We start from the raw sequence: 72089 nt of genomic DNA on the forward strand, positions 1-72089 counted from the left end.
GTGAGGGCGGTGAGTGCGTGAGGGCCGTGAGGTTCAGTGAGGGTGAGTGAAGGGCTGAAAGTGAGTGTGACTGTGAGGGTGAGGATGAGCGAGGGGCTGAAGGTGAGTGTAGCTGTGAGGGTGAGGGTGAGTGAGGGGCTTAGGTGAGTGTGGCTCTGAGGGTGAGTGAGGACCACCTAAAATGCCGACCTCTGGTTGATAGTAGTGGCGTAGCCAGGAACTTCTAAGGGGTTGAGGATGGAAGGAGGTTGAAGTGGCTGGGATATTTCATGACTTGGGGTGCGGGGGGGATGGTGTCGAAATTTGTGTGTATATTCTAGGGCCCGCCGGATTTGGGGAGGGAAGGAGCGAAGCCCCATAAACCCCTCCCCCCCTCGCCCCCCCCCCCCCCCCCCTTTGGCTTCGCCACATAAGGGGAGCATCCTACATTCACAGGCTGCTATAAGCATGTGCATAGCCACTGAGCTCGTACCACAATGGCAAGATAGTTGCTGACATCCTTCACGTTACGTAGCAGTTCTTTCTTTAGTACATATGCTCGCTTTTTCTTCACAGATCTACTCTGCCTCCGCTTGTCGTTTATGCTTGATGGTGATAAGCCAACAGTGCGTATTTGCTCTGCATCACAGGCAAGTTTCAAAAATCCAGCTCACACTACTCTTTAATTTCGATGAGTTACTGTCACTTTTCAAACGACAATCCATTTAATTGCTATCATAACCTTTACATTAAACACACGTGTGTTGAATGTAGGACAATTCTATTTTTATTGTTTTTCTTGGTCACGAAGATGACAACCATCCCCAAAACACTGGCTAAATTTCTCGTCTACAGTGGGTAACAATGTTACCATACTCTGTCAGACTAAACTGCTGCTGTCTAGACAAGTAACGATTCATTTTAGGACAGACCTATTCGTAGTTTATTCCAGGGCATCGAAAAGTGTCCTGATGACTTTCCGATGACTGACTTGCAATTCCAGCAGCTTGGCGTGAAAAGGTAAAATATCTAATTGATACAACAAAATGCCATCAGCAACCCATGCAGATTTTATTGCGTAATTGACAGTAGCTACAGGCCGCAACAAATTGTCAACTGAAGACATAGGTACTAAGTGTGTACTAACTTCGAAGCGGTAGAAACCCTGAAGTTTAAACGTCAACTTACCACCATGTTGTTAATGGCAAAATGGTGTTTGCGGCAAAGTGTTGGAGTCCTTCAGAATGGTGACGGTCTCCTTCAGACCGATGATGATGGTGACGAAGGTTTAGTTAGAGTCTAAGTTTAGTCAACGCGCCCGACGACGTCTGTGTGCTTGTCATGGTGGCGACGAAAGCCTTCTTTCGCACATGCCTCAGCTGCCTCGGTCCGGGGTTTTGTCGACCCAACCGTCTCTTCCCAGCCGGTTGACAGCGATATTCACGACGGCCGTCACGGCTCTGATCACCATCCACTAGGCATTAGCTATGTTATCATCGGGGGCAACCGCGCCCTTGTAGTTCCCCGTTGCGAAAAATCTCAGTGCGATTCAATTAGTAGCTGCTGCTCGACGGTCATCATCTGTCATCGTCGCAGTCTCTCGTTGTCACACTGCGATCACACGGTGCTTTTCGACAAGCGGTATTGTCGTCAGAAACAGTCGTCGTGCATCGCGAAGGCAACCGGGTGCTCGCGGAAAACCCGTCATTGTACGCGTTGGTCGAGCCCTCGTTGAGCAACAAGCATCGCCGCCATTTTCTACGCTCTAGGATCCTGCCCAAAGCTTGTTCCCCTTCGTGCAATAGAAAGAGAGGTTAAAAGCACGAGCGCATCACCCCGAACGATCTTGCACGAACGTTGGCTTGCACTGCGCAAGCGCGCCTGCTTGACAGGGACGTTGAAAGCCCGGAGCACGTTTTTGTAGCTCCTACACCCGCACTAGTGCAACTAAATAAGCTACGCTTCAGAGTAACGACACTTCCCCATATTGTGTCTTAAAATCATGGTTGCCAGTTATCTGAAGCTTTATCTGAAATCACAGGAAACGCTTCTCCGCCCTCTACAAATGTTTAAACAGTTCGCGACAGAGCAAAGCAATCTTAGATGACCTTCCTAACACCAACTCTAATGCTGAGGAAGCCTCCCTTATGAATCAGGACGATCGGCAGTTGTGTCTGCTCTGCATACGAGCCAAAATGGCGGCGCCCACAACAATGTCGGGGAACGGAGTGCCGATACTCTAAGCGCAGCTCATTTAGTGGCTCTAACCCGCACTAGCTCGCACTCATAGTGAAACAGAGAGTAGGGTGTGTCGAGTAATACCGCAGTTACTCTAGTGACACAACTTCCGCTATGTGCTACGTAGATCGGACGTGGTCATACGTCACTTTGCCGTCACGGTCCGAACTCGAAGAGCGACAGTTGCGGCAAACGGTTGCGTTAGTGTTTCGCGAACGTTCACATGGGAACCGCGTGGAATTATCACGCGGGCTGCGGCCAATAGGAGCGCGCGGTTCGTAGGGGGAGGAGTTTTCGAGAAACACGAACGTGACCGTTTGTGACCAGAATAGCACCCCTGGTCGCAAACAGAACCTTTCGAGTTGTGACGTATCGAGAAAGAAGGGGCTTAGCCTCAAACTAGAATGATTCTTGTTTGAGGCTCGGCCCCAACGTTCGGGTTCACGCACGCGGTCAGCTAGAATCTGACGATGCCCTACGTCGCGGTGACGTGTCCACCCATTTGGGGCGAAGAAATCCCCGCATTTCCCCCTGTTCTTTTTGTTATCTTCTTCCTTTCCTCCGGGACTTAGAATGAACGAATAACGGAGAAAAGGCTACCTTCCGGAAAATGCAAGGAAACAGAGAAAAATCATATTATCCTTTCATAAAATACGAAAGATTATTTCAATAATTATGGCGTAAAGTAAATTTAGCTAAGATATCTCAGCTTTTTTTCTCGAAGTCTTTCGCTACGGTCTTTGAAAACAAACATGGCGAAAACCGCGGTAACGACCTTGTGGTGTTTGTGTCTCGCTTGCGTGGTTGCTTTTCCTGTTTCTGCACGATACGGATGGCATTACGAGAAGAAAATATTATGTGAAGGTACGCTGCGATACCGACCATCCTTTGTGAAGCCGCCGTGAACATAAGCTGCAAATGAAATTTCCTATTCGCCTGTGAAGGAGACTCCAAATGGATACAGAGCTGACGACGACTCTGTGGCAATTAATGACTAGTCATGAGATCGCCGCAGAGTGCACCGGTTGTGAACATGCTGCGGATGATGCAGGAAAATTTCTTCGTGCAGTTTTAATAATGCTTTGTTCGCTTTGCTCACCGCAGTGATTACGACGGTAGTCCCCATAAGCCATGCTCTACTCTTTCGGCGCTGAAGAAATGGACGCGACCGCATAATCTCGGGCAGTCTTTTTTACTTATTTTTATAATTGCAAAAAAGCTCGTGCAAAAAAAAAAAAAAAAAAAAAAAAAGAAAAGAAAACGGCTTCCACGTTTTCACACGTCCCTACATAGGTACCTCGCTTTCCCATTGGCTTCATTGCGCGTGACGATGCAACGCTCTTTGCCATGGAAACGTTCGTGAAAGTAGAAAGCCTCTGTTTGCAGCTAACAGTCATTTTTCGAGTTCGGGTTGTGACGACAAAATGACGTAAGAACAAGAATGCACGGGACTATTTGCATTGTTTTAACTCGACAACCGTACCCTTGGCGAGTTAAACTCGAAAGAACATGGCCGCGATGCTCGTCGGATCGACCGCGGCTGGGGTTTGACATGCGATCGGTCACTCGGTCAACGCGCAATCGAAGGCTTTCGTGCTGTTGGATGAGCCCATTCGGCGGCAGGACCGGGTCGAAGAGCACAGTGAGCTGGCGTTTAACGTCTCCGATATAACACTTGGCGAGATGCAAGACTTGGCTTCTATTTGTGCCGGTGTTATGAAGCTTGAAAATGGTGGTGGTGTTGTGGCTCGTACGGTAGCCTTGCTGAGATTATGAAGACAGTAATATACCTTCATTCAGCGTTGCCATGCATCAAGATTCAAAACCTCCCTTTTACACAAAGGAAACCACGTTTCCGCGAGCACGGAGGAAGCAGCCAACGGCCTGAGAAAGAATTGTGCCGCCGCCACGACCGCCAGCGATCGCCCCAACGGCAAGAAAACAAACCACAAGCTCATTAAGGTTTGTGTAGTGCTGACTGCTGATTCATCGGACGACAAAGGTGAATGATGTAAAACGCAACGTAAGTTTGCCAGCGTTTTGCAAAACTAATGCATTTCGTTGAAAACTTATTTTTGTGGAATCTGTTAACGCCTTGAACGTTTGACGGGGACTGCATTGTGAACGCAGGCTTCACAGAAGTGTTTTCTACAGTGTGTGCTTTGCCTGCACGCATATAAAGACAGAAACACTGCCTATATGGTGCATAAAATAAAGAAAATTTCGCTTATCTTGATAATGTTGACTATCAATTGAGTGCTGTTGATAGTAGTGGTGTAGCCAGGAACTTTTAAGGGGGTGAGGGTGGAGGGGGTTTAAGCTGGCTGGGTTGTTATGACGTGGGACGCGGGGGGGAGGGGGGGGGTGGTGTTGAAATTTGTGTGTATATTCTAGGGCCCGCCGGATTTGGGGAGGGGGAGCGAAGATAAGCCCCCCCCCCCCCCCCCCCCCTGGCTTTGCCACTGGATGATACCATAAGGGGAGCATCCTACATTCACAGGCTGCCATAAGCATGTGCAGAGCCACTGAACTCGTACCACAATGGCAAGATAGTTGCTGACATTTTTCACGTTACGTAGCGGTTCTTTCTTTAGTACATATGCTAGTTTTTTCCTTCACACATCTACTCTGCTTCAACAGTGCGTATTTGCTCTGCATTACAGGCAAATTTAAAAAAAAAATCCAGCTCCCACTACTCTATAATTTCAACGAGTTACTGTCACTTTTGAAACAACAATCTTTTTAATTTGTATGATAACCTTTACATTAAACACACAGGTGTTGAATGGAGGAAAATTGTATCTTTATTATTTTTCTTGGTCATGGAGATGACGACCATCCACAAGATTGCACTGGCTAAATTTCCCGTCTACAGTGGGTAACAATGTTACCATGCTCCGTCAGACTAAACTCCTGCTGTCTAAACAACTAACGATTCATTTTAGGACACACTGTTCGTAGTTCATTGCAGGGCATCGAAAAGTGTTTCTTATGACTGTCCGATGACTGACATGCAATTCCAGAAGCTTGGCGTGAAAAGGTAAAATATCTAGTTGATACAATAAATTGCCATCAGCAACCCATCCAGATTTTATTGCGTGATTCACAGTAGCTACAAACCGCAACAAATGGTCAACTCAAGACATAGGTATTAAGCGTGCACTAACTTCGAAGCGGTAGAAACCCTGAAATTTTAACGTAAACTTACCACCAAGTTGTTAATGACAAAGTGGTGTTTGCGGAAAAGTGTTGGAGTCCTTCAGAACGGTGACGATCTCCTTCAGACCGATGATGATGGTGACGAAGGTTCTGTTAGATTCTAGGTTCCGTCAACGCACCCCACGACGTCGGTGTGCTTGTCGTGGTGGCGACAAAAGCCTTCTTTCGCAGATGCCTCAGCTGCCTCGGTTCGGGGTTTCGTCGACCCAGCCGTCTCGTCCCAGCCGGTTGACAGCGACACTCGCGACGGCCGTCACGGCTCTGATCACCATCCACTGGGCATTAGCTATGTGATCATCGGTGGCAACCGCGCTCTTGTAGTTCCCCGCTGCGAAAAATCTCAGTGCGATTCAATTAGTCTGCTGCTGCTCGACGATCATCACCTCTCATCGTCGCCGTCTCTCGTCGCGCAGCTGGTCACACTGCGATCACACGGTGCTTTTCGACAAGCGGTTGTCGTCAGAAACAGTCGTCGTGCATCGCGAAGGCTACTGGGTGCTCGCGGAAAACCCGTCATTGTACGCGTTAATCGAGCCAGCGTTGCACAACAAGCATCGCCGCATTTTCTACGCTCTATTCTTCGTTTCAGCTTCGGTCCAGACGCAGCCAAAGCGACAAGCGCGAGCTCCGGGCTTTCAGCATCCCTGCCAAGCACGCGCGCTCGTGCAGTGCAAGCACTGCTCTGGGCCACATGCTCGCGCTTCTAGCACCGGCTGCGTCTGGACCGAAGCTGAAACGAAGTATAGAATCCTGTCTAAAGCTTGTTCCCCTTCGTGCAATAGAAACAGAACTTAAAACCACGAGCACATCACCCCAAACGATGCTTGCACGAACGTTGGTTTGCACTGCGCAAGCGCGCCTGCTCGACAAGGACGTTGAAAGCCCGGAGCACGTTCCTGTAGCTCCTACACCCGCACTAGCTCGCACTCATAGTGAAACAGAGAGGAGGGTGTGTCGAGTAATACCGCAGTTAATCTAGTTACGCGACTTCCGGTATGTGCTACGCAGGTCGGACGTGGTCATACGTCACTTTGTCGTCACGGTCCGAGCTCGAAGAGTGACAGTTACGGCAAAGAGTTGCTTTCGTGTTTCGCGAACGTTACCATGGGAACCGCGTGGAATTATCACGCGGGCTGTGGCCAATAGGAGCGCGCGGTTCGTAGGGGGGAGGAGTTTTCGAGAAACACGAACGTTACCGTTTGTGACCAGAATAGCACCCCAGATCGAAAAGGGCAGGGGTGGGGATTGAACCCAAAATGCTGGGTTCTGCAGCGCGAGCTTTCGCTCCACGTGCTCCGAGCTGGTGTGCGCTGGCGCGCTGGTCCACTCGGCCACCGATCCCCCGCAGGGAAAGGACCTGTCCTTTTCGTTTTCCCGCGCTGCTGCAATAGACAGATTCGCGGAAAGTCGGAGGCCCACAAAGAAAAACCGAGCTCCGTAGAGCCAGGGCCTCCTCCGACAAGGGCTCCCGGCCCTCCTTCGGGGCCGGCTTTTGTAGCCTCGGAGATAAGGACGCGCCCGGGGAGGCCGGTAGTAGTCGCGTCCACTATCACTTTCAAGTGCGCACCGGCGGCAGATTCACCCGAATGTGGGCGAAGGAGAACCACCACTTCGGGGAATACAGCCTCGGTTCCTCATATCCGGGGGTCGTCGCCATTGGTGACGACGACCCCCACAGCCTGCTCGAAACTAGACCTAGATAGGGATATAGGGAGCCCCATGGTTCCCACAGGCTAAATAAACTTTTATTGTCTTACTGTGGCCTTTAATGCGTACATTAGCTATCTTAATAGGTTGTATCGGTCGACTATTAAGCCGCTCATGAATGTTGGTGTCGTCGGTTTGACGTCTGTGGATTAAACGTCGAATTGTTTTTTGCGGTGTTACATATGGGACAAGGGGTGTACCCTTATACATCCCTATTTCTAAGAGTGTATAGACAAGCGAACACATGACATCATGATAGTTAATGTTGTTGTGTTCCTCCCGGTGGTGTGGGAGGCAGGTTCCGCTTCGATGGTCTGGAGCGTGGTGGCACGAACGTCGTTGAGTGACGGGTCGACTCACTGCTTGAATAGAACTATGTGCATTTATTTACACTCTAGTTACAAGTCCCAACTTGGGAAACCATCCTGCCTCGTCTAAAGTCTCGACCCCCGTCCTCAATTTCTCTCCATCAAATCCAAAGTCCGAATCCCTCAAAATCCTCTCCGCGTTCTTTTTGTAGGCCCGTAGGGGCCTCCTTTCCCCTCAGGAACCGACCAATCTCTTCAAATTCCGCCACTCACACGTGGTACACTGTTCTCCAATGGTCGGCGAGCTGTCATCCTGGCGCCCTAACCGTCAAACCTAAATTCCTCGTAGAGTTGTTCTCTGCAATTTTCCCAGCCTGACTGGCGCCAACCGCTAAGTTATTGCATCGGGCAAAAAGCGACAATTTTATACAAAGCGGCAAAACCCTCCATATACAGGCACATTCGGCTAAAAGCCGCAAGCAGCTGCAAGAACGAGCTGTCCCAGGGATCTGTCCGAGCAGACTTCCGAAATCCGAGACGTTTCTTAAAGGGGCGGTGCAACGATTTTCAGACTTCGGTCTAAGATTTCTGGAAGTTGCCCCCTGACACTTCTGAAGTAAAGAACAGAAAACCGATTTCGCCTGCGTGTCCTAGTTGTTGCGTAAAAAAAAAAAAAGATTGGCATTTCGGGCACCCCTCAACACACTCCCAGTCTTCAGGGTCCCACCTGGTCGCACTCCCAGTGACGTCATTCGGAGTGCCGTGTAGTTTCCCGTGTGCTATCTCGGAGGACGCTTCCCCTCCCTCTCTCTGCGTACATTAGCGGGCGCTATGCTGCAGCTTAGAGCCGAGCGAGGTCACGTAATCTTTCCGCCGTAGTTCCTTCGGCTGCCACTTGGGGCTGCAGGTGGTGGAAAAAGCTCGACTTTTGCTTTGCGATTATGCAGCGGAATCGCGACATTTTTAATGAAGGAAGTGTTTTCTCTATCCTCTGGGATACGATAAACAACGTAAAAATGACGAGATGCAAATTGTTTTAATCATAAAATCGCTGCACCACCCCTTTAACGACCGGCGGGGGAACCGCTCACGCATCTCGGCCGCTCTGCCCACGCAAACGCTCCCTCCAAAACGCCAACACCCACAAAGAAAGCTAAAAAAGCAATGCCGACGCAACTCTGGAAACTTCTAACACAAGAAAACACCCTAATAAATAAGCATGATTTCTATATACTTAACTATGATGGCCAATGCTCGTGACATGTGGCGAATGGATGAGGCAAGCGTTGACCATCATAGTCGGTGGCGTGTTAAGACACCACCACCTAGACAGAAGGCCTCCACACGCGTCATCATAGTCAGATCGATCGAGGCGAGAGATTGGGCACGAGTGCTGCGTCAGTGTTCGGCTGCGGCTCGTGGCCAATCAGCGTGTCGAAGGTCGGGCTCGGGTCAAATAGCCGACCGAGCGCGATCCGACTGTTATGACGTTTCATAGAAGAAGAGGAAACCATGCGGAGGCCTTCTGTCTAGGTGGTGTTGGTTAAGAACCCTGAGAAGCTGTCTGCTTTGAGCTGTTTGCCTTTGAAAACGCTTTGGCGCACGTGCAGTTAAAGCCCGACGGGAGGCAACCTGCGCGTGCTGGAGGTGGACCTTCTACTTGGTCCTTCACCTGTCACCGACCATTGGCTGCAATTACATGGATGCGACCGTAGCGCATCGAGTTGGGATTTCACGATTTTGATTGGTAGCAGTTGGGTAGAAGAGGAAGAAGTAAGAAGAGAGGCTGCGTGTGAATGGTCTCTGCTCGATTCGATGCACTACGATCGCATTTATGTAAACGTAGCCATTGCGAAGCTGTGGATGTTTATGAAACTGGAGCTGAGTTTTCCGACTTGGTCTGCATATTGATCGTTACTTTTATTTCATATACGTGACAAGACGATCAGATGCAGGAGTGGTAGTAATATCCCAATTATTCGGAATTGGGCACGCGGTAGCCGTCGGTGGCATGTGTCACATGAGCCCGGTCTACTGCCGCTCGTGCTTCGATTGCCGGAGCACCCACTCGGTCAGCTGCCGGCGGACCACCTTGCCGAGTCTGTTGCGTGGGATGGCATCTGTCAGTGTGACGCCACCTTTCAAGTGGAGGTATGGCGGCGCGTTTTCTGTAGGAGAAACATGTGGAAATTGTGAAAACGCACACACTGCAGGTTAAAGACCATCCCATCGCCTGAATGAATTGCTCAAGTACACAGACTTCCGTGAGATCTATTTCCAGAGTATCTGAAAAATGATATAATGGACCTTCCGCATAAAAAGACAGGCAAGATGGCTTCGACCACGCGCCGAAGTATATTGCCACGCGCGTCAGCGAGCAAGCGCGTGCGTGCCCGAGTGGTTACCGCGCTTGAATTTCGCGCGGAGGCCCAGGGTTCCATTCCCGGGAGTTACGCGTCTTTTGTTTATTCTTTCAGTTTAATGTTCTGTTAAATTCGAGATCACTATTGCTTGTTTGAGGTCCGAATCTTCTAGTAGCCGAACCTTCTACGCCGATTGTTCCAGAAGCCAACGCGGGTACATAAGGGGCTCCTCCGCGTGGCGAGCCGCAGTCAGTCTCGCCCCAGCGTTCGATCCTGCTGTTACTCCGACTTCGACGACCGCGATGCTCTGCTGTTATCTTCTGTTTCCTTTTCTTTTGGGCACAAGTGCGCCCTATTAAACGTTTCAGTTCTCTTTGTTAATCTTTATTTCGTCACCTCGTCATTCGTGACAATATACAACATCAGTAAAACTCTGGTGCAACTTACAGTTTTACGTTTCGGATGCCATGTCCTGTGTAATTCTATTTTATTTTAATTTTATTTTATCTGGCACGAAGCAGCCGGGCTAAATATATGTCCAAAGTACAAAACTGTCAAAAATCGATGATTCCACTTGTGGGAGAAACATAAAACGTTTTTTGACGCAAGGTCGGGAGCACTTTAGCTGGAGTAGCCGATTCTCGGGTTTCAGCGATTCTGGAATCGCGGTGTGATAAAAGACTTTTCTGCCTCGGTATTGGTTTACTCAATAATGCCAAATATGGTTTAACCTTACTCTGCTACAAGATAGGATGTTCAGTCATAGTATCACTCATAAGTCACAAAATGAAGTTCCCTAAGGCATCTTATATTGAACCACTTATATCTCTGCCGTAACATTCAAAGCACACTTTTATGTCAAGCATAACCCCAATAGTCCGCGAACCTTGCATCGAGCCTTTTAAGAAGCCGGGCGCTCGAAACAGTTTCACCGCTATTCCATTTGTGGCTTCCATTGCCGAAATACCACAGGGTGCCGTCTTTTTTCTGAGTGTACCAAAGTAGTCGGTGGACGTCTTTTATCAAAAACGATTTGCACACCTTTTAATGAACGTATCTTCAAACTATGTACACCTGCAGAGGGGCGCTGTCAAGGCGTAGTTATTTTCTTATTAAAATTAGACCAAGAAACTCGCCCAATTCAACGGCGTGCGCGTTCGCAGACGACTCAATTAGCGATGAATGTAACTTGTGCCACCATCTCCCGATAGACGTACGTAGCGAGCACACAGCAGAGTACGTCGTCTACTCGCTACGGCTATTGGGAGATGGCGCAACAACTTAGTTCATCGACTCGGTCGCCTACGAAAACATCCGCCGTTGACACTGGAGGGTTTGTTGGTGTCATTTTTTACAGTAAAATAACTACACTTATTCACTACCTAAATGCACATTCGGTGAAGATTTGAGGGTCTTGTGTCCAGACGCCAATTTTTTCCGGTTGGTTTAAAAGCGTGGGAGACACTTTGGCCACCGTATACTGTACAACAGGCAGAATCCGGTCTCGTTGTCACTTCTTCCAAGCCGCTGAATCTATTGCAGTCTTGTGATCTAAACTGCAATTTAATATTCCTCAGAAGTGCGCGTATACACTTGATTGAAGAAGGCTTGCATGTCGAAGCGGATAGCAAAACATGAAGTAGTGTCGTGCATCATCTGATTTGAGGGCGCATCGATAGGCAAGCCCAGAGTCAAGATTTTGCTCTAAATATTATTATATTAATAAAATATTATTAATATTATTTTATTCATCGATTCTTTAACCGTGAAATAGGGGTTCCCAAATATCGGTGGAGTTTGCTATCTCAATTCTGCGCGTGTCCCTGCATTCTCCCCCCCCCCCCCCCCCCCCAGACCCTTTCAATGTAACTTCCATTGAAGGTTCGTGTGATCATCTGTCATCTGGTTAAGAAGTCAATACGAAAAAAATAAAACACACCGAGATCGTGACTCACAGATGTTTTCAGGATCTGTAAAAGCCTGTCTTCTAATACATTGTTTGTTTGTTTTTTTGTGTTTTTTTAACAGTTTTATGAGCACGTTTGATGTTCACTTTATTTTGTTCACTGACTTCTCTATGCCTGTCGCCCTCTATATTCAGTAAACTGAATGCGCAAGACACAATGACTGTCGCACTCCACTCCCCCCCCCCCCCCCCCCTTCTTTTTTTTACTTCTTCGTTTTCTCTTTTTAGCAGATTTTCCGCCCATCGATATTAGGAATTGTTTTCAGGTAGCGTGCAGGAATAGATCGCTCTGGGTATCCCCGGTTCTCAGTTTCGAAACGTCTCTACCAACCCAAATCCTTTATGTTCTCCGAAGCCACGGCTAATAAGCCCAGCGAATTACGCGATATGTCAAAAGTTGAGACCTGCCTTCCATGAACTTGACGAAGTGGTCTTTTCCGACGTGATTGTTAGGAACAATGATGGCGTGTGGTAGCTGCTGCGCCTCTTTGTCTGGCACGCCCACCAGGGCGCAGTCCGCCACCTTCAAAAAGAACGCGCTTTCGTTACTCGAGGAAAATCAGAATTCCATGCAGGATGGTCAGCAAACTATCAACCACGAAACAGCAAACGTTTGTACCACCACGTGATTCAAAGGGATTGTTGGTTGTTTGAGGGGGCCCCATAAATCGGTTTCTTAACATATCGGACTAGGATTTACCACAAAGATGACTGAATGTGGTGGATTTTGTGGATCAAAATACCAGGAAACACACTTACTTGAGTAAAAAATTTAGAAAACAAGAACTCGAAATCCCTACCTGTGGCGTCCGTCTGCTAATGAAATGTGTCTGATTGGCACAGCAGCCATGAGATAGCGGCACGTAAGATTGCAGGCGACCGCAACGGGCGCTTTCCTCGACTTCGGCAATCGCTGATGATGTACGTTTCTGAGCCAGAAGAAATAGGCTATTTTTCCGTGCCAATGGTAAGTGTATGATTATTTTATTCTTAAGAGTAAAACATAACAAATTAACACAACACAATAAGAAGAAAACCATACAGATGTGTTGTTTATTGATATCTTGCCGTCATTTGTTAGCTGTTGCGGCAGTCAGACGTCTTTCGTTAAGAGACAGTTGCCCTAAACTGGGATTTCGAGTTCTTGACTTGTACTTTTTAACACGGGTAAGTTTCTTCAAAGAAAGTTTGATACACAAGAACAACTGCCTTTGGGCACCTCTGTGATAAATCCTAGCGCGATATGCTAAGAAACCGATTTATGCGGTATCTTTAAACATCCAACAATATGTTTGACTAACGCGGTAGATAAGGGAAGACTAGACCCCCTGCCACCTGTAGTACCTGCAGAATCCCCAAGCTCTGGACCCTCAAGGATCTACTTTTGGCCGTTGTACTGGAAGCCGTCAGACGTGGCCAAATGACTTTTATATTATAATTAAACTACAATGGCAATTATTTCGTAGCGATGTTTTCAAAGATAATAAACCAAAATTTCGTCAAAAATCTAGTAGTAATAAAATTACTGTTGTATTAATTTTAGACAAATGATGACGCTTATTTAAAGTTTCTGTCATTCTTCAGGCATTAGCATAACAGAGCTATTCGTTTTTGGAGATAATGTACATGACATAAAACATGCCCCTTTTTCGGCGCGATTAAGATCATCGTAGGGATTCCATCAAACAAGGTTTAGAGCACTTTTCTACCGTTGCATTGTAACACTGCTTCGTCTAGGATTCAGCACACGTATAATAAACCCTACAATACAAACGTTGATTTGTCTGCTCTTTTCCAATGTTAAGAAAATGTCTCACTCATGTGTGCTAACTTAGGGTGTGACTGTGTTTGATTTTTTATTGGATTTGTGTGGGTCACTGTGGGTGTACTCGTATTTAGGCCCAACGGCTGTTTGGGAACACGCAATAAACGCATGATTGATTGATTGATATCTTTTTGTTAAATACATAAGTTAACATTTAACAACGTGCTACACTGGTGCTACATTTCTAAGGGGCTTGGAACCAGTCAAACTGTTTGTAAACAGATTTTTTCCCATAACTCCCCCAACAATGTGTTTTTGGGAAAATAAAGAAAATTATTAATATTATTACTATTATTTCTGACTTCGGTGTGGTTCGGCGTGGTTGCTTTTCTTCTTCCTCACATGTTGTTTGATATGCCCTTTGTAATACCTTCATTAACTCACAATAAATGTTTATCGTGACTCTTAAGTCTATAGCATATCCTAAACCTTTCGAAGTTTGACTCCAAATTCAGTCTTCTCCTGTCCCTCTTGTCAAAATTGTTTTCTGATAGGTTCTGTCCACTTCGTCGCCTGCCACAAAGCTTAGAAAGTTAATAAATAACAATACTACAAAACGTAACTACATCACTGATATTTTATTTTAGTGCTACAATTGATGCCTCCACTGTCCGCAATTCATCCGAAGCTGGCAATAGCTTACCTCGCGACATTGCAGCAGGATGGTTTCAACATCAGCGGGTGCCACCTTCTCACCGCGGATATGAATCAACTCGCTCATGCGTTGTACCAGGTAGAGCCAGCCTTGCTCGTCGCTGTAGCACTGATCACCTGCGCCAAGGAACAGCCCCCTGTCGAGTGCTTCTCTGACGGGGCTTCTTTTTTTGCTTCTTAAACCAAATGGTTAACTCCTAGAATATCTTGATTTCGCACTCGCGTTAAAAAAAGACCGCCGCGCGAGTACTGCGTCGGCCTTTGGCTGCAACTCGTGCCCTAGCTGAGGGAACACGACTTTCAGCCGATCGCTGACGTAGCGCTTGCGCCCTCGCCGACTGTTTTCTAGACGCTACTGGATGGCCTGGCCGGCCAGACCACGAAAGCACGTGAACGGGCCCTACCCGTGCCCCACCAGCCGTCGGCATCGGTGACGGGCTTGTCGAAGAGAGGCCAGTATCCCCGCATCAGCCCTGGTCCTCGCAGCATCAGCTCGCCCCGCTCACCAGGACCCAGCACCTCTCCGGTCTCGGGATCTCGGATCTGAGAGCGGAGCGCGTCACCCGTTATCCGAGTAGCACGTGGCGTACACGGTGCATGCAGCGCTCGGCGACAGCGCGAGGGCTAATGTGAGCCGCTGAAGCTCAAATCCGTTGTATAAATGATGAAAATAATCCCTGAACAAGGGGAAAAAGAGGGTCAAAGGACAAACAGAAATCTCCAAAGGAGATTTGTGTTTGTCCTTTGTCTTTGGCCAATTGGCCAAAGACTCGGCCCGACCCAAGGGCTAACCCCAGCACAGGAAGGTCGGCTTTAACTTACTGGCGAACTATACACAAGATCGGGGTCACATCACTTCATCTAGTTGGACCATAATCGCCTACCCCAACACTTCATAGCCCACACATCCCTACCCCCTTTACCTCGGGATAACTCGGTAAAGGCAGGTGATCTCCTCAAAAAATAAAGACATGTTTTTTTCTCACTCACTCAGTAACCAAAATAGCGTTTGAATCAGCTGTGCAAATTGACCAGTGTTCTTGGACCACTAATCTAGAGCAATCAGCGTCTATCACGGAGCTTACACGAATCTAAGCCGGTGCAACTTTCGTCAATGTCTAAACGAGCAGGTGTTCAGCACTTTTCTTTACGTGGGCAGCGCGAGATTTTGTTCCAAGTGTCCCCATCATGGCGAAAAAATGGCCCAGTAAACAATTTTAAAGTTTGTGATGTAGCAGCGAAAAGAAGCGCCTCTAAAGAATGGCCAAAATACATACAATGAAAGGGCAAATTGTGGTGATGCAGTGTGACCACGATCATCATATCTATATTCCTGGAAAAAGTGCAATTACATAGCAGTTCTGGAATCTAATTTGTATGGCACGATTCATTTTACTTGATCTTTCGTGGGGAAAACAACTTGCACGTTATGCGTTAGGTCACAGTCTCAGTGTCGTGTTAATGGTTACGCAGGTCCCTGCATGAACCTCTCGCTTGAGGGACAGACACTTTGACAAGAAGGTGAGCGAAACCCGCTTCCTATTAGCCCTTTAGCAAAACCTATTTCCACTTCTGAATCAACGACTTTTACTTGACAAAAGCAAAACGCACACACAAAAGCACTCTCCTCGACAAAGTATAAGTAGGAGACGTACCATAGCCTCGAGTCCTGCGCCCAATTGGCCTATGGACGTGAAGTTGGGCGGCTTCCCGTAGCTACCCGCAGTGGCAAAGAGGACCTCCGTTTGGCCGTACACTGCGGACAGCGTCCATGGAAGGGGGACACGAGGATAAGGGAGTTTTCGGAAACCGTATTTCGCCCTCCGGTAATGCACATGTGCGCCTCTAGCGTTATCTGCAGGCTAGAACACATCAGAGAAAAGTGTGCACATTCGTGTGGAATTTGGTGCGTCGCATATAAAGACAGTATATCAACCTTAACAAAAAAAAAATCAAGTTTGGTGTAGAATACGGTTAAGAAAAAGGAAAATACTTGCAACGTTAATAATTGCAGAAATGCACCTCTCGAAATTATTGCCTTTCAAACGGTTTGCACAGCTCGAAGGCACAGTCAATAGGGGAGTGATTCAGATGTTGCAAGTGGTTCACGGTGTCTGTATATGTTAACTCAGCGTATCTGGAAACCGTGTCTGGTGCATGTTGCATGTTAACTGTATATGTAGAAAGCCGCACTTGAAGAATTCACAAAATACTTGTTTTCTTGCGGTATCGAAAGGGCCATCTGAAAGAAGAGTAGCTTTCAGGTGGCATTCTCTCCCTTCGCCTTGCGTAAGCTAAACTAACCTATTCGAAAAACAACCTTTAGGATATATAAACATTTCCTTTGAGCGGCGCACCTTGCTACAACTGTTTGCACGTAGATAGCTGAACTGATCGAAAAAGCTTGTGGCCCCCTAAAGCAAGCTGCCTTCGCAATAACACAATATGACCTGTTATCTAAAGGCTGGCTCACAAATTTGCGCTAGAGTGTGACCGACTGCCTTACTACCACCCTGAATACTTACGACAGGAGGACAAACTGACACACTAGCGCAACCTCTCGATAGCCGCAAATACTTCCCGTTATATGCGTATAACTATAACTGAAGGTTTTGCTGTTTTTGAAGGGGCCGTGCAACAATAGTAGCAAGGTTTTTTTTTTTAATTTTATTTAGCTTAGTTCATTGGCACTAGTGAAACCCGAAAATACAATTTTATGATCGTCTATGGAAAATATAATTTTCCACAGAAGACCATAGACCATTTTTGTATGGGACGCCACTGACCAAGGAATTCCTTTGTTGCGGTATAATTTAAAGGACAAAAGCAAGCGTTTTCTTTCAATCTCTCCTTCACAGAACTTGGTGACGTAGCTAGAGGGTCGAAGTATCCTCCAATGGCTATATTTGAATGTGGTACATAGGTCAAACCCGAACATTGCGTGAGCACTGGGTTCGGGCTCTTGATAATCAATAGCTCGAAAAGCATTCGAGGTGTCCCGTGTCCAATCGCTGCAATGACGACAATAGCCGAACCATAACAATCTCTTAAAGTCGGCGCGTGTCTTGTGCTTTGCCAATCCAAGTGCTATGCTATGATCAGCTTTGGCGGCAAATAATGGGCTCCAGATCACGTTGCCGCTTGTTCTTGCTGCGAGTTAAGCAGGTGAACACTGCTCGTTCTTCTTTAATCTTTTTCCTACTACTTCTGGTGTCTGTGGTGAAAAACTAACCAGCGCCAAAGGTGCCCCGTCACGGCGCTCGTGGTCTCTGTGTTTCTGCTGTCCCCGGCTAAACCGATCGCGTGCCGTGTTTCTGCGCTAAATATTTCTGTGCGTGATTGGTGCGGACGGTGCTATAGCAAATCCACAAGACGACGAGCGCCATGACGATGCACTTTTCTCGCTTCTCCCGACGGATTGTATACGGCGGTTGCGGTAGGACTTGGTGTGAAACGAACCGTATGTAGCCTCGTCGACGGATACCTCGATGGCTGCAGCCCGAGCGCGCAGCGGTGACAATCAGGAGGCCGCGGCCATGGATGTCTCGGAAAGCAGTCACTTACGCTGAGTGAAGCTCGTCAGATGGAGTCTGTCGTAAAGCGCCCTGGCAATGTCCGTGGAGATGTGTGTCGCGGCCGTGGTCAAATGCTGTAGCGAGCTAAGGTCGTAGCTGTCGAGGTGCGGGTGGGCGAGCAGCTTCTGCGCCACAAACGGCACCGTGCTCAGCGCCGTCGCCTGGTGTTAGGATGGACAAGCATAGCCCTCGTTAGATTCTGGGCAAGTCAAAAAGTAAAGATCCGCGACTTTGAACCACGGTGTATGAAGAAGTGACAGCGATAGGGCTATCGATGGCACTTCAATGACTGAGTACGAAGCTATGTTGTGTGTGATAGAGTAAACGAAGTGTTACTACGTTCTATAACATCCCTGTTATTGAGCTTAGTAACATCTTTATGTACTCGATCAAACACACAACGCAGCGCTATGGTTACTGAAGTATATGTAGGAAAGACAACACACTGTGCGCAATACTACGCTAGAAACTTTGATCTGAGGGACAGAGCGGCAGTGGCAGCAGGTTACGCTGGAACCTAAGCAACGCTTTTTCGTCATTGCAGGTTGGTACTATTTTGCTTTGTACAAACTGATATTTATCTTTACCATCTGCTACTGCTGCTGCTGCTGCTGCTGTTTTGTTCCTGCTGTAATTCTTGCTGTTATTTCTTGCTGTGTTGCGATACTTGACAGATGCTCCAACATGGCAGATGACTCAAAAAAAAAAAATCTGTCTACATTGCAGTCAAGCCTTTCCGGAAATAGGCTCGCAAATCACATGCGTAGAGTGCCAGTACTCTTACCATATAGGTACTTGTTCTGGCGTCCTGGAAGAGTCACGTGATGCTTCACGTAAAACCTGGCGCTGCCAGACATGTAAAGTAGCCAAGTCTCGAGGCAGTCAGAGCAGCAAACAAAACAAAGATCTAGATGTAGCTGCTATGCTGGTCAGCATGAACGCTAAACTAGACATCATATTAAACTTAAAAGAAACAGCGGATGCCATGGAACAATCACTTCAGCACATGTCAGCAAAATATGATGCAGTGCTGAAGCAAATGGATGAACACGACGGGGAAATAAAAAAAACTGAAAAAAGGGCGGCGCATTTGGAAAAAAACATAACCAACAGCGGAGATTGACAGGTTAATACAAAAGTTCACCACCTTGAATGGAGGAGCCGCATCAAAAGCTTGAAATACACTGGATACCCATGAGCGAACAGAAAAACCTTTTGGCTAAGATAAATGACCTAGCAAAGCAACTGGAAGTGCCCGACTTGACAGCAGATCAAATCATGGCCTTGCATCGGCTTCCCTCGCGCCCTGATAAGATACTCGGAATTTCGGTTCGCTTTTCAAATCAAGCAACTGGGATCTGTGGCTCGAGAAACGAATGAACTTAAAGCGAATTCGTAGCAAAGCATACATCTTGGAAAACTTGACAAACCAGGAAAAAACACTTCTTTGGGAAACGAGAGAATGGGCAAGGGCAAGGCGGTACCAATACGTTTGGTACAAACATGGTACCAATACGTTTGGTACAAACATGTCATTCATAGCAAAAGAAAAAAAAACTACGCTGCTGGTAGTTTTTTTTTCTTTTGCTATGAATGACAAAACTCTTTCGTTAAAAACTGAAATCAGACTTGTTTTCTTCTTTCTTTATTAAATGACAAAAGAATTGGAGATGTTGGCTGCCAATTCGTTTTGTCATTTAATAAAGAAAGAAAGAAGAAAAGAAGTCTGATTGTTTTGTATTCAAGAACTTGTTTCCAAGATCCAACCTAAAGTGCAACTTTCTTTCACCCAAATGTGCAATCGATACGGAATAAATATGATGACTTAAACATATTTTTGGACGGGTTTAATTTTCTTTTTGATGTTATTACGCTCAGAGAAACATGGTAAACAATATTGAAGAAGTAGATAGGCTTGAGAATTACGAAATATTTAGTGCAAACAGAACCAATAAAGTAGGTGGCGAAGTATGTATACACGTAAAAAGAGGTCTTGAGTGCACACCTTTAAGTGACTTTACAGCTATTACAAGTGATTATGAAATACTAACTTTACAACATGGAAAAACTGTTTTTGTTTTCTGTCGTCTATCGCCCGCCAAGTGGTAATTTCTCCTCCTTTCTTGAGTCTCTCCACGTGTATTTTAAGTTTCTTGGTGAAAACAAATTGTCTGTCTGTTTTGGAGGTGATATTAACATAGACATGCTTGCGTCCTCCTCACATAAAATTGAAGTATTGACTTTATATCAGTCACACGGACTCTTCAACGTTATTTCCCAGCCTACTCGCTTTAAACCCCGAAATACGGCGTTGTTGCATTTATTTTTAACAAATATTTCAGAAACGGACATAGTTGCTGGAGTGGTTGGGGAAACTATTAGTGACCACCTTCCAATATATATGCTTGCAAATGTAGACTACAGCTTCAAAAATATTTGTGATGATCAGATCTATTTTAGAAATATAAGCGCTAGAAACCTTGATCTTTTTTAACAACATAAGTTCCGAAGTCTGGAGCGCGGTGCTGTCTAGCGTGTCTGCTGACGAAGCCTTTAATTTTTTTTCTTGAAAGGTTTAAAATTATTTATGATCGCTGATTTCCCTATGAATTTCATAGGGTTCCTCGAAAGTTTTGTAAGCCCTGGGTTACAGGAAACAAAAAAATATAAATAACAAAAATAATCTCTACCACAGATTCGTGCACACTAAAGATGTTAACATCTTGGTTGCATTTAAGAAACTTAGAAATCAGTTAACAAAAATGTTAAGGCAGGCTAAACGCGTGTATTTCAATAATTTATTTCAATATGACAGATGATCCGACGTAGCGTAGAAAAAAGTACATGAGTTAATAAAACAAGGGTGGCATGCAGATGAAGTAACAGATGTAAAAATCGAAGGTGTCGTCGTAGAAGGGGTTGCTTTGGCCAAAAAGTTTAGTGATCATTTTGCTACACTTGTCCAGAGTGTACACTGTGCGGATGCCGTTAGGTATGTCCAGAAGGTTTCACATAGTATGTTTCTGTTTTCAACTGACGAACATGAAGTATTTTCTGTTCCCCAAAGCTTAAAAAAATAGTAAGAGCTCCGATATATATGATTTTCTAATTAAACCTATCAAGCATGTTTTCGGTCGGCTGTTCCTTGCTTAACACATATTTTTAATCTAGCGATTGAGAACGGAACTTTCCCCCAGAAAATGCAGGTAGCAAAGGTATCTGTGCTATATAAAGCTGGAGATAAAAACAACCCCGAAAATTATAGACCAATTTCTGTTTTACCGATATTTTCAAAAGCTCTAGGAAAAATAATACATCACAGGCTGTATAGTTTCTGCGAAAAGTTTTCTATCTTAACGCCCTGTCAATACGGATTTAGGAGGGGTTTCTCTACCGAACTTGCATTATTAAAACAAAAGGAATTAATTTTAAACAATATTAAAAAAAAGTTATTAACACTAGGAATATTCAGATTTTTCAAAGGCGTTTGACCGGATCAATCATGACACATTACTTCAAAAGCTGCATCTTTATGGCATTCGTGGCGTTACTCTATATATGATTAGAAGTTATCTTAGTTATCGATTCCAGTGTGTTGAAATAAATAAAAAAAAATCGGATCTTAGGAAACAGACTGCCGGCGTACCGCATGGGAGCATTCTGGGACCACTTCTTTTTAATTTATACAACAATGACATCGTAAATATTGATAAAAATGTAAGTCTCATTATCTACGCTGATGATACCAGTATATTCTTTTCAGGTGATGATGCTGATCAGATTATAAGTGCCGCAAATATTTTTTTGGAAAAGTTAAATGCCTGGAGAAATTTATATTCATTAAAATAAATGCCAGTAAAACAAAAGCCGTATTATTTAGATCACGAAATACAAACTGTTTCTATATGTCCATTCTTTCTCTTGGAACACACTGTATAGGTATAGTTGAAAGCGTAAAAGTTTTTCGAATTATATTTAATCAATACATGTCATGGGACGAGACTGTACAAAAGACACGTCAAAAAATATCAAGAGTTATAGGTATAATGTACAAATATCGCCACATCATCCCGATCGCGGTTATGCTACTTTTACATAATTCCCTCTTTTACTCAAAATATAATTATTGCTTCTTGGTATGGGAAAATTTTACAAAAAAAAATTTACACTTTACAAAAAAAGCTTTTCGCATTATATGTAATACTGAGTATGATAGTCATACTAGTTCATTATTTAGTAAATTGAATATTGTACAGATTCCTAATCAATATTACTATAAACCTTTGCTTGCATTGAAAAGGTCTTTTTTTGCCAGAAAGAAAATGTATTCATGTCTATTTACAATCTTAGGATGAGAGAGGTTGCCTATGAAACTAGGTCTGTAGACACATGGTTAGTGCCGCACTCCAGAACGAACTACGGTGATCAGACGTTGAAATATATAGTACCTTGTTTTTTAAATCCCCTGAGTGAACTGAATGTAAAAGTTTTGAATAAAACCATAAAAAAATGTACGTTCCATGTTTGTAAGGGAGTGCCCCTAGAATTTGTAAACTTGGCTAAATCAATTACTTTTCCCCCTTCCCCCCTCCCCCATCTAATGTTGTTTATTTTTGCGCTATTAGTGTGATGGTGAAAAACACATCATGTGTATGTACAAGCTGTCCTCTTTCGCTGCTGTGGGGAGGCAGAGGCTCTCAAGCAACAACTGAGTTGCCTTTTTCTCTGTCTCTCCTTTCCAAACGGACAGAAATAAAGAGTGTGAGTTTGAGTTTGAAATCGGGACGACAGTTGTACCGTTACGACTGGTGGGTCAGCCTGAGTTCTACGGTGAGGAATGTGTAGTGGCGTCCCGGCCGCCAACCAGGGAAGGCACTGTCGCCTGGCAAGAGCCAAGTGCGAGCGCTTTGCCTGACGTCACGGGACAGTGCAAGGCCCATGACGTCAGGCGAAGCGTTTCACTGCGAGCGCACGTGAAACGAAGTTTTCTGCCTGGCGCAATGCCGATGCCGTGAATGCAGCTGGGAAGTCCCCACTGAAATGTTGGAACCCTGGAGAGTGGGGAAACAGAAGGACACCTCGCTGCACCCTCACATTAAGTCCCCACAACAGCTATCGCAGTAACAATAGACCGATCGCACCAAGCGCTCGGCGCATGCGTGGCGTCGCCATAACTTTAGTTCACAGAAAGCGAACGGCCCTCTCGTGCTTTCTCGTGCTCCAGGCGCGCAGAGCTCCAGCGAAGTTGTCGCACGTGCAGAAAGACTAAAGTTCCCTCGATGCACTGCGGCAGCGGTGGCGTAGTCAAACTGGCTGGTGACATCGGTCTATTTGCGAGACAGCAGTAAAAAGGGGGCTCGAAGGGGTAACCAGGCATGTTTTATTGCAACACGTCTGTGCTGCAACAAAACTTCGTGCTTTACCATGTTTGCACTGATCAATATTAAGGCTGGTTCGCACAACCATTTTTTTTTATCTTTTTAAGTTAAGTTACGTTACGAGAGCTGGCGCACAATTCACCAGGACATCTGTGCTTCATATTAAACATGGCTACCGGTTCAAGGAGATTGCCTGGCACGCGACATTCGAGAAACGAATATTTTTGTAACTTATACGTAACGTAAAAGTCGTTAGAAAACGGTGCTGTGTGAACCAGCCTTCTATTGGCCCGTTCATTCACTGCAGTTTCTGTACCATTTTACAAGTGCAGCCTAACAACGTAAAGCACATGTCGGAAGTACATTTCCTTACACCGGATGTGCCTGCATTTTCTGCCCCGGTGTACACTGTTTATTATAAATCGAATGACTCTAACATTTAATGTGCGTTTCGTAGTATCCTCTTTTACCTATAAGCTAAGGAGACACTAGACAGTGATAGTTCGCCAAACCACCCTTGCGTTTTAAGTATTGAAGTAGAGGCCGTGTCTTTTGATTGTGATCATCCTTGTCCGAGTGCGCGTTTTTCTGACCCTCGTTTGGTGGTACCAGCACTTCGTTTCTTGTGACGGGACATACAGCGCCCCTTGCAATTGCAGTCCACGGACGGTGGCATTGTATTTTACATAACGCAGCAATGAACGCGTGCACAAATTCACCTGTGCCATAAGACCTTCGATCATCGGCAGTAATTTCCCGATGCATTTCACTCTGTAAATATGCTTCCGTCAATAAGAAAATAATCCACCAACTCATTGAGCAGATGGGTCAGGCCAACACTTCGGAGGTTACAAGACTGGAGGGCGAACATTTCTACGTCACCTATACTCCGTCTCACTAAAACCGTGCAGTACAGCCAAAGCTACAGGGCAGAGAGAGTATGCCAACCTGTTCAGGAGGAGGGAAAGGAGCAACGTGACAGAAGGGCTCGCATTCCCAGTTCCTCCTTTCCCTCCTCTTGAACAGGCCGGTATACACTCTCTCCCCTGTAGCTTTCGGTGTTGGTGAGACGTAGTACAAAAACGCGGCGCGTATCGAACACGAATGCTGCGTCAGCGTTCTGCTGGGACTCGTGTCCTTCCTGATTGAAGACGAGTCTGAGCCAAATGCTGACACAGCAGTCGTATTCAATCCACTCACCGTGTTCGCCTTCTTAGGTGACGGAACTTCAGCCCTTACGGGACATTCAGCACTTCAGCACTTACAGGGCACATCACTTATGGAGAAAAATACGGTGGCACATCTTCTCTACTTAGGATCCCTTGTCGAAGCTAGATATTTTGTATCGGTGGCCGGGCAATGTTTCGCGCTTAGTTGTCTCCGTGATCTGTAGCCGCTGCTGTTGCTGAGAACAATAACGACGCCTGAAGCAGCTGTCCCCTTGCGCTGCGTGGGATTTTCTAGTTTGGACTCCGGGACAACGCGAACTCTTAAAAACGTCTGTGAGTTCAATTTTCCGCAGAAGACAATGGCACCCGAGCATGGCAAACAATGGAAGATCCCCAGACAACGACAATGCTTATCATACAATTAAATGTAAGGAATGTGATGTGCGCAGGGGTCATTGAGCTAGACGTTTCTTATGCTCACATGTAATTGTTTTAAAGTCTAATTATATTGTGAATTTCGTCATTCGCTGGAGTCCTTCTATTGCCCTCCGTAATTAAAAGTCTCCGCTCCATAAAAAAAAAAAAGAGAAAAACACAATTCAGGTTATTGAGCCATCACGCGCTTCTTTCTGTCGCCCACCCGGTATTTCTGAAGAGCCTCGAGGAGGGTTTCCGTGCTGGCCTGGTAGTGGAGGAAGACTGTCGAAGCGCCCTGGACGATTCCCTTGCACACGCAGACCATGAGCGCGTACATGTGGCTCAGCATGCTCGTGCACACCAGCACGTCTTGCTCGTCCAGCGACAGCTGATCCGGGTGCCTGCGCAGAGCAATGGACCAGCTTGTGCAACCAGCAGGTGAGACGCGCTTCGCTTGGTACAGGCCACTAAAACGCTTTTCATTTATTAAAGACCGTGCCGCGCCAACATTTCGTGATTTATTAAAAATAGACGACACCACAATATTTTCATCCTTACGTTGGACTCAAATTTAGCTTCAGTGCCCCTCTAAGTTATCGAGTGTGGGACTCAAGCATGCCATTTGAAATGCAATTAAGAGCCCCGGGTTCGAAAAAAAAAAGTGAATGCCGTTTGCAATTCCCTGTAACGCCGGTTAGAGCGCAGCTCTTGAGGAGGAAGATGGAAGCGTACTGAGGGATAGGTGACTCCTTGAGGTCACGTGACCAAAGGGGGCTTGAGTGACCTGAGGGGGGTCGCGTGACCTGAAGGGGTCACATGAGTCACGTGACCTCTGGGGGTCACACGACTTCAGGGGGTCACGTGACCTCAGGGGTCACGTGGCCTCAAGGGGTCACGTGACTTCACGGGGTCACGTGACATCAAGGGGTAACGTAACCTCAGGGGGGTCACGTGACCTGAAGGGGTCACGTGACCTCAGGGGGTCACGTGACCTGAGGCGGGTCACGTGACCTGAGGGGTGTCACGTGACCTCACGGGGTCACGTGACCTCAACGTGTCACGTGACCAGAGGCGGGTCACGTGACCTGAGGGGGGACACGTGACCTGAGGCGGGTCACGTGACCTGAGGGGGACACGTGACCTGGGGGGTCCCGTGACCTGGGGGTCCCGTGACCTGAGGGGAGTCACGTGACCTGAAGGGGTCACATGACCTTAGAGGGTCACGTGACTTCAGGGGGTCACGTGACCTTACGGGGTCACCTTACGGGGTCACGTGACCTCAAGGGGTCACGTGACCTCAAGGGGTCACGTGACCTAAGGGGGTCACGTGACCTGAGGCGGGTCACGTGACCTGAGGCGGGTCACGTGACATGAGGGGGGTCACGTGACCTGAGGGGGTCACGTGACCTCAAGGGGTCACGTGACCTGGGGGTCAAGTGACCTCGCGGTTACGCCGACGCCGACGCCGACGCCGCTCAGGCTGGAAACGGGCCCCTAAGAGCTGCGCTTTAAACACACGTGGCAATATTATAGATCGTCAATCACCTCTGGTTCAATCTCTAGGGGTGCTATTCTGGTCGCAAACGGGTACCTTTCGAGTTGTGACGTATCGAGAAAGAAGGGGCGGAGCCTCAAACTAGAATGATTCTTATTTGAGGCTCCGCCCCAACGTTCGGGTTCACGCACGTGGTCAGTTAGAATTTGACGATCCCCCTACGTCGCGATGACGTGTCCACGCAGTTGGGACGCAGAGGTCCCTGCATTTCCCCCTGTTCTTTTAGAGCGCAGCTCTTAGGGGCCCGTTCCCGGCTTGAGCGGCGTCGCCGTCGGCATTGGCGTCGCCGTCGGCGTCGGCGTCGGCGTCGGCGTAACCAAGGTCATCCCAAGGTCACGTGACCCCCAAGGTCACGTGACCCCTCCCAAGGTCATCTCAAGGTCACGTGACCCCACGTGACCCCCTGAAGGTCACGTGACCCCTCGAGGTCACGTGACCCCTTCCAAGGTCATCTCAAGGTCACGTGACCCCAATATGACCCCACGTGACCCCTTGAAGGTCACGTGACCCCCAAGTCACGTGACCCCTCTGAGGTCACGTGACCCCAGAGGTCACGTGGTCGCCTCCCCAAGGTCACGTGACCCCCCAGGTCACGTGACCCCCAAGGTCACGTGACCCCTTCCAAGGTCATCTCAAGGTCACGTGACCACACGTGACCCCCAGGTCATGTGACCCCTCTGAGGTCACGTGACCCCTCTGAGGTCACGTGACCCCCCGAGGTCACGTGACCCCTCCAGGTCACGTGACCCCAAGGTCACGTGGGGGTCACCTTTGGGGTCACGTGGCCTTGAGGTTACCCCCAGGTCACGCCTCCCCGAGGTCACGTGACCCCCTCCCCGAAGTCACGTGACACCCCCCCGGAGCATATTAAAGAATGAGGGGAGGAGGAGGAGAAGGGGGAGGGGTCTACCCTCCCCTCAGTACCCTTCACTCCTCCTCCTCAAGAGCTGCGCTCCAATTCGGCGTTACAGGGATTTGTAAACGGCTTTCACTTTTTGTTCTCTTCTTTCTTTCCTCCGGGAGTTAAAGCTAGTGAATAACGAAGAAAACCCGGAAAATGGAAGGAAACAGAGAAAGATAATATTATCCTTTTATAAAGTACGAAAGGTTATTTCAATAATCATGACATAAGCTAAATTCAACTTGTTTCGCGAAGTCTTTCGCTACGGTGTTTCAAAATAAACTTGGCGAAAACCGCGGTAACGACCTTGGAGCGCGCTCAACTAGAAACCAGGTGACACGAAGGCAAAGACGACTGAAGCATCGTTAGTATAACGCAGGCAACCAGTCAGCAGCATGTGCTCGGTTACACTCCATGGAGGTCCGATCGCATCCGATGTAGCCAAAGAAACAGCGTCCAAAGTGCATCGGCCCGACGCCGATCGTCTCTGCGCGTCTGCTGTCAACGTCTAAATCAATCCATAGCCTCCTTTGTACCGTCGAAGCCTGGCAGACCGCCCCTAGAAGCGGCGGCCGAAATGGAAAATGTTAAGTGGCAGACAACGGATGAGTGGAGAGCCATGTGACGGGCGCCCCGCTGCGGCGAGACGCCGAAACACTCGTCTCCCGAACGATGGAACGTCCGCTCGTCCTCCTCGCGTTCCTCGCGCCACAGCGTCGTTTCTGGTCGTGTTTGAAATCCATGTTCCGGATGCTCGCCGCTGCAAAAGCTGTGCGCTGAAGTCCAGGTTCTCCGAGAAATGCTCTGTGCTACCAGATCCTCGTTCTCCAAATCTGCTACCGGGCACTCTATGGCTCCGTCGTCGAACTGCCAGGCTTTGTGAGTATAGATGAGGCTATTATCAATCACGCGCAGCGCAAGTGAGCCACGCGATCATCCGCTTTTTATACTTCGCTGCGTGTTACGGAATAAGCAACAAACGCCCAAAGAAGACGGGCGCCGTGATTATGCACTTTTGGCGAGGTTTGAATGGCTCCGTCGGATCACAAAGCGTATGCCGCGGTCGGACGTAATATGCAAAACGGGGCATAGAGCGAACTTTCTGCGAGTCAGCGGATTCTGAACGACGTTTTTGCTATGGGCTCACCCAGCAGCCTGCACGCTGGCGAGGAGGGACTCGTGCGTGTGTACCACCGCCTTGGGTTTGCCCGTGGTTCCGCTTGTGAGCGGCAGGCAGCACGGCTGCCCCGCCACGTACTCGGGCGACGGAGGGGGATCGGAGTCGCCTGAGTCCAGAAGCTCGCTCCAGGAAAGCGTCTTGTCACCGGCCTCTCCGGTGCCGCCCAGCAGTACTACGTGCTGAGAAAGACGGAATAGTACCATGGGGGGCTCCGAATTGTTCCCGTGTAAATCGTGAAGCATTCACTCGAAGAAATCCGTTGCATTCAATTTCTCTCAAAGCATTAAGTGCCGACGTAAAACCACGGTTTTCGGCAGGAACGATTATCCTCTTAGCGTTCCCCCTCTTTTCAGCTGCGAGGGAAGCCAAGTTGGAGCAAGACAACTGGTGAGGTCGGCGAATCACCAGGCGCTGCTTGGTTTAGACCTTATGACACTGAGCTTGACGTTTCAAGTGCATACATCATACTCAGTATCCCAGCGGAGACAAATTATTTTGTGTAAAGAGATCTGCAGTCCCGTCACTCGCCCAGCCCCTTTCATAGCTTGCAGCGACTGGTCCTCCTAAGTGCCTTGCGAAAAGGTAGACGCCTTGCATTTTTCGGCGATAGCTGTTATAGGGACTTCCCAGCTGTATTCGAGGCGACGTCATTGCACGAGGCAGAAAACACCGCGACGTAATCAAATCACGGGGCCCGACGTAGCGGTGCCGACGCCGAGAACTCGTACGCATGGCGTCTCAAACCCCGTCCCTTGCACACGTTTTTAGGGAGTATGCTGCATACCGTTAAATGCCGTTTGCGCCGTATATTTTTTTTTTTGTCTTACGTACAAAAAGAGAGAAAATACGAATTTCCAGTAACTCTAACGTGGCGACACTCCCAGCTACGTGATTTACATACTCACCTTAACGGATCTGAGTCGTTTTTGGACCCGCAGCACCTTTGCCAAGGCGTTAGGCTCGCAGAAAATGGCGTCCGGCTGCAGGGGCTCCATCCGGTCGACGATAACATCTGCGGGAGTCAAATGTGAATGTTACGCGACCAACCACCCGTTTCCCGCTATTTTAGATATTCAAATATCTGGCAACAATGATTCTAAGCAACAAGAAGGCTGAATTGTCGTTACTTTGAATCGTGAATATAGCACAATCGTCATGCGCGCTATGGAGAAGACGACAACTAGAGGCTCTACACTTTGTAGATGCACATTATTAAAGGCTGTCCGAACAGGACACTTCAAGAAGGCGTGAAGCGACCTTTGTTTGCCATATGAAGCGCGGCGATCCGCTTCCGTCCGTTTTTCTTGCCGGTGGGAAAGCTTCCCTACGCCAAAGTCCGACTTTGTCCTTCCCGAAGGACTAGAGCATGCTCATCACGTGGGTACGGATAACCACTCACGCACTCCGTTGGCTGTCAGTCAATCGCTCAAGGCTTCCGCTGCTCTTCAAGTCGAGTCTTGTCTTGTCTTGTCTTGGCAGGCGATTTCAATGTGCCCGATATAAATTGGGAAACGCTAAATGTTGGTTGTCGTGACAGAACGGTTTGTAATGCAGTCGTTGACTTTGCTGTATCATTTGATTTAGATCAAGTTGTTAGCGATCGTACCAGAGATGTCTCCATTCTTGACCATATTTTTCTTAGTCATAGCATTACACGATTTGGTTATGATTGTAGTGTCATAGATGGTCTTTCAGATTATAAAGCAGTTCTGGTAACACTAAACATTCGTGTTCTGCACTCTAGCGCTGAAATCGTCACTGTTTTAGATTTGAATAGAGCTGATGGTGTAGGTATACTTGATGGACTATGCTTTTGTTCGGACGATTTGAAATCATCAAGTCGTGACTGTGATGTTAATGTGTTGTATTGCAAATTTAGTTCCATAGTTAATAACTGCCCTACCGAAAAATCCGGTATAACTTTTCACTATCCGGAATATGGAACCGGAAATTTGTTACTGGAAACCCGAAATCCAGATTGCAGACAAAAGAATAATTTCTGAAAACCTAAATTCCAGATAGAGTCCAGATAGAATCCAGATAGATTTCCGGTTCCATAATCCGGATAGCGAAAAGTTATACCGGATTTTTCGGTAGGGTGTATTTCAAGGTTTGTTCTTGTTAGCGCAAAAAAAAAAAGAAAATCAACCAAACCCATCCATGGATCACCAGAAAAGTTCTGCAGGCCTCACGTTGTGTAAAAAGAAGTCAGAAAATTAAGAAAAGTTCTAATCCAGGGACATTAATCGTTTCCAATTTAAAAAAAAAAAAAAACTCTTTGGTTGAAAAAATGGCCGCAGCGAAAGAATATTATTTTAATACTGTTTTATCTCAGTTTATGAAGTACAACCCAGCCAGGTTCTGGAGTTCCATCCTTCCTAAAAGTGATTTACGTCAACGCTTTATTATCCATGACCAATGTGTTACCGATCCAGAGGATGTCTTAGATGAGTTTAATGAATGTTTTCGATCTCTCTTTATTCCAGATAATGGTCACGATGATGGTTTTAGTTCGTACATATCGAATATTGTAATCAGGATTTCTGGTGTACATAACTTACTCTTAAATCTTGATTGCAAGAAGAGTTCAGGCCCTGATAGTATTCCCAATTTTTTCTTCATCGCTATTCTTCTTGGACATCTCAATACATGACTGTTATCTTTGAAAAGTCTCTTTCAACTGTTACTGTACCCATGCTTCGGAAATCAGCTACAATAGTTCCTTATAGGCCGACTTCACTTACATCACCGTCCTGTAAACTCCTAGAACATATAATATACAAGCATATATGTGAACACCTTGAAAGTAATCACATACTTTGTCCTCAACTGCATGGTTTTCGTCGTAATTTTACAACTACCACGCAACTCCTTTAATTAACGCACGACGTTTCATCGTTTTTAAGTAGAAGAGGCCAAGTTGATTCCCTTTTTATTGACTACGCGAAGGCCTTCGATAAAGTTTCCCACTCAAAGCTGTTTTTAAAATTGAGAGTAATACTTAAGAATCTGTTATTACTTAATTGGATTGCCGACTATTTAAAGGACAGAACACAGTTTGTTTCTGCCGGGAATGTTATCTCTTTAGATGCCATGATTAGCTGAGGAGTTCCACAGGGATCTGTTTTAGGGCCTCTTTTATTTCTTGTTTGTATTCATGATGTTGTAGAAAATAGAGCCGTTAAAATTCGTCTTTATGCCAATGATTGTGTCCTCTATAACTATATTGGTACCGTAAATGATCGGGAGCTGCTTAATGAGTCTTTCGTGCGCTTTTTTTAACTGGAGCAAGAAGGGGCAAATGGATATTAATTTTGAAAAGACTGTGTTTATGAGGTTTACAAATACAAAAATCACCTTTAATCTTGCGCTACGGGTGTAACGAGATAATTTGAAATAAGGTTCAATAGTTTAAATAACTAGGAAATATATTTACACCTAACCATGCACGTAGCCAAGATCTTTTTTTTTTTTTTTGGGTGGGGGGGGGGGGCTGCTAATGACAAAATGCTGTATGAGGGGGAGGGGGAGAGGAAGTCCCAGCAAAATGTAAGACTTCCGGGGGGGGGGGGGAGGGCCGGGCCCCATGCCCCCCCCCCCCCTCCCCGTGGCTACGTGCCTGCACCTAACCATAAGTGGGAAAGCACGTTAATTTTATCCATTCTCGTGCCCTTAAACGATTGGGATATGTTAAACGAACCCTGAAATTTTTGACCAAACATGTTAAGTTACTAGCTTATAAAAGCCTTATTAAGCCTATATTAGAGTACGTTTCCGTAGTCTGGGACCTCCTCTCCCCCCTCCCCCTCATACAGCATTTCGTGGATATTAAGGAGATATTAATCTGCTTAATTCTATCTAGACTAAACCCGTTCAATTTATTTTTAGAAGGTTTGATTGCAATTTTTCACCGTCAACCTCCATGTCATTCTTAGGGCTCGATTGTCTTTTCTTCAGGCGTACTATTCAGCGACTAAAACTTTTACATTGAATTGTTAACGAGGATTGTGCCATTAAACTTACTTACCTCATTTATTTCTCACTTAGCACACGCGCAAGACATTTATATCCTTTAAACATTATTTCATTTCAGCCTCACATTAACTGTTTTCAAAATTATTTTTTCCAGAGCACGATAAATCTTTGGAATAACCTAGACGGGTCGATTCTTATGCTCCCCTATGATACTTTTGTTTCATAAATTTCCACAATACTTTCAATTAATATGCGAGAGACCTCAATGGAGGTCATTGCAGCAGCGGGGAAAAAGAACAGAATAAAGTACAAACTTAAAAGTCCTCCATGCCCGTTAATTTTAGGGTGATTTTGTCTGTATATTGTTCTGCATATCTCACCCTTTTGTACTTTATTCTGTTCTTTTTCCCCACTGCTGCAATGACCTCCGTTGAGGTCGCAGTATTTGGAAATAAATGAATAAATAAATAATCTTCGGAAGTCACATCTTTCAATCCAAACGGTTGCCATTAGACCATCGAAAAAAAATACCAGGCATTCACGCGCGAAGTCCTGTCCCTGCTTGTCCCTGCAGCATGTATCACGACGTACTAAGGAGAACGAGAAAGAAAGAGGGCAGCGCAATTGCTCACGTGCTCTCGCCTGCGTTCTCCATCGCCTTCGTGGTCTGCTACAACCGGTTCCGTGCCTAGACTTCCCGGCATACCTTTCAGCGCCGCGGACGGCGCTGCACGTCTTGGAGCATGTCTATTGCAACCGTTCTGCACTGCATAGGCAGACCGAAAGGAGTGCCTATGCACTAAGCTTAGTAGTGGCTCTATGCGTCGAGAAACTGAGGGAGAGGAATAAACGAGAGGGGACGTCAGAACGCCGAATGCCAGCGTCCGGTGTTTGGCTTTCGCATTCGAACGCGTTCGGCGAGCGCATTGACGACGAAGGCAGGTAGCTTGAGGTCTACCCCCTAATCCTTTCAATCAGAGATCGGCGTTCTGACTTCACCTCTCGTCTCCTCCTCTCCTTCACTTTCTCGGCGCATAGTTCATTTGCGGGTTAAGAAAAGCAGGAAAAGCCTTTCCCCAAAAACTCTCCTTCCGGCATGATTGTCGCATTGGCAACACCTCCTAGAATACAAAGCCTGAGCGCTCGGAGCGATGAAGTCGAACTACGTCAGAGCGGACTGCTGAAGGCTCAAATTGCTCGAGACGTCGGCTTTAACGCGACGCACCACCCCTTTGCCCCAGAGAGTCACGCGGTTGTGCCGTGCATCGACTTTATGGCGCCTGGGCGCCGTCGGGATGCCGACTGCGCATGCGTCGGCACTCAACATTAGGGAGTTGTAGTAGATCGTTTCTCTCCTCCGCTACGGTATCCACGAAGAAAACGGTGCATCTGCGCAAGCGCGCTGCCAGCCTTGTCTGCATAGTTCAAGGTCTTGTGGCGGATTACGGAGCGCTATCCGGGTGCTTAGCGGGCTGCGGAGACGCTCTACTACAATTCCCTATTCAATAAGAAGCAGCGTACGCTTTTACGTTTTCCTTTTTTTATGAGTTGTCTAGGTCATTGTCTTCACGGCGTCGTTGTATCCAGCGTGCGCGCTTGTTTGCCTTCGTTGTCTTCAACGGCATATCGATGTCGTTGAAATGCTGTGTCCCTCGGTGCCGAGGAAGGTATACACCGGAGGCCCGAGGGTGAAAGTGTTCAGATTCTTGAACGAGAATGATTTTCGTGGTGCTTGGATACGAGCGATCCCGCGGGACAACCTCGCCGTCTCGGGCCACCCAAGGTGAGAACTTCCTGTTCTTTCGTTGTTTGCCCTGGTCATTGTTTGCCCTGGTAGAACGCAAAGTATCTAGAAATGCAGACACACAAGAGTGAAAATACAAGTTCATGTGGCTTCGCGAATATTTCAACGTTTCGAGATTCGAGAAGCATGCCGCGCTTTGTCCTTAGCAAAGCCATCGCACGTATCATTTACTTTGCGGGAACGAGTGTACGACAGCTCTCCTTTGGCCCACGGCTTTGGCGTTTCACCAATATATAAGTTTTCTAGTTCGTAAAATGACGGATGCACGCTACATTCGCTCGTTTGTTCGCTCTCTTAGCCTCTTCGCTCGAGCTTCCCGTTGCTTATACGAATTCGCTATCATTTTCTAGGTGTGCGAGCTTCACTTCAGGGACGCTGAAGAGCTCCGGGAGAATCCTCACGTGGACGACGCAACCGGGCACGCACCCGTACGGAAGTATAGTTTCGTCGTAGTTCCCGGGATGCCCGATCAACTTGTCAACTGTGCACACCCTCAGCGAAGACCCGAACTCAAAGAAGAAGCGAAGGGATGCCGCTGTTGGCAAGACGCGATTGCAGAATTGTTGTTTGGATGTGACTTCATGTGGTTCGGTTGTGCCTATGTGCTTGTCTGTGATATTACTGGCCTGCTCAAACCTTATGGAATATACGCTATTGATACCTGAGAGTTATCTTGAAGGTGAGAAATACCCCATTTCCTTCTCCAGCAGCAGATGTAAATGCTTGAAGTTGCGAGACTTTAATTACTGTGTTTAAGTTTACACAATTGTTTTTTATATCGTATCAGCATCGTTGTTTAGTTCCACTTTAGAGACATATGTTAACACTTATGTAGCACTAAAGATGATGTACACCAAGTATTTAAGGCCAAAATAATAACAGTTTTTGTCAGCGCTGTGTGATAAAAGTCTGACTTGTGTTCTCTAAACACAAGTTTACTTGTGTTTAGGTTCGATGTTCTTGCTCCTCTTACACATAAACAGTGTTGCGAAACTAGCTGTATTGGAAAAGTGTAAAGTGCAACAAGTAACTCAACAAGTACATCATAGGTGACAAGTGCAGCCGCAGCCTGGAGAGTGCTCTTTTAGGTGTTGCGCGAGCGTGATGAAGCTGACGTATTCCTGCAAAAGTTGTCTCGTGGCGGAAGAGAGCCGTTTTACTCGTACACTTTTCTGATAAATAAGTCTACTGAAGCTCAGGAATGAAACCCGAGTGCGCAGCTGAGTACTATGTACTATTGTTAGGGGACACGAAGTCTACGGATATAAACACGGTGCCCAGGCGAGCTGGTGGCAGTTTACCCTTACCATTTATCAGTACTGTTGCGCAGTGGATCTGTATGAACCAAAGATGGTTCAAAGAAATAATTTAGCTGAGGTTCGTGTATGTCCCCGTTTGTTTTTTGTACCATTGTACAAGTATTTCCCTCCTGCTCCAGTTTCGGGTCAATGTCAAGATAAACTAAGTCCACCATTTGCAGCGATAGTCGCACCATCTTACTGCTTAAACAAACAATTCATATCAGACTCGAGAAGTCATGATATCCGTATTTTTGTCCCGTATTTTTTTCCCCTGAATTATAATTGACGACAATAGTTTTGCAAAGTAATAGTACTACGTACCGTTGAACATATTTTGTGTTTGAATAATCGTTTAGCTGACATTTTACCTAACAAAACAAGTTTTGATTACAAAACGTCATTCATACGATAGTTCCACCACGCTAGAAGGCTCTTCTTTTCCTTTCTTTTTTCGCCGTACCACGAGGCGATTGACCGCCTTCTGGGGAATAAAACATGTTTCTGAGCCTAAATGTTGCTCATATATTTATTTTCAGCTCACTAGACGGGTTTCTCTCCACTAAAACTCGTTCCGACGGCAAATACACTCGTGATTCGCTCACTTCCATACAGTACCTCGGCGTTCATCAGTCAAAGCCCGTGACGTCACCGAAGGAGTACTACGGCCTTGTTTTCTAGGCCGCGTTGGCATTGGTCCACCCTCCTCCTCTCCAGCGTTCGCTCCGATAAAGTGACTAGAGTGGAGGGATCGTGGGAGGAGGCTGTCCTACTTTTCTTAGCCTGAAACGGACTGCGGGTGTGTAAAAGCTCTCTCTTGAAAGTTTGGTGAAACGCTCGCGCAGCTCTACTACGGTACCTGGAACGCGTCGTAGGCTTGAGTGGTTAACGTCCTATGCCGCCCGTACAGCAAACGGGGACCCGATGGGGTAACAAATGGCGTCACAAGAGCGACCGAGTGTCATGCTGACTAACGTTGCGATCCTGGCGGTTGGTGCTAGACGTCACTGTAAAAGTTACCAGTGAAGGCGACTGTCACTGTCCTCGCAGCGTCCCAACTGCTTACTGCCGGATCATCCGTGGACTATCAAGCTGGTGAGCGTCCTGCAGCAGAACAGGTGTCTGCCAAATCCACTGCCACTGCTGTGACATTGCAAGGATCGCTGCCGGCCAGAGCATGACCACTTTCTAGGACGCAGTAAGCACACTAGCCGGAGACGCGTTCCAGGCGCCATAGCTGGACGACGTGGTTGACCCACCGACGCCGAAGTCGGGGTCCCCGAAAGTGACGGCCACGTTGGCGCAGGCGGCCCCAAGCATGGCCGGCAGCAGCTCGGCACCGCTGTGGCTGAGCAGCAAGACGGTGCTCCCGAGGCCCAGGCCCAGCCTCCGCAGGCCTCCGCACACGGCACGCACCTGGCCGGCTAGCTGGCCGTAGCTCCAGCTCGCGTGGCTGCTGCCGTTCACCTGCCAGTCAGACCGCAGTGCGTATTCATGGTTCCCGCTCCTTGGGAAACGGCCTGCCGAGTGGTTTTTTTTTTTGCCGGGCGAAAGCGAAACACACTTGCGCATGCGCGAATTAATTGGCCAAGTAACATTTTCATGTAGGATATTATTTTCGCTTTGTAGCTTCCTCCCGGGAGGGATTCTAACCTCTATTAACGACTGTGTTGTCGTGCACTGGGGCATTTGACGGTATACTTGAAAGACAAACGCAGAAACATCGAGGGGCTTTACTCGTGTCCGTTGGGCCGTGCCTCCGACGACGAACTCGGAAAAGTCAGCTAGATCACTGTTCCTATATTCCCTCTCCTGTTTAACCAACCGGCTGTTGTTTCAGTATCTGATGTTCAATTTCTGCAGAGCGATTTATGTAACTTGAGGTAAGGGCACGTTTACATTTTACATTTTTAAGTACCCTACGAAAAATAATCGTTTGACTTAGGCATTCCGGCAAATGCAATGAAGGAGCTTTGGCACTAATACGCAGTTTCTACTCTTCTCTCTACGGTGCAGTCCCCGTTCCAACCAAGCCGAGAAGGGGGGCGGGTGGAGGGGGGGGGGGGGGGAAGATGGCAGTGATGGCCCACAATCTCGCCCCCCCCCCCCCCCCCCCTTGCGCGGTGCAACGCCATTGGTCGCGCGCGCTGTTGCAACGACAAACCAACAGCTGCGCTCCGCTGTTGACACCCTGCCCCCTGACCTTGCTACGGTGAGAGCAACACCAACACAAACAAGCGAGGTCCGCGCAGGGGACCTGACTTGCTGGTATAAATTGCGAAACACATGCGCGTCAAAACTTTCCGATCCGACGTTCGAACCGCTGCTCCTACTCGCCGCACTCGACAGTTCGAGACACATACGCTTCCGACGCGTCGTTCCGTTCAGCTCCGTCTAGTTCTTAGTATCCTTTAACCGGATGGATGGATGAATGATAATGTATGTATTTATAATGGGCGGTAGCTTGCGCCGCCTAGCCTAGAAACCAAAAATATTATTCTCCCCTCGCATCGTGGTTTGTTTTTACTTCAAAACAAACAAAACATATTTAATATATTCCATTAGAGTGTGCATGCCTGAAGATTTTACGTGAGGTTACTTTCCTGTTCAACATCACTTAATCACGACGGACCGCAGCGGACCATAGAAGCCATCCCAGCGAAGCGAGCACTGCGTACAGATCACGTGATAACGCACCCCACGCATTGTTGCGTCTCTCTCGAAGTTCACTCGACAATCGCACGGCATTGGAATGGATCGTAGCGTCCGCTGCTGTCCATCGTAAGGTGAAACGGAATGTAATCGGGTTTCGACGGTCTCGAACGGTCCCAGAAGGCCGGTCGAGACCGTCCTTGCTATTGGGGAGGAGGACAGACCGTGACGCCCCAAGCGGTTAACTTATCAACTACACGGATGGGGACAACAAATACAATGACGCAGCGCTCGGCCGACATAACCGAACGCGGCGTCAGCGCTCGGCTGGAGTTCGTGTTCTCCGGCGAGGGGGAGCAGGGGCTCTTTTGTTTCCACAACGGCCTGCATGAACAATGCAGCATGCACGATCCCAGCTCAGCACAAAAGCCGAAGTGGGTCAAGCTCGCATTCTCTGAGGATAGATCCGGCACTTAACGTCGCTTCGTCGATTGTTAGTATTTTTTACATTAAACTGTGCCCCGCGCTCTATTGTAGAAGATGACACGGCCATGCCCATAAGGCCTGTTGGCATGTGCACAGGCCTTGTGTTGAGTAAACACCGAGCGTGGGGAAAACAAACGGGTCAGAGCGCCCCCTCGTTTAGTGCGCGCAGGAAAACTCGATGGCGTCCGTTTCCTTCGCAACGACGAGTCGCGTGACGCACCGCGCACCGCCATATCCGCTTCAACGGGCCACGTAGCACCTCCTCTCCCGATTGGTCCGAAAGTCACGTGACAACATGACGTTCGCGCCATCCGTGCTGCCATTGGCTGCGGCCCTCCGACAATCGGACAGCCGTGCGGCAAATATCTGGCAAGTCGATCGCATGCCGGAGCCGGACGGAGAGGAGCCCTCGTTCGACGCTGCGGTGCGACGAAAACTCTCGGCTCCGACCGTCGGATTGGAGAGTTTCGACGCGCATGTGTCTCCCGCTTAAAACTTTCAAAATCCCGATAATGCAGTATTTCATTTCAAAACAGCAATGACACGCTTCTCTCGTTGGAGTGTAACTGGCACCGCCTCAGTAAGCAGCTCTTTACTTCGCGAGTCTCTCAGGCTTCCAGGATTCCCCAAATGTATATCGAAATCCCACGAAATCAGCTCTAAATCAATACCTTTTTACCTTATCCCCTAACTTGCCACTAAACATGTTGTCGGCGCAAGACTAAAGCACGTTTAGTGCATAGCTAACTTGCTATGCGAAGCAGTTCTTCCTAAGATAAAGTTAAGGAAAAGGATTACGCTTTTTGTTTTTTAAAATTTGTAGATTTTGATAAAGTAACCAAATGCTGATTCTAAATGCTCGTGCATCCTAATTAGCCCCAGAAAAGGGGAAATTAGTGACGCTCCTCGTGGAGCAACACCTTTTCAATTATGGGACTACTTGACGCGAAAATAGGTATAAAAACGAATTCAACACTCAGTCAGCCTCACGGCCGCAGTCCCCTTGAATCCCTCATTTGAACTGATTCAAACTCATGAATGCATTAATTCGAACTCAGTGGTCACTGAAATTCACCAACTTCAGCTCAATAAACTTACGAAATCGCTTACGTTCTCAGACTCACAAACTAAAATTGAATTTCAAAGGCCTTTTTTCCAGGTATACACTGGGGGGGAGTCCTAGGCTAGAAACTGGGCAGCTTCGAACATTTTAAGAGTGCAGCAGGACTTTGAATCAAAGGCATGCTGCCATTGTATTATAATCCCAGACATCGTTAAGGGTACTCCGGCGATTTTTGAGCTACCTCAACTAACTATATTTTCTGACTCCCCGGCCTTTACCCTTTCTGGTATGCTACTTAGTATCGTGAAATTCATAATAGTTATTGCGAAATCCGCAAATGAAAATGATGCAAAAACCAACATTCAAATATACCCGCCCTTTTCAGTGCCGTGATGTCAGTGGAGGGCAAGCTTGCCAGTCGGGCGAACAGTCTAGAAAATAGAATATGCCAATCATTTGTTCCGTGCTGGAGCGCGGGGTCTGGAGCGAGCTTCAAAGTATTCATTTGACACATGAAACTGCTTCGAATCAGTTGGGAACAAATTCTACAGTCCAAAGAGTGGACCCCAGCACTTCCACTGACGTCACTTTTTTGTTGTTGCTAGTAGAGACTTTCAGTTTGAAAAACACGGTGAGGACCAAAATTGTAAATTCAATAACTTCATGAAAAAAAAATTATTTTGACCTAATATTTTGGATACTATTTTGGCGATGTTGTTTGGCGAGTTTAGCAAAATTTCAAGCAAATCGGGGACCATGAAGAAATCGGCGGAGTACCCCTAAGCTGCTCTTTAGCAGCTTTTCAGGTCTGGGTCCTTGTAAAAAGGCAACAAGCCTTTGTAACAGAGGCTTTCTGCAGGATCTCAGACCTCATTAAGAGGCTCTTTAGAAGCTTTCAGGTTCGTGATCCTTGTGGGTGATTCCACGTCAGTTCATGCAATGATGGTCCGGGTCATAATTTAGATATTTTTGTTAAAAATATATATGAAAGCCATGTTCTTGGGAGGAACATTCAGCTAGATATGAACGCCGTAACAATTTTTTTCGCTGAGATATAAAATAGAGAAGCTTGAGGCGTGGAAATTGAGAAGATTTCACAATGCTACTTTGCACAGTCGTCATTTCCTTATCGAACCTTTCACGGCACCATAACCTTTTTAATAGGTTTTACAAAGGTTATACAACACACTCATAAAAAATTAAAAATATCCATAAAATATTTCAATGCAAACAAAAATATCAAACATGGCACAAAAACGCGTTTAGAGACATATTCACAATTTTTTCGCAAATAAACCATCTTTCATAATACTTCACAAAACATATCAAAATGCGCGTATTTAAATATTCTTTACGAATATATAAAGATAATATGCCCACCCTTAAACATATTTTTGTTATCAACTCGGAAATTTGGCTGATTTCTCAAAATGTGGCAAGATTGGGCGTCGATATTTAAAAAAACTCCATCTTTTATTTTATTTAAACTCCCCTTGGCAGTTTGCAGTGACTTGAACTAACCTGTGATGGCAAACGATTGAGTAACATATGACCTCCAAGCGGGAAAAGCTACGACAAACCTTCACTCGGAGCGAGCCGACGTCTTCGTCATAGCGGCTTTGCCGCACAGCACCAAACGTTTGGGCGTTAGTTATGGCATGTATTTTATATTATTAAAATTCTTTTTTTATACGCGGTGAGTATTAGTGACGTGAAAAGGAACTTTGAGCTGGAATACCATTAATTAGCTTACAATTCACAGGAATAAAACGGCCCCACTCTGCAAATTCGCTACCTATGCATCATACATAAGCTTAAAACTCTCACTTGTGCGAATGGCCATGTGTACATCTGGCCTCTCGGCATATGATGACTTTCACAGATGAGTTTCCTGGATTCCTTTGACAGGTTTTACGGTGGTCCACTTTGCTTGCTTCACCGCACGAAACTCTCGAACTCGAAGACAGTTGTGAGCACTGCACAGAGTGGTTTGAGGCGTTTTGCAAAGTGCTGAAGGCATGTAGTTCCCACCAGGAACGCAAGCGATTGTACGTGCTTCTGCCACCGATCATCCTGAAGAAAACAATATTGTGTCTGGTGTCGGGTGCGACTGCCTACATGATTGATCAAACATGAAAACTGAAGCGCAAAGGTGGTGTTTGGGCAACCCCTGATCCCTACATGGGGAAAAAGGCGAATACCGAAGACGTGGGGGTTGCAATTGAGTACTACACACGCGACGACCTCGCATGCTCTGTTCAAAGCCCCGACAAAAAGGACGTCGTCAAAGCCATGATCAACGACATGTTCAAAGTCGTAAAAAGGTTTATGACCCGCTCTATTAAGGAAACTTACCAGCTGTTTAGGAAGGACCATCCCCAACCCGAACTAGGCATCTCCAAATTTTATTCCCTACGACCAAAATGGGTAAAAAAAAAAAGTCCCGAGCACGAGGTGTGCGCATGCATATATTGCGTCAATTTTCAGTTGCTTTTAACGGCAATAACAAATGCCCCAACGAAGACATTTACTGAAGACGACCTCAAGCGCATCTACCTCTTCTGCGCTCCACAGAACGATTGCTTTCTGCGCCGTTGCGAAAAGTGCCCAAAAACGCAGAGCATCTCGCTGCAGTCGCTTCATCTCGACGAAGACGAAGAGATCTGTTTCGCGTTATGGGACGCTGGCGAACTCGTCAAAAAGGTTATGGACACTTCTGCCTTCCTGTGGCAATAGGAGAGCGAAAAGTATATGAGGCATTCTTACATCCTTGACCTTGAACGAAGCCTGATACATGACACAAGAACCGCCTTACCACCCTAGGCAGTGATGTTCCACTTCGAATTTGCGGAAAAATGGACAGTACTCTTTCCAACCGAAGTGCAGAGTTTTCATTGAAAAAAAAACTCAAGTGTCTCTCTCCACAAGTGTGGTTACATCCACGCAAGGCACGCAAAGCTTTGCCGTTGTCACCGATGGTACACGACACATGACACAGCTCACGCTTTTCTAGCCACATAGGCCATAAAAGAGTATGTTAATGTTCATTTCCCAGTCTTTTTTTAAATAATTTTTGTATCAGACGGAGCGGCGGCGCATTTCAAGAATCGCTTCCAATTCCACGAATTGTCTCGGAAGCCGCACTCTTCGGCAAGATGGATCTTTTCAGCCACTGGACACGGAGAAAGCGCTTGTGATGAAGTAGGTGGAAAAACCAACGCTCACTAAGTTGAGATCTTCGCTCAACTCAACGATTGCCACCGCTAAAGACTTTGTGGAAGTGCTACGTAAAAAAGTAACAAATGTCTGCATGTTCAACATGTCTGTGGAACGGGTTCGAGAGTTTCGTGCGGTAAAGCAAGCAGAGTGGACCACCATAAAACCTGTGAGAGGAATCCAGGCTTCTCATCTGTGGAAGTCATCATATGCCGAGAGGCCGGATGTATTCATGGCCACTCGCATAACTGAGAGTTTTAAGCTTATCTATGCATAGTTAGCAAATTCGCACAGCGGGGCCGTTTTGTTCCTGCGAATTGTAAGCTAATTAATGGTATTCCAGCTCAAAGTCCATTTTCGCGTCACTAATACTCAGCCCTTATGAAAAAAAGAATTTTAATAATATAAAATACATGCCATAACTAACGCTCAAAACGTTTGGTGCTGTGTGGCAAAGCCGCTATGACGAAGACGTCGTCTCGCTCCGAGTGATGGTTTGTCGTAGCTTTTCCCGCTTGGAGGTCATATGTTACTCAATCTTTTGCCATCACAGGTTAGTTCAAGTTACTGCAAAGTGCCAAGGGAAGTTTAAAGAAAATAAAAGATGGAGTTTTTTAAATATCGACGCCCAATCTTGCCACATTTTGAGAAATCAGCCGAATTTCCGCATTGATAACAATAATATGTTTAAGGGTGGGCATATTATCTTTATATATTCGTAAAGAATATTTAAATACGCGCATTTTGATATGTTTTGTGAAGTATTATGAAAGATGGTTTATTTGCAAAAAAATTGTGAATATGTCTCTAAAACGCGTTTTTGTGCCATGTTTGATATCTTTGTTTGCATGAAATATTTTATGGATATATCTAATTTTTTATGTGTGTGTTGTATAACCTTTGTAAAACCTATTAAAAAAGTTATGGTGCCGTGAAAGGTTTGATAAGGAAATGACGACTGTGTAAAGTAGCATTGTGAATTATTCTCAATTTCCACGCCTCAAGCTTCTCTATTTTATATCTCAGCGAAAAAAATTGTTACGGCGTTCATATCTAGCTGAATGTTCCTCCCAAGAACATGGCTTTCATATATATTTTTAACAAAAATATCTAAAATATGACCCGGACCATCATTGCATGAATTGACGTGGAATCACCCTTGTACAAAGGCAACAGGCTAAAGTAACAAAGGCCTGGTGCCTATGTAAAAGGACCTCAGAGCTGTTACATGTGTCAAATGCGAACAAATACTTTCTGAGATCTTCAAGTTGCACTCAGAACGCGATGATGCAATCAGGCATGTCAGTAATTAATTGAACGATAAGAACAGTTATCGAGGACGTTCGTAATCAGAAACGCTCGAAGTGCTCCTTTCGACCTTATCAAGTGCTCTCCGATGAAGCGCAATTGCAATGGACCGCGTTTCAGCGTGAAGTAATCCGGTGCTCAGCGTGTGATGAAATCACAGACTTACGAATCTCGAATGGGGGTACGCTCGGAGCTTGTCCAGTATGAAGGCTCCGAAGTTCTGTTCAGTGTCCAGCGGGTGTCGAGAAAAGGGCGAGCGCAGGACGTGGCGTTCCATGGTGCTCAATCAACAGACGAGAGATCTATAGCTCTTGCTGCGGGAGGTCCGGATTCTTATATCCGTTGGCTTGTGCAGCCAGGGAGGAGAGGGCGGACCGCCGTGATTATCTCTCGAATTCCACGTGATATAAGCGGTGCGGGGCGTAAACTTTTTTCTCCACTTGTGCGGATGTCAGCCCCTGTCGTGTGTTGCGTCAAAAAGTAGACAGTGTAGTAACCGACAGCTTCAGAAACGCATGATGTATCTTATTTCTTAAGCGTCTTGCTTCGCTATCCGTTGTCAGGTGTTTTTATTAGCTAACGCCGCCGTGTCATCGACTGAAGAACGATACGAATTTGCTTTGGACTCATCACGCCCCGCCTTCCTCAAGTTGTAAGCAGACTTGTACACGTTACTAAAACAAATAATGAATTCCAATTACAATTACTCAGGGCTAAATTCTAATTCATTACAATTACCCTTTTATAAAAGTAAGTGACCGTTACACCAAAAAGTAACCTGTTAATTTCGTGGCGTTACTTTCAATATTGTTTTCCTCAGGTAAAAAAAGAAAAGTAAGAAGGTTATTTAAGTGTTTACTGATGCCATCTGTCCCGATTATTGACCTTCAGTGACAGCTGGCTCTCTGAGGACTCGTCAAACAACTTGCCTCATTTATTCGTTAAGACGTCGACAGCTACGATGAACACCCTTTCGACTGAGGCACTGGATGGGAGTACCATAGTCAGAGCCGTGCCCATAGTGTGCCTCACGAATGCTTGATGCACTGTCATGTGCTTCTCCGGCGAAGTGATGAAAATGCTCTTCACCCCGAAGAAAGAGCAAAGCTTCGTTGTGGCAGCCGGTACCTGATTCTGTCGGAATCGCGAAACTGTAGAAGTCGTCATGGAACTAGCCAAACATGTAATAAAAATTGAAATATGTAGATCAATACATTCCGGTCAATATTGCCATACGGTAGCAGAACGAAGTTAGTAAGACAGGGTAGTTACATGTGACAGTTAAATAATAAATAATGTTTCAATTTACATTCTACTTCTTTTGGCTCTGAACATGTCGAATCCAGGCTGAGACGTTTGTGAATAGGAGGATGTAATGTTTTTACAATATAAATATAAGTAATAAAAAATACACCAGAGCACTCCGAAGGAAACAGATAATTACAACGACGGTTAATACAAAGCAATATAAACGCACGTTTGCCGTACGTACCTTTCTTGATTCGGTTAAAAAACGCACAGAGCACGTGCAGGTAATGTGTACGCCAGAGTTATCGAGATTTTTGTCCGCCGAGGCCACGGCAGCGAACGGCAGAAAACTAAGCCCTCGCGAGCTTCACTCCTTCCTCAAGTGCGGAACGTCAAGCCTACGTCAGGTATACTTTTTTTTTTGTAGTAAAAAAACTGTGTTTAAAATAACATGTGTCCTGCTGGGGTAAAAACCTGAGAAAAAAAAAACCATTACACTTTCCGAAGTTCTTGCAAAAAGCTGACGCACAAAGAAGGCGTCTGAAGCGCAGATAACCTGGCTTGAATTCGCAAATAATGTGGGCCAGCCCCACACTCTAAGCTCGGTAAACTATACTAAAGGTTCACATTTTCAAATCCTAGTATACCTTTAGTTTATAAAATACGTTGTAACTTAAAGCTCTGTAACCATTAGTATAGGTATACATGCTTCAGATCTTTTTGAGGTTACGTTGTATGCACCTACTTTTCGCCATTACTTGTAACCTTTAAACAGTGCGTTCGACCGACACACCAGATTTGTCGTTCGACACACAAAAAAAAAGTGCCTCAGACGCCCGATGCTAGCCTCTGAGAGCACGTCCCTCAGACGCGCTCTCCGAGTCTAGCATCTCGTGCCTCACACGCTTTTTTTTTTTTTTTTTTTTTGTATGAAAGGGTAATTTTGTGCTGTGTCGGTCGAACATGATACAACACGCCACGATGTTGTAAAGCACTGCCAAAATAATTGCAACTCAGCAGATAAGAAAATTATAGCTTTTTAATTAAACCAAAAATCAGCAGAAAATACGCTATGGTCACAACGACCAATGCCCTGAATTAAACAAACATAAATAAACAGCACGCAACGGTTTACAAAGCACTATATTATACATGTGAACAATACATAGTAATTTGTCCATGATACTGATAGTGCTTTAACACACCATCCAGCAGTTCTGCATTTTTTTTTTTTTTATCATTAATCTATCCAGGGAAACTGTATTTAGAGCAAAACAGCTCTTGAGGTAGAATCAATAGCTGAGCATCAAAAGGGTGGGGGAAGTTCGTGATGTAATAGACTGCATCACACATCACGATGTCTTCATCACGGGTACATGAGGCATTCTGAGTGCGAGTTCTCCCGACCTTCCACCCTGCAACATCCTATCATCTGTCTTTCTGCAGTACCCTTGGCACGCGAGGATTCATTGCGCCAAACATCGCCCGTCATCGTTCAACGCCGACAGCACCACGTGCCTGCCCAACATCCCGCACTTCAGTTCGGCAGCAGTGCGGACCGAACCAACATCTAACCATTTGAATTTTTGTATTTCAACTCAGTAAAGCGTCTGTGCACTACTGCTGAACACAGCAACGACTCTTAGTATTTTGAAACTGTCTTTGTGAAAGTAACCAAGTTCCGTGTCGTCGGGTGTTGCTCTCTTAATTCCTGATTTATAATGTGTAAGGAAACGAAAGCCATTGAGAAAGCCATTGAAGAGCTAAGACGCGAACCTAGGGCTGAACTCATAAGTCTAAAAAACAGTGTGAAATATTGTAACGACACTTGTGACGGTGTAAACAAAATCAACAATGAGAGGAAAAGACTACAAAAAGATGTTCAGAAACTGGCTAAAAAATACTAACCGTCGAGAACTGAAGGTTAAACGAAAAAAAAAAATAAGAACTTTAATAATATCAAAGATGCAACAACCTTGAAAAAAAAAGTAGCGCTAGAGGAAGGTGACGCATGCGACGTTGTTAAAAGAATTGGGAGTTTTCTGAACGAGCCGATCCTTGACTCCGATTTTGACGTATGCCACCGCGTCCCCACCTTCAAGCCCTCTGAAAAGAACATAGTTTTTCGCTTCGTGCTACACATCAAACGAGATCAAATTCTTTGCAAGGACAAAAAGAAGAGAATGACAACTTAACATCTTGACTATGGTCGGCATAGCAGCCCTGTTTATGCCAATGAACAACTGACGAGTTCAAACAAAAAACTTCGGGTTCCGCAGTACCCAAGAAAAAAACGGTTGGCTGGAAGTTTGTGCGGTTCTCGGTTGGGAAAATCTTTGCAAGAAAGGATGAGCAAGCAAATGTTCTAAGCATGCTAACCTGACTGACGTTGAAAAAATAACAAACTAAATAAGATGACTACGCCAAAGGGTACACATAAAACTATTGTGATGCACTCTAAGAAAAAATGGAGGAAAAAAGTAGCAACGGCGCGTCTTCCTCCCTCCTACTGACACGCCCCCAAGCGGACACGAGAAAAGGGGAGGAACGAAACGTTTTTCTCCTTCTCCACGCAGACGGGAGAAAGCTTTCGCCCTCCGGACTCATCTTCTTTCGGTTTCGTTTTTCAAGCAGGTCGCGCACGTTGTTTAATAAATAGCTGTTGAGTTGATTGAGCTTCAGCGGCAGCGAAGGCCGCCTGTAATTCCGTCTTCTAGTCTAAACGTGCAGAACGTTTCGGTTGCATTGACGTTTTTATCACTAATTTTATCAAACGAGCAAACGAAGCCGCTAGAAACAGCGAAGTTCCGGAGCAGTGCCAGCAGCGCCACGTACACTGGGGGATGGCGGGGATGGCCGTCTCCGGATTGCGGGACTCGCGCGGCACGGAGCTGCAGTCACTTCGGTAGCGAAACCACGCGGAACTGTATCGACGTTTTCGACGTTATACAAACAGCAGGAACTGCGTCCAAGACAAGCAGGTTTCGCTGCCGGCTGCCTGGGTGCCTTCCGTGCTGAGTTCGGTTCTGTTTTCCGATGCCGAGTGCAACCGGCGTTCAACGTGGTTCTGTGTTTTTGCGTCTCAGCAACATAGCTGCAACATCGTGATGGCAGTGTTGTGGGTTGTGAACAGAAGACTGGAATTATCGCCGATGTGACCGTGTGTTCGCGTATCAGTAGTGTAACAACAAGATGAGATCGTAAACTGTTGGGCATTGATGCCGCTGGTCGGGCCGTGATCGGAGGGGTGTCGCAGGTTGACATTCCGCTTTACGTTAAAATGTTTAATACCATTTGAGGTATTACGTGCAATCGATCAACGTGCGGATAGCCATGTTGGAACGCTGGTCTGAACAGTAGAAGCTCCTATCGTACAGTGGCCAATGTGACTCTCGGAATTGTCTCGTCCCCGAAAGCGATCGCGCTCTGGAGCAACGACTGAACAGTACGAAATCGTGACGGAAAGTACGTATATTTACAGTATGGAATTTCGGCATTAAAAAACAATAGTAGGTAAAATCTAAAAAAAGAGCTACCCGTTATTTTGCTGTTAAAATTATACGGTTCCTGGAGAAACTGCCCTCCAAGTGGCACGCTGGGATGAGCGCTAGAAGTTTTCGGGCTCGCCACGGCGTAGCTCCGTACACACTTGCCGCAAGTCGCGGCTTTGACTGCATTCAAATTGATCGAAAAGCGATTTCTCAGCCCGTGAAGCATCACTTCTAGCTGAGTGAATATCCGCTCTACAGAGATTAATTCAAGACGGCAATTGCAGCTTTGCGCGAACAGCACAAATAGAAAAAAACAATAGAAATACAGGCTACGACGTGCCATGTGGGAAACAAACTCATAGCTTCGAACCGCATTGGAGCGGCTTGATTTATTGGCTTTCAAATAATTACGGCATGATCGAGCGTTTACTTTTTATAACAGATTCATCCCCTGAGCCATTCGAAATACTGTCAAAGGTACGACATTGCTGGGAAAAAATCCACAAACTGGGAATATTTGTTATTGCTTAGGGAGTCACCGAAAAGTTCCGTACGTTCAAAACGACCAGTATAAAAGACGGAAACGCAGAGCACGGGTGTAGTGTTCGGGTCAAAGTGGTGTTCCGCTGTATTGATATTTGTGTGTGCCGTGTATGTGCTCAATGTATGTTCACCTGATGCTCGTAATAAGCGTAATGTATGTAAGCGGAGCAGTTGCCTGAGAAAAGTAAATTATTTTTTGTAGAACATGAATTGGGCGGTACCTAGCGCCACCTAGCCTAGCTACTTGCAATTACTCTGCTTGACCCCGCCATCTGGTGGCTAGCAATTTAACCTTCTTTCACGCTACGCGGTAAACAGCGGCTCCGAGTTTGTTCTTTCGAGATCGGCTTTTGGTTTTGCTGATTGAGTTTGCCCTTCTCCGTGATGTGCGGTTGACGAAGGAATTGTGACTCGAGGAACACCAAAGGTAAGACGCAAAGTGCGCGAAGTAACTGGGTATCGGTTGTCTCCGTTTAACATCGCAGTGCTGTCGACGAGAAGACTGAGTAACTGCTTTCGAAACGCAAGTTTCTATACCTGTAAGGGTAATCTGGCTTCGGAAATAAACACAGTTTGCGGAAAGATCGTGTTACGCTTTTATTTGCTGCTCCTCTCGTCCCGTACAAGAGACGTAGCCTTATTGAGCTCGATTTGCTCGATTCAGGGCCGTCATAATGAGATGCAGGCGACGGAGGAACTTTGCTCCCCTGCTTCAGGGACGAAAGTTTCTCCCTTTCTAAAGGAATATAGGTTACAAGACCGTTCCTCCCCTAAGGGAGGACTATCCATACCCTTTTTTCTAAGAGTGTGGAGGACATGCAACGTGTTTGCTGCTATTCCAATTGTCACTGCATTTAATAAAAAGTATGGAAAAGGTGAAGGACAGTTTACATCTACACATTTAAATACAAGAAGAATAAAAAATAGGGTAGACTACCCAGTAATATTTTTACACTCGTTGATTGAGAAATTGAAAGCTATAGTACTCACTGAAACCTGGTTATCTAAAGAAGACACGCCACCGTACCTGCGGGGTTATAAGTGCGAACATCTGAGCAGAGAAGAATAAAGGGGCGGTGGTATAGCCATTTATCGGAAAAATAGCCTACAGTCTCAAGTTATGGATGGCATAACAAGAATGAATGAAAATGTGGAAAGCTTATTCGTCAGAACATCTAATACTGTAGTTGCTGCCTTATGCAGAGTCCAGACCACCCTCTGGCAATGTGTTTTTGAATTCATGCAAATTTTTTAAAACGCACTGTATGCTCGGGTCGTTATCTGTGTCATTCATTATTCTCGGAGATATGAACATAGGTATGCTTTTAAGTGACCGTCATGCGAGAGAATTACGTGAAATCATCCATCAGTATGTCTGTCACAATGTGATAACACTGCCAAGCAGGGTGACTACAGACCCTGCTACTTCTCTTGATGTCTGCATCACAAACCTAAATAGTGGTAATATTACACCTGGCGCTATATATTATACGACCTTAGTGTCCATTTTCCTATTTTCTGTTGTGAGTTTTATTTAAGTGGAGAACAGAATAACAAGAAAAAAAAACGCTTTTGCACCGTCCAATAAACGACGACTCACTACAACTTTTAGCTACCTTATAGTACAAGAAAGTTGGGATGACGTCTACGAACGTGAGACGGCCCGTGCCGATATAATCGTTGGGGCTAAATTTAGACACAATTCTGATGCTGAGGTCACGTGGCCCCTTGAGGTCACGTGACCCACCTTAGGTGACATGACCCCCCCTGACGTCAGACGACCCCCCCCCCCCCCCCCCCGAGGTCACGTAACCTCATGGAGTCACCTATCCTTCAGTACCCTTCCATCCTCCTTCTCAAAAGCTGCGCTCTAATCCGGCGTTACAGGGCCTTTCATTTTTATTTTACAACACATTCCCCCCCAAAATGACAGCGTCATTTTTTCCCATTATGCGATCTTTAGGGGGTACAATAACTGTATGGGTCTTTTGAGCATTGACCCTCCCGGCATCTTGAGCAGGCATGATCGTACTTTGCCGTCTTTTCCCGGAAACACCTTCTGGATCCTAGCGAGTCTCCACTGCTGTCGGGGTCGCAGGCCGTCGCGGAGAAGAACCAGATCACCCTCTTCCAGCAGTTTTCCCTGGCGTTGTTTCTGGCTTTGCACGTTCCTCACTTCCCCCAGGTACTCTTGGCTCCATCGGCGCCAGAAGGCTTCCGTTGCCATCTGTCGGTGGGTCCAAAACCTGCGGAAGTCGGTGTGAACACCTCCGACATCTTTCCTCGTCATGCTTGGCAGCGTCGTCAGTCGTTTGCCCGTCAAAAAGGAAGACGGACAGAGTGGCTCGGGCTCTCCGGGTTCGTCGTCTCGTGAGTAAGCGGTCTCGAGTTCAATACCGCCTCGATCTCGGTGAGTGTTGTTGCCAAGTCGTCGAAATTTAAACGTCTGGCACCGATCGCTTTCTTTAGTGAGAGCTTTGTTGATCCGACAGGGCGCTCGTAGAACCCGCCCCACCATAGGGCGCGCTCGACGATGAATTTCTACTCGATTCGTGCGTTGGTAACGTAACCAAGGATCTCGGGATCACGAATAGCGCTCTATAGTTGTTGGAGGTCTCTGTTGGCTTTCTTGAATGCGAGTGCATTATCACTGTAAATGGTCCCAGGGTCACCTCTTCGCGAGATGAAACGTCTCAGCGCCATCAAGAATGACTCGGTGGACATATCTCTGACGAGCTCCAAGTGAATCGCTCTCGTTACGGCACAAGTGAACAAAGTCACATAGGACTTGTGCAGTCCGTTTTCTCCCTTTACCAGCAGTGGTCCTGCGAAGTTGACGCCGGTGACCTAGAAAGGTTGAGCCTGTGTCACTCGATCTCGTGGAAGCGGAGCGGTCACCTACGTCGCCGGACGGGCATTGAAGCGCTGGCACGTCACGCATCTCTTGATTATCTTCTTCACTAGTTGCCGTGCTCGCATCACCCAGTACTTCTCTCTGAGCTGGACCAAGGTGTCCCGAACTCCCCCGTGTAGCACCTGACGATGCGACTGTCGGACAAGCTATTCTCCCAAGCGATGTCTGCCTGTCATTACGCTGGGGTGTCGTTCAGTGTATCGGCTTGTCACTCTGTTGAAGCCTACCGGTGACAAAGAGAAGGCCGTCATCGCCAATGTGCACTGGTATTTCTCTTAGAGGCGAGTCCGATGGAAGACGCTCCGCTCTTTGCGTACTCTCGATTTCCCGCTAAAGCCCTTCCCGCTGTACGTGACGTATCCAGTATTTTTTGGCCTGATCCAGTTCGATGGCTGTAAGTTGACCGTGTACTGTTTACATGCCGTAGCTTGCCGACATAGCACAGAATCCACGCTGCCACCCGAAGGAGGCGTGCTGCATCGCTGCAGCGTTCAATGTTCAGTACTGAAGGTACTGCAGTGGAGCTCGTTGCCTGAAGCACCTCAATCGTTCTTCTCTCCACCAACGTTGTCGGCGGAGAGTCACCCACTAGTGGCGAGTGTGGCCAATAACTCTCGTGCATTTTGATCCACGGAGCTCACTTCCACCAGAGAGCTGTCAACAAGCTGATCAGCACTGATCCCTCTGGTCATGAGATCTGTCGGGTTTTCCAGTCCGGGGCAGTGTCTCCACGCAGAGATGTCTGTGAGGCGTTGAATCTCAGTCACCCGGTTCTGCATGAACTGTTTCCACTGAGATGGCTCCCCTGTGATCCAGTGCAGAGCTATCGTTGAGTCTGTCCAGAAGTGTGACTCGTCTGGCGTTTGTTTCAAGCTTCGCATGACGTAGCTATGCAACCTGGCCGCCAAGAGACATGCCATTAACTCCAGTCGCGGTAGTGTCAGTTGCTTGACTGGAGCGATTCGTGACTTGCTCATCAGCAGGGTTGTAAAAGTTACTTCAAAAATGTACCTAAGATGCAGTTACAGTTATTCGTACGAAGATGTACCTAGGTGCGTATCTAGCTACTCGCTTAAAAATGTACTATCGGGGAAAAATGAAATGCGAACAGAGGAGCACGTGGCTCGCGGTACAGGCTGCGCCGCCTGGAAGTGAGTCTAGGGGCGAGGGTGCGTGGCCTACTTCGATGTGTTCACGCCCCTCGATTGGCGCTCCCCCAGCTTCGGCAGTGCGACTCTCAGTGCACTGAAAGCTGTCACCGCTATCTTTGCCTGCTCGGCGAGTGCGGCGAGCTTCTTTGCACCGCACGCGCTGAGCCAGCAAAGATAGCGGTGATAGCTTTCAGCGCACTAAGAGGCGCACTGCTGAAGCTTGGGGAGCGCAGAGGGAGAGGCGTGAACACGCCGGTGTAGGCCACGCACCCTCGCTCCTAAGCTCACTTCCAGGCGGCGCAGCCTGTACCGCGAGCCACGCGCACCTTTGTTCGCATTTCATTTTTCCCCGATAGTACCTAGGTACAGGTACAGTTACTTCAAAGGTACTTTTTATTTTAACGTCAAGTATTTTTCTCAAATTTGTCACATTATTATAGGAAGTAAATCCTTTGTATACTGGGATGCACACAAAAGCAAGTTTGATCAACGTGCTTTATTGGTGTCAATGGGAGAAATAAGGCAAAACGCTCTCACCAGAGCATTCGAAGACTTTGTCCTTTTTACTGGAGTGCTCGATTTGACCTCAGAATCAGGACTTCTTCGAAATGTTCATCCGACATCTTCGATCGCAGTTTGGTAGCAATTGTTCCTCCTATGCTAATTCGCGCTCCACCGCCGCACTGCTTGGAAGCCCTGTGTTGAATTTTAAGAACGCGATTTTCAGCCGCGGCATGTGCTTGAGACAGTCCAGACTTCTTGTCGGAGCAAGTTCGGTGTACTGTACAAACTCCTGCTCCCATGAAGCAGATGAGGGCGATGTTTCGAAGTTAAAGGAGTGCTCACAGTCTTCTTCATCCTCACCACTTTGTTCGCCTGACGACTCTTCTTCTATAGTTGATGTTCGCATAAGTTCGTTCTTTAGATAATCCCAGGCCCGCTTCCGTTCCCCTTCGTTGTCTATCCATGCAACCTTATATTTTGGATGGCATACGGCAGATATTATCAAATGTTTTTCTTCCTCCATACCTGCAAACCTCTTTTTGACCGCCGCGATTAAGCTCTCGACCACCGGGCGGCAGTACCTCAAGTTCTCCGTCAGCAACGCCGACAATTTTTTGCGAAGTGAAGCCACTGTAGGCAGGAGATATGCCACGAACATGCTGTTTTCGAGCTGGAGAAGAGTTATAGCTTTTGCAAGAGGTGTAAACACCTGAACATACTCATCAATAAAGTCAATGTCTGACTTCGTGAATCCCGGAATTTAAAATTCTCACAAACTTCCTTCAAATTTCCCTCACTGTGAACAAGCATTCCGTGAAGCGATTTGAGGCAATCGTATGCAGAGTTCCACCGCGTGAGGACAGGCGTGGGCAAATATCCTTCACAACTTGAAGAGGTGGCGTCAGCAACCATATTAAACCTCGCTTGCTTCTTCCATAATGCCGAGCACTGGCTGAATGTCTGCCTTCTTTGCTTCTTCAGCTGCGGCGACGATTCTTCAGTGTTCTTCACGTCCTGCAGAATTGGAAGTAGCATCAACCGATTGCCGCTGTAAGAGTTTGCCAATTTAACTTCGTTGCGATCAGATTCAGCATATGGCACACACAGCTCTGGTGGTGAGGAAGTGAGTAGACCCCATCAGATTGGTCACGAGCTTCGAGGACGTTATAGATTGGAACAGGAGCACAGATTTCCTCCTCTATCTCATTCTCCAATGATGTGTCTGTGTAGTTTTCATACTAAAACCCAAAATGGCTGTATAAAAAAAAATAAACATTTATTCTGGCCAAATTGTTCGAATTTTCTAGTAAGAAATATCAAATATTTCATTTTCACCTAAAAGCCTTTATGAAATTGGAACCGCTGTCCGTTGTGGTACAGGTCAGTTTGTCGAGGATATCGTACTCTGTGTATACGCCTTCTAACGTAGATGCAAGAACATCGAATCTGTGCCTTCCTCGAATGCGACGACAGCCCAGCACAAAAGAACACCTTTCCAGCGTGTCTGGGTCGATCCCATGTGCTGTCACCCCAAGGTAACTCCTTGAGACACCAAAATAAATTATAGCACTGAGAATACCGCATAATGAAGAGAAACCACGACAGTTACCTCTTATGAAGTGACCAGCAGTCCGCAGTAGAAGAAACATACTGAAGATCGCCAAGCTTTTTTCTTATCACTTCCTTCGTCTCAGCCGCATCCTTACTGATTTCGCTCATCAACTTGGGTCGACTCATCACGTGACGACGTGACGGCCAGGGAAGCCGCACTGCATCAGATGCCTGAAACTCATCTGTTCCACGAAGGAGAACGGCAGGATGGCATTCACAACCAGTTCCTGAACCATTTTGTCTAATGCATCTGAAAACCAAATATTAGTCCACGCAATAAATGCAGGGCTGCTCTTCGGTAGCAGTACGAATATATTTTAGAACGTACTGTAGACAACTTTCCGTCTGCCAACACTCAATTATGTTAAAGAACTCCGGCACGTAGCCAGGATCTTGTTGAGGGCGGGAGGGCGGGTGGGGTAGGGGGGGGGGGGGGCACTATGATAGGATGCTATAGGTGGGGGAGGGAGAAAGGAGGGCCCAGCAAAACAAGATTTGAGGGGGGGGGGGGGGGGGCAAACCCCTGGCTACGCCTGAAGAAACTCCCTCCTGGTTTCTAAACTACCCCCTACAAATACTACTTCCAGAGTCACAGTTATAATTACGTGCGGAAAATAGTATTGTGAGACCTTAGAGATGTAAATGTTCATTTCACACAATTAAGCACAACAAAACTGGCAGGCTTGGTTGTCAAAACTTAATGCAGCAGTAGAAGGATACAAACATCAAGGGCAGATAATCTAAGTACTCGTTTTCTGGCCGAACAGGTACTTCGAGCACCTGATGTAGTCTGCCACTGATGGCTGGACTGCTGCTATTCTATGTTGTGGAGGCCCTGTGCTACATTCGGGTGTTTCCTTGGGTGCCGCGGCTTTCCGTTTTACCCCAGCGACATTCGTCTTGCTCTTGTCGACACTCTTTAGTGCTTCCTTGTGAGACCTCTGGAATAAGCAAAGCATGACTTGTTAATACTTATTGCACCGTATCGGAACAGCTCAGGTTTCACCTAGGTTTCATCATTAGCACTTTAGACGAAAACGATATTTCTGCCAGATGCCAAAGATGGTCAACAGTGGCGGAGAATTCCGGATTAAAAAGGGAAAAAGTGGTTGCTTTCAGTAAAACTAAAATGAAGACGATATCTAATTGCCCAATGACAAGGCAGCTTACAAATTATTGTTGTGGGTCGGTTCATTTTCTCGGAAGCCCAGTTTACCTAGCGCACCCGGACATCTTTGTAACGACTTCTTACCGTCGCTCCATACGCCCTGAAAAGTAGACCTGCACCGTAATTTTGTATAAGTATGACCAAATCTTTTTTTGTTACCCATGCCTGACGGAGACCGGACTCCGGTTGAAACGTCGAAAATAAAGCTTCCGTTGTTCTACCGAGGCACCTCTACTTCGTCATATATAATATATAAATGAAGTCAGAGTAATGAATGGGTCGAAACACGTCGAAAACGAAAAGTGAGTTGACGCAGAGAAAGGCTTTAAACAACGGTTTCGAGGGGTCCTGCAAAGTTCTAAGTCCCAGTTACCGAACATCCGCAGTTGAGAACAGCGAGAAATCAGTAGCAGGCGTATTGTACGCACGAAAAGTTGCTGCCCTGACGTGCGACGCAACGTCAATCTCTTGGCCGACTGGCGGACGTAAACGCACATAGTACGGAGCATAACAAACGTTCAAGCATATACTGGACGTCCTTCAAGAGACATGCGGCGCTGCGGGGTGCTAAACGCGCGCGGTTGGTGATTAACGGAATTAGCTTGAACCGGCAAACATATCTCTCTCACCGAGAAATAATAAGTACGACTGTGTTCACACCATCTTAATTCTTTATAAAAGTAGATTTTATTGAGGTTTGAGGGCTAGAAACTAAAAAAAAGGAATTCAAAAAGTGAAAGAACGCCCCATTGAGCCCGCCATCTAGCGTAGAGGCCAGTAGCGGCGCAACACCATGCAGTTCTGCATCCTACGGCGGTGGCATTTTGAAAACGGGTTCGGCTGTGAGCCCCTTCTCCCTCTTCAAGACGGGGGGAGGCATGAAAGACTTGTCAAAGCTAGAGTCACCATAGAAGCACGGTACCGGTCGGTCTTTGGACTGCGCCAGCTCGCTTCGCGCCTCGCAATGGCTGTGCCGTATGCATCGCCGGTTTTAGTGATTTTAATTTGTTCATAAAAGCCGAAATAACGCGAATTACGCCACGACGATTTTCTCTCCGTGTTCCCACGTTGTCTGGGGTCAGCCTCAGCGCAAGTAAAAAAATAATTAGAGGGGCCTTTAAGTGAGGCGACATTCGTTGCTACATTATAAGCATACTTCGTCATGATTAATGCGTAAAATAAGCTTATTCCGTCATTTGATTAACATCATTTTGATTACGTGACTTATATTTGCTACACGAGTGAAAAGACATTATCCCGGGACCAGGATGGAAAGCGAGTTTTGAAATTACTAGGCCTTATATCGCGCCTCTATCCAAAAGCGGCCAAGAACGGGCCCATCTCTTCTTGGATGGAGTTTTTTCGGGAGGAGGAGGAAAAACACTTTATTTAGGAACACAAATTCAGTACTCAGCAGATGCTGCGCTTGCCACGAGGCCAAGCTCGTTCACTTGATCGAACGACGTTATAGCGAATTAAAACGGAACCACGAGGTTTCATCGAGTGACACTTTAATGAATAGCGCCGTTCATATTAGGGAATGAGTCTAGTTACATCGACAGCTCGGATTAGCTTCTTTTTGTAAGGTGACGCCTTGTCTGCCGCCGCGAAGCGGCGTAAACAAGGGGTCCGAGTATTTTTTTTTTAGCACGCGTCCCAGTGATACACGCGCGACGAAGCGTCCCTACAACGAGCCGCCGCAAACGAACAGCAGTGAGCAGTTACATCGACAGCTCGGATTAGCTTTTTTTGTTTTTTGTTTTTTTGTAATGAACCACCTTGTCTATCGCTGCGAAGCGGCGTAAACGGGTGGTCCTCATGTGTTAACACGCTACCCAGTGACACACCGCGACGAAACATCCCCATGTCCTTAGAGGCTACAAACAACCTATTCGCTAAAACGTCATTCGCGAAAACGTCCATTCGCTCAAGTGATTCCTATTCGCTAAAGTGTCATTCGCTAAAACGTCATTCGCTTATATAATATGGACCACTTACCATCAGATGCTTTCTGACATTAGTCGTGCTAGTGACGGACTCCGAGATTATCTTGAGTTTCGGGGCGCACTTCAGACACCTAACATCAATGTGGGAGGCACTCACTTGATCGAATGACGTTTTAGCGAACGCTCATGTTTCACCGAATGACACTTTAGCGAACAGTCGGACGCCGCCAAGAGGCGTTTTCCGGTGGGCCAAATGGGTTCACATTTTTGTTATGAGCCGCCGCAGACTGTCGCCGCGAAGCGGCGTAAAGCGCAGCGCGGCGGATGGGTTAACGCGCGCCCCCGTTATTCGCTAAAACGTCGATTCGCTCAAATGTCGCCGTTCGCTAAAACGTCATTTGCTCATGTGATATGGACCCCATCAATGTTCCCATTCTCTTTCGTTTTCACGAGTTTAAAATAATCCCTATAAAAGGGCCATGGTACGTCTGATTCGCCTTCATTTACGCTACTGACGATGGCCTTCTCATTGATGATCGAAGACATGACGATGAAGGCAAATTGCGTCCGCAAGTCAGCCAGGCAACCAAAGACAATGGGGCTGACTCAACCGACTCAACGCTCGACCAGAGAAGGCATCACGTAACGTAGCCACGTGGCCACGTAGCCTTCGTTGTTGCTGTTTCCAAGAGACCTCTGTTTTTCTTTTTCCTTCTGCTCTTCTTCGCCACGGCGGCACGCTTAGCATAGAGCCCGAGTTGCCCGGGCGCCCGGGCCCGGATAGCGGTGCCCGAGAGTCCCGACAGGCCGGAGCCTGTCGGCGAGAAACAGCCACCAGAGGAGCCTCCAACTCGGTAGAAGTTGGCAAATGGCAAAACAGTAGGGCCCGGGGAGCCAATAAGGTCACTGGAGCGAGGCACGTGACGGCGCTGCACAGATGTTTACATCGGAGTCGAGTCCTCACGTGCCTTACTCTCACGCTCCAATTGGCTCACAGAGGACACAGCTTCCACTGTTTACGACGTCCCGCTCAAACTCGCTTGTTGACGTGACTTGCCCTTCAGCGCGAGCACTGGCATCGAAGCCATCGGCAGGCCCAGAAGACGTCGGCCGCATGGAGAAACGAAGAGTCGAGTGCACACGCACCTAGCCTTCGCAACGCAGCGACGAGCGAAAGTCTTCAAGCTTTCACGTTTTTTCTTTCGTTTTTAGGAAGGAAGAGAATTGAGGAGTTTCAGCGAATATAGGGGGCGCTCCGATCGATCCAACATGGCGGACGAAAGGGGGATAGATTTGCGACGCCCGTAGACCGGTAGCGTATAAATTAAGCAAAGCGTGTCGTTCTGCGTTTGTTGCTGCGTGCGAGATGATTATCACTTCAAGCCAGACCTACGGTGATGCTACAAAGGAAGTGTTCAAGCCAGTCGAAGCCAAGAAATCTTGCCATATTCAAGATATGTGTGCAAGTGTTCGACGTGGGCTTTCTCACGCTGGTGCAGCTGTCATCAAGTTGAACTGAATGTACGCGGGTCCAAAGAAAGGTACATACATATCAACAATGTTGGCGCGTTGAAACTATGACGCGTACTTTATCTAGACCGTAATTTATCGGTCTGCGGCTGCAAACGTTGTTGACATTGCTTAGATGATGTAGCCATTCAGGCGTCGCATTAAACGGTGTGGCGAACTCTTCGGTGTTGGTTCTGGTTTATCGGGTTCTGGGGATGGATAAAAAGCTGTTGGATGGAAAGTATGACAGCTACAGCATACAAGGGACGATCGAGGTCTTCATGCTGCGTTCTATGTGTCTAAACATCGGTATTGGTGTTATATTGCGATCAGCTGGTCCCCGACCGTCCTTTTTGTACGCATAATGTAAACAAGCCCCGGAAGCGCCAAATACATTTATTTCAATGTTCTCGTGCACTCCTGCAAGCCTCCTTTTGGCTCTCGTGGGAAGCTTTATTGTAATAGCAATAGCCTCATCGGTTGTTCGAGTTGCATGTGCCGCGGTGATATCTGCTGTGTGTGATCTGCTGACAAACTAAAGTCTGTATTAAATGCCAGAAGAACAAAGGTAAAGAATTTTTTCTCTTTTCATACTTTTTTTTTTTTTTACAAAACAGTGCAAAGTATTTCATACAGAGCAACTTAAGCTGATATTTGAGTGTGCTCAAGAATGAATGGCAAAAGGCGCTTATGCTAAATGGTAGGTGTGCACAGTTGATTTTATTTTTGCCTCTGCATTATAAATTGGAAGATATGTACCAGCAGAAGACACATGTCCTTTTGAAAATGTCTTTTATTAGGGCAAAAATAGGTTTTCACACACAAACACACACACTGAATATTAGAAACATGGCAGATATATATGTTCAAGGATTTTGGGTCTCTGTTACTCAAATGTATGCTTTTGTTTAGAGTGGACACATATCTAATTATGAAGGTTAAATATAACTTCTAGACAAGTTTGGCAGAGTTGCGGGGTCAGGGAACCCACCACAGCATTTGTACCGGGGTTATCCCTTTACTACCTGACCTTTTTATTTTGACAAGTTGCTTTGTATAGGTTGTAGATTATAAACTTCCCCTAAACATTTTTTCAATGCTTCTTTTGAAATGGAGATTCTCTCAAGAGAGGGGTTTTGCCCTTTGTGTGGAACAAACATAACATGAGGTAAAACTTGGCAACAAAATTTATTGTGTTTGCAATAGCTTTTGACTAGAAAAACCCACATACACGGCAAACTCAAAACTAAAACCAAGCCGACATAATGGAGTGAATACCATTGCAAGCGAAGATGTCTCATACTTAGATCTACACACAGCTTGAGTAAAAACCATTGCTGTCATGTACTACGGGAGGGTCATTTTGTAAATTGTGCGGTAAGGGGTTAAAGGGGTACTCCGGCGATATTTGCCTAACACTATTTTCAAAATCGCCATCTTTTGCTCTTTCCAGTATGCTATTTAGTATCGCGAAATTCAAAATAGTTATTGTGAAATCGGCCAATGAAGATGACGCCAAAACCAAGATTCAGATATACCTGCGCCTTTCATTGCCGTGACGTCACGGGATGGCAGGCTTGCGGTTCCAGCGGGCTGTCTAAAAATGAACTATGCCAAGCATTTGTTTTGCGCTGCTGCGTGGAAGCTGGAGCGACCTTCCAAAGCATTCATTTGATACTATGAAACTGCCTGTAATCAGTTGGGAACAAAGTCTACAGCCCAAAGAGTGAACCCCTGCCTTCCCATGAAGCCACTTTTTCAATGTTGCCAGTAGAGTTTTTTTGCTTTGAAAAACACGATGAGGACCCAAAATTGTAAATTCTATAATTTGGAGAAAAAAAGTCATTTTGGCCAAATATTTGGGTTACTATTTCAGCGATGTTTGTTGGTGTGTTTAGCAAATTTTTAGCAAATAGGGGACTATGAAGAAAACGCCGGAGTACCCCTTTAAAAAAGCAGCAGAGCATTTTTAGAACTTGTCTTCAGCCAGTATGGGGGAGGATAAGTTCACAATGCCTGCTGCAACTGTCATCACGTCATCCAAAACAGGCACCAGTGTCCATGGGACAGGTCCCTTAAGCAGGCGGTATATCTTTAAGCGAGCAATGACTCGTTCCACATGAACCCGTGCACGAGCGATGCTTGCCGTCCTTGTGGCATCTTCTGCAGAAAATTGACTTCTATTGCGCAAGTAAGGAGGCTGTATAATTTCTATCCCTAACTTGTTACATTCGTCCTCTATGTAAAAACCCTTATCAACCATGACGTCATCACTGAACGCATCGAGCTTTTCTAAGATGGTCGACTTTTGCACTGTAGCCTTATCTGATGATCTCCCGCCGAACCCATCACTCAAGAATGTGATCAGCCCTGCGGGAGAAACGCCAACTAGAAATTTTGCTGTGTGCCTTCCCTTGTAGTGTGAGTATGTCCATATTCTACAGGCCAGGCATGCTGCTTTTTCGATTTCGATCTCCGTGCCATCAAGGACGACTCTTACATTTGCAAAATTTTGAAAACATCTGGGTAAGTTATTGACGACCTCATCTTTGCTTGGCCATGGCAAGGCTGCTTTCATTATTTGACTAAGAACTTGCAGTGTGCTGTGGAAGTATCGACTGGTGGATGCTTTGCTGATTTTGAAACTGATGGCTAAGCATGTGAAACTTAAATTTGTCTTAATTTTTGTAAGTACGAGGATCACCTTTTCTCTCATAGTGAGCTCAGACGTTTGTGAATGAATTTTTTCGGCACACCTTACAATGGCATTGAGTAACGCCATTGACTCTACGCCAGTGTACGCTCTGACAGATGCGTCGGTGGTGAGCAGGTCGGACAACCTCTGGTTTTGCACTGGGGCAGTAGTAGTGTCGACTTGCACTGCCTTGTCTTGGGCTACTTCTCCCTGAGCCAAGGGTTCTTGAACAGGTCTGGAAAGGTCAAGCAGCATTTCTGCTACTTGTAAGTCTTCAAGTGTAGCCCTTGCACTAGTCTCCACTTCTGGAGAATCGCAGTCGCTGGATGATGGTGGTGGTGGTGGTGAATTCGTAGCAAGTTCTACAAGTTAGAAATAGAATATCTTAACTAATGGCATGGAACTACATTGGTACTTCAGCGAAACCTGAATGTGAACATGCTATATAATAGATAGTGATTGCAAAGACTCACGAGGTACATCCTGTCGTGTTGCAGCCCTCTTCACTCTGGCCTCCTGTGCTCTTAGCTGAGCAGGGCCAGCTCTTCTCTCATGGGTTCGTACCGGCAAGCACGTTGAGGGGACAGCTCCCTTTTTGAGCCGTCTTTTCTGTGGCGACTGAATCGCTGAAAATAGTGAAATAACTGTTTGATAGTTCCTGAAGTTTGCACTAAATGAAATCACGAGTGTCATGATGTGTATCATAAGAGAGCCACCAACCATTGGATATAATATTGAACATTGATTAATGCTTACATATTTCTTGAGTGTAATTGGCTAACCAAGCGGTCTTAATCATTGGACAAACTAGCTCCTCACTGTCAACACTCCCTAGGCACATAGTGGCATGGATGTAGTTGAGCAAGCCTTCTTATTTATGAAAAGTGGTAGCTATAGCCTGCTGTTGTGACCTCATATTTGTTAGACTGACAAGTGTGTTGAACTGGCATTACTTACCGATAGTGGTCAAAAAAAAAATCTGAGCGGGTGAAATGGCGGCTACACACGCGCATGGACGGTGTGATTGGCTTGCCGATCCGCAACTTAGTCTGCCAAACCTTCTTCAAGCGGGCGTCCGAAGGGAAAGAGTGAAGGCTTGTACTTCCTTTCACAGCCCGGTTGTCACACTGTGGCACAGAGCACATCTTGTGGCTCCGAAACTTTACTTTCGCCATTCTTCACGCTTCTCCCGAGAAACCAGAACCTGCGGAAAGCGCGTAAATCGCTCTTTTCGCGCGCGGAGAACGTTACTGAAACCGACCGCTAGATGGCAGGGGCGTTGCGCAGGTTTTGAAACCTGTAAAAAGTGCATTAATTTTTTGTATCCGCTAAATATAAACCTCAATATAGATATTATCAAAAAGCTAGTGCTCGATCATACAAACTTCAGAATCTTAAAGTGATAGCTAGGAAGCTACTGACTTATATGCCGAGTTTCATGTCTCCGTCAGTAGATGGCAGTAAAAAACACGCGGCCATTTCGAAGTTTCGGTTTCGTTCTCCTGCAGTGTTGGTCAGCTTTTTATAAAGCATATTTGTGGAGATACATGTAATTAGTATATATTGATATAATGAAAATCGTTGGTATATTGATATATAATGCAAATCGTAAAACCTAAAGTGAAACTCATAAAAAAAATTGCCAATTAAAAAAAAAAAAAGTGCCAAAATGCGTTAAATTTCCCGCTTTTTCCAAAAGACATGGCTCCGCCGTCTACTCTTGATTTGGTTGACATTTTAGCTTATATTGGAGAACACAATGATGAACGCGAGGCACCACATCGCCGACGCTGTCTTGTGGAAGGCGAGGCTGTGCTGAATGCTAAACATCTGATGTGTTGCGGTATTGTGTCCCGCGACGACGCTGGTGTTAAATTATTCGCACTAAGCGTGCAGACAAGCCAGGTCAAAGCGAAACCTCATACAATCGACGTCAACCTTTCGGAAAAAATAAATGTAAGTATTACTTCCACATTTCTAACATTTGCTGCATGTTCCTTCGAAAATAATTAGCTATATTTTGTAATGTACTAGGCTGACTGACATGTTGAGCAACTCTAACTACGCGAAGTAAAACAAAATAGATTATTGATTACGTATTCACACACCTTTATTTCAGGCAAAATGCTCTTGTAAGGCAGGCCTTTCAGGTACCTGCAAGCATGCTGTGGCTGCATTGCTGTTCATCAACAGGTATTTAACTTTTGTAGTTATGAAAGGCAGGCAACTTAATTAGTTTCACAATATTTTATTCACGAACTTGACTGATGTGGTGAGCATGGTGATCAATAATGCAATTTTGATCTTGCTGTGCGTCATGTTAAACTAATGAAAGTGACTAATTTGATGTCTTCCTCTCTCTAGGACTGGTATCGATAACTTAGAGGAGCTGTCCTCGACAGATTTGACGCAGTGCTGGGGAAGGCATCACACTGCTAAGCTCTACGAGCCCAGGAAGCTTTCCGAACTCTGCCATGTGAAACATCAGAAGCAACCTTCCCTTCCCAATGATCTGCTAGAGGAAGTACGACTTGAACTAATCAATGCAGCACCCCAGTCGGCTTTAGCACTTCATATTAGGGGAAGAGCTACCGAAAATTGTCAAACTGCACCAGTCATCACTGACCAGAAAATGATTGATTTGTACGACCATATCACACCCTGCTCTGGAGTGGTAGACTACATGGAGATGAAATGTTTCTACAAAGTAACAGTGTCAGATTCAAAAATACGGTTAGTTGCATTCTCAATGGACTCTCTGACTCCTGAGCAAAGACTATTCTTTGATACTCATATTGCAGTCACGAAGCAAGCAGCTATACAGCTGTGTCAAGTCACGGTGCTCCAAAATAACACACGCTGGCTTGTCGAAAGAAGGTTTCGCATAACGGGGAGCATCTGCCGTGGGCTGTTCACATTCGAGCCGTTGGATGAGGCAGAGTGGGAATTTAAGATAGAAAATCTTTTATCAGGTCGTAAATTTAAAGGTAACAAGGCGACAGCCTATGGGAAGGCGTCGGAGCCTGCAGCACTCGAGATGTATGAAGCGAGGACAGGCAATGCACCGGAAAGGTTTGGCCTTGTTGTGAACCCTAGCATACCATGGCTCGGTTACAGCCCGGATGGAATTGTAATGAAGGATGGCACTCCTCTCATTTTAATCGAAATCAAGAGCCCTACTCGTGGTAAAACAGTATCCATCAGGAGGCTCGTCAAAAAGAAAAAGATCCCCTACCTCGTCATGAGGGGCAAGAAGCTTGCGCTGAAGGAGAATCATTCGTATTACTCGCAGTGCCAGCTGGGTCTCCTGCTATTGAACCTTGAGGTGTGTGACCTAATTGTCTTTTCAAAGGTGCGGTCAGCTGTAATTCGAATAGAACGAAATGAAAGCCACATTACAAATCTCGTGAGAAAGCTACATTACGTGTATTTCAAGCACATGCTGCCTAGACTGTGCGAGATGAATGACAGACACTAAGCAGTACATGTACAAGAGTACCGTAAATTCCGGCCTATACTCCGCATCAGGCGTATAGTCCACAGGAGCCAATTTGAGCCCGACATTCTTTTGTTTTGATAGTTTGCATTTGGTGCTTAATCTGCAGGGCCTGATTTCCGCACCCAGTGCATAGTCCGCCAAGCTGGTGAATTCTGTTTTCGTGCTTTTTTCCTGGGTGGCATTTTCTTCAAAAGTTCTTCGGCGAATACCCATATCCTTGCATTCTTCTCATCATCCGCTGCCCTATTCGACTTGACCTCTTGTGCAGACTCTATTACACACAGTTTAAAAGCTACGGTAAATGCTCTTCATTTTTTCGGCGGCATCGCTACCGTGGTTCCAGAATGACTGCAGAGCCGCTTATTTTAACAACTTTTTTACAATAAAAGCTATTGGCTGTTTGGGATTCCTTTTTTTCTCAATCACAAAGCTCCTGCACAAGGTCATGCCTGTCCCCTTGGGGGCAATGTGTATGCCACCGCGGTCACCCATGAGTGCAGAACGGTCAAGGGAAAGACAGTGCCTGCATGACCCTGTGTTACATTTGCAGGTCAAAACAGCGTGATTTCAGCAGTCCCACGTCTGGTGATATTCGTAAGGTATAAACGATTCTGAAAAAAAAAGTCCACCCCTGTGGATAGTCTGGACAGCATAAAACTGAACGACTTTTGAAAAACCATATGCATAGTTCACACCTGCAAGTCTGCAGAACCTACTTTTAAACATGTATTGTCCGTGGACTATAGTGCGGAAAACAAGGTAGTAGCATTGGACCGGAGTAAAGTAACTCAATTTCGTGAACAAAAAAGTTTTTGCGATCCAAAACTTTAATCTAATTAAGCATTGTATATCCACAGCTGTTTGTTGTGGCTTTAGACTGCCTTCCTGTAATGATGCAGAGGGGTCAACTAAACCTTGAAATAAACATATTTAAGCACATGTAGATGCAATGTCCCTTGAAGCCACATGGTCAGGGAAAAGGAGTGCCATTACCTAAATTGCCAACAGCACACCGATGAGCACGATCAAAACCCACCAAGTCAATGATCAGTTTTCCACCACCATATTTATTGCCGTCTAATCACCAATTCGGCCCATTAAAAACCTTGAGGCTGAAGTTTATAGCACGCCCATTCTGGATCTGCATCATCAGATGAACATGTTTCTTACCGATCTTAAACGTAAAACGCTAGTTATGCAACGAAATTCCGATATCGGCTCATTTTCAGCAAACTGAATGGTCCCACCTGTTACACTTTTAGCTTTGGAAGCAAACCAATTCACAATACCACCAGTTTAACTAGGGGAGCAAACCTAATCGATCCTATTGATTAAAGCACCTAGATACGGGGGAAATTATCAATAAAAAAAGAGGTCACTCGAAAGGGAAGTTTTCTTGCTGAACAAACATGACTTTTTATTGGACGTTACGCAATGTAAGGCCGATGACATTCACTCCGTGATCGGTACAGCAACACTTGCTTAGTAGTCGGTCATGCGTGATAAAAACAAAGGTGGATTAAAAACGCGATAGATTCGCCTTTGCACGGAGTACTTACACTTAAAATCCGGTCAACCTAAAGCGACTAAGGCCCACCTTGCTAGCAGCAATCTAAAATTTATCCGTGTAGTCGTCACACCCACCAACCGAGAGCGTTGCTGAAAGTCCCTCCGCCGTCAACCTTGAGTCGCTGTTGTGGCAGAAAAACTGCTCTATAAGGCCAATGTCCAGCCACTGAACACACACACAAGCACAGGAAATAACAGTCGGTGCCAAACACAACCGAAGAACCTGGGCGGAAAGCCCTGAACACCAAACGCGCAGCGTCGGGGACGGCGACTGACTGCGTAGTACACAGGTTGCGCCAGCTTGCGCTCCTTCGACGCCTGCATCGCTGCGGAGGGTGGTCGTAGCAGATTGTGTCACCTCCGTTGCTCGTGAGTCGTACCAGAACACCAGAGCCGCGTAATATTCTTGCTGCGGAAGTTTATAAGCCTACGTTCGCGGCCAACACACATCACACAAAGCCCACGCTAAGCCAACGCCCAGCGAACCTATCCCCCTCGTTCTCTTTCGGCGACCGGCCGCCAGGGCGGTGACACCGTCGCTGAAACTCCTCAATATTTTAACGCGAGCGCGTTTAGGAGCTCGTGTCACAGAAAATCCGTCGGATGTCGGTGGCGTCAGTGGCGTGACGAGAAATGCCTGAATGGTCGACAGGGTCGTGACGTCACAGCCACATGACTTCGCGCGGGAATTTCAAACAACCCACAACGCTCATGTGAAACGTGACGTCACGCGTGGAATGAAGGTGGTTAAAGACATACGAATTAATGGTCGCCGCATGTTTCAAATGATCCCACTTCATAAACTAATTCATTTGTCTAAAGAAAAATTTGAAGAATTTACGCAGGATCGCACCCACGACCCTTCGGTTGCGAGGCAGACATGCTACTGACTAGGCAACGGAGGGCTTGGGAATGGCGCTGCGATCCTGCCGTCATTAGAGTGCCTCGACGTCTGTCTGTGTCAGGGTAAAGGCATTATCGCACCGAGTTTTGTTAGCGCGTGCCGAGCAAACACATAAATAAACCTTGCGGGGTAAAATGGCATCAAAGCACTGGGAAAAGCTCCTCGATCGCGCCTGTAGTGTTCTATCACAAGAACTAGGTCGTTGTGTGACTCAAGAGCATAAAAAGCGATTGAGTAGGCCATGCGAACGGGGCCCGATAACCCTGTCGCGTTCAACTCTTAAAGGTGAAGGTTAATCGTCCTCCCAGTTTTTTTTCTTCACAAACATTTTTCAGTTTTGTAAAGTGCAAAATTTGAGTTCGATTTATTGCCTGGAAACACTACGTATGTTAGATTGATTTACTACTGTAATTATAATTAATTTTCAGTTATATGTTATATTGTATTTTCTACGATTTTGACGAAGAGAATAGAAAAATACCTGTAAAAAGTAACTTCACTTACTTACAAGTTACTGGAAAATGTACCTAAGATACAGATACAGATACTGAGAAATGAAAGTACCTAGGTTTTTACCTCAGGTACAACAAAAATACCTAGATACCGATTTACAGTTACATGTACCTAGGTACTTTACAATCCTGCTCATCAGGATGGTCGATGTAGTACTTCCATACGCGTTTGTGATACAGATGTTAGCCACTGCTCCGTACCCGATCGGGCTAGCGTCGGCAAATACCTACAGGGCAGTTTTCTCCGCACTTTCAGTCGTGCCGGCTTGGTAGTAGCGCTGCACCCGAATGTTTTGCAGATCGTTCAGTTCGCTACACCATTGCATCCATTTCCCGTCCAAGTCCTGTGGCAGTTTTTTATCCCATTCCACGTGTCGCTGCCATAGCTGCTGGAATAGAGCTTTTGTCCTAACAGTGAATGGTGACAACCATCCAAGGGGGTCGTACAGGCGAGCCGTCGTTTTGAGAAGGGATCTCTTCGTGCTCATTCCAGGATCTGGTTGCGTAGTCGTCGATGGAGTGAATGTCAGGTGATCAGTGTTGCGGCTCCACGTCAGTCCCAAAACCTTGAGGACGCCCATGAGATATCCTTGGTGCTTGGCCTCACAACTGTAATTCACGAAGCATTCGTTCATACTCTGGTAATTTGAGGCCCACGTGTGGAGTGTCATGGAAGCAGTCCCGAAGATGGCGCTTGCGTCGTTGTAAAGACTCTGAGCTTCCTCCTCGCTTTCTGCTCCCGTCAGGAGGTCGTCGACGTACAGGCAATCCGCAAGAAGCGTTGCCATGTCTGGGTAGTCTTCCTCCATGCTCTTCAGATGATGCCTGAGGGTTGCCACGAGCAGGAATTGGCGGGCTGTTGTTCCGAAGGGAACTCCCGTCATGCGCCAAGCATGTACCTGGGGTTGCAGTCCATTCGCGCCTGGCGTCGTCTGGTACCACAGGAAGCGCAATGCGTCCCGGTCCTGTTCCTGTATTACAATCTGCAGGCATGCCTTTTAGATATCTGCCACCAACGCGATCCTGTGGCTTCTCAAATTGAGTAGGAGCCAACGAGGTCAGCCGTCAAATTAAGTCCGCTTTCCAGGTTTTGGTTTAGTGACCTCGACTTGTTGCCAGGCGATGAAGCGTCAAACACGACGCGCAGCCTCGTCGTACTGCTTGAGTCTCGTAGCGCCGCTTGATGTGGCATGTAGTAGGTCGGCTTCTGCTCGTCGACGTCGTTCCTCGTTACCCGCTCCGCCATTCCTTCCGAACAGTACTGTCTCATTACAGCGTCGTACTTGCGAAGCACGTCCTGCGTTTTTTGGAGACGAGTCGTCAGCTGCGTCAGTCGTTTTTCTGCTATTTCCCTGTTGTCGTCGAGATTCACGTTTGGTTTCCAGGGAAGAGTAACTTCTTATCGGGAACCAACTCGTTTGAGGCTCTCCTCGAAGCAGTCTAGCTGCCGTTGTTTTTCCGAGTTGTCTCCTTCATCTTCAGTCACTCCGATTGACTCCAGTGTCCAAAACCGCTCCAAGCAGTCTGCTGCTTCAGCCTCTGCCACGAATGTCTTTAGGGCGATCGTTTGCGTACAATGTACGTGGTAAACTGTTGCTGTCACGGGGCCTTGAATACTCCATCCGAATGCGGTCTCGACCGCTCTTAGTTTCTCTTTTAGTGGTTTGGATTTCCCCATCACAAGGTCCCAGTAGTGTTCTGAGCCGATGAGAAGGTCAATATCGCCACGTTGATGTTGTTAGTCGAGTCGGCCATCTTCAATTGCCCGAGTAGTTCCTTCAGGTTGGGTTCGGGGATAGGGATCTTCTGATCGCATATCACGTCCGTTTCAAGAACTTTGAGCTTATGTATCTTGCCGTTTTGTGCCGTTAATGAAACCAGTACCCTGCTAAATACTCGTTCTGAGTGGTGTCCGCCGAATACTCCGACGGTCAGTGTCTCCTGTCCCAAGATCTTGCACTCGAGACGTTCGGACGCGCTCTTTATAATGAACGAACGTTGGCTCATCCGTCGAAGAGAGCTCGAACGAGCGTCCCGTTGGTTTTTCTGCACACCAGACTGTTGCAGTCTGGAAAAGGACAGCTGGCCCGGGCACATATCACAAGAGCGAATGACTTTTTAGCGAACAGCGACATTTAAGCGAATCGACGTTTTAGCGAAAAAAAAAAAAATTGCGGTGGCTTAGCTCGGCTATGCCATGATATACGTAGCGTGAGCTTATGCGCACAAAATGAGAGGCGCTATCAAGCGGCTCCAGTGCAGCGTCAGAATTGGCTACTGCGCAACGGAGGCGCACAGCTGGGCACGCGGCGGCGGCAGTGCGTATGCCGGGGCTATGACGTCACTCCTCTGAAATGCGCAGACCGGCGAGGCGGTCGCGACGGCGGTGGAGCGCGCGGCGGCGGTGGCTCCGACGCGCCAGCTGTGCGCCGTGTGACGTCACTGCTCCTCGCGCACGCGCAGCACGGAGCATGGCTCATTATGCGAGCCACGCGAAACTGCTCAGTCTCACGCTACAAAACAAGGGCGCGCGTTAACCCATCCGCCGCGCTGCGCTTTACGACGCTTCGCGGCGACAGTCTGCGGCGG

At 46.6% G+C, this 72089-nt stretch overlaps 1 protein-coding gene across 1 annotated transcript; it reads right to left on the reverse strand.

Annotated features, from left to right (window-relative positions):
• Positions 1-9420: 9420 nt before the first annotated feature.
• On the reverse strand, positions 9421-44553 carry LOC8034065 (4-coumarate--CoA ligase 1). The gene is made up of 11 exons (XM_029984097.4): positions 44403-44553; positions 36771-36978; positions 29340-29446; positions 28402-28613; positions 25022-25199; positions 17824-17995; positions 15915-16015; positions 14664-14802; positions 14249-14376; positions 12189-12303; positions 9421-9619 (listed from the first exon to the last, which is right to left on the reverse strand). The coding sequence occupies exons 1-11, from the start codon at positions 44511-44513 to the stop codon at positions 9483-9485; spliced, it is 1608 nt and encodes a 535-aa protein (XP_029839957.3). The 5' UTR covers positions 44514-44553; the 3' UTR covers positions 9421-9482.
• Between the last annotated feature and the right edge of the window lie 27536 nt (positions 44554-72089).

This window comes from Ixodes scapularis, unplaced genomic scaffold, assembly GCF_016920785.2.
Source record: "Ixodes scapularis isolate PalLabHiFi unplaced genomic scaffold, ASM1692078v2 PGA_scaffold2__306_contigs__length_199485367, whole genome shotgun sequence".
Lineage (NCBI taxonomy): Eukaryota > Metazoa > Arthropoda > Arachnida > Ixodida > Ixodidae > Ixodes > Ixodes scapularis.

What these genes read in the sequence shown, in the direction of transcription:
- LOC8034065 (XM_029984097.4), bottom strand. Translation starts at nt 44,513, where the DNA reads ATGGAACGCCACGTCCTGCGCTCGCCCTTTTCTCGACACCCGCTGGAC. An exon ending in AGGCTCTTCAGAAATACCGG is followed by an intron (nt 17,996 to 25,021) that starts GTGGGCGACAGA and finishes TCCTAACACCAG; the next exon opens with GCGACGGCGCTGAGCACGGT. An exon ending in CGACGGCTGGTGGGGCACGG is followed by an intron (nt 14,377 to 14,663) that starts GTAGGGCCCGTT and finishes TCCTTGGCGCAG; the next exon opens with GTGATCAGTGCTACAGCGAC.